Here is a 72,089-nt window from a genome sequence, read left to right as displayed (position 1 = left end):
GAGGCTCCCCTGTTCTCTGCAGGGGCTCTGCCCTCCCGGAACCTTGGTGTGTTCTCCAACCCAGAAACTCCTGGAGTTTCCTTGTTCAAAGGTTTTCCTAGGACTCTTAGCTGGTTGGCGGGTGGGCCTGGAATTTTCAACACTCTAGTCACTTGGTCCTTCTGGTGACCCACTGCATCTGAGAGGCCTCACCCTAAATCACCTCATTAGCATAAACTCAGGTGTAATTGACGAGGAGTTGTTAAGAATAACAAAAGAAGGGCCTGCAGAGCAGTGGCTCATGCCTGTAATCCCGGCACTTTGGGAGGCCGAGGTGGGTGGATCACTTGAAGTCAGGAGTTCGAGACCAGCCTGACCAAAATGATGAAACCCTGTCTCTACTAAAAATACAAAAATTGACTGGGCTTGGTGGTGGTGCCTGTAATCCAAGCTACTCAAGAGGCTGAGGGAGGAGAATCGCTTGAACCCAGGAGGTAGAGTTCTCAGTGAACTGAGATTGCGCCACTACACTCCAGCCTGGACGACAAAGGAAGACTCAATCTCGGAAAAAAAAAAAAAAAAAAAAAAAAGAATAACAGAAGACACTCCCATCAACTCCCATCACTCAGGAAATTCCAAGGGTTTTAGGAACTTTATGCCAGGAACTAAGGACAGAGACAAAATAAGCTTATTATACTATAATTTTATCTCTACCCAAATTAATTTATAGATTAATTTATAGATTTATCCTCCAATCAATAATACATCAGTTGGATTTTGAGAGAAATTGATAAACTGATTATAAAATTTATATGAAAATGGAAAGGACCTAGTTTGGTCAAGACATTTTTTGAAGAGTAGAGCAAATTTGGAGGACCCATACTATCTAATGTTGTCTACAATTCAACAGAACTACAATATTCAAGGCAGTGCAAGAATAGGCATATAGATGACTGAAACACAACCACACATATATGATTAATGGATTTTAACCAAGAGGCATAGGCAATTTCATGGGGGAAAAATAATCTTTTCAGCAAATGGTTCTGGAACAGCTGAATATCCGCATGGGAAAAATAAAGCTTGACTCTGTCTCATGTCGCTCGTCAAAGTGAATAGATCATATGCTTGAGCCAAAGACTTAAAGTATGAAACTTCTGAAGAAAACACCAGGAAACATATTTCTCACCTTAGAGTAGGCAATGCATGCTTAGGATGCAAATAGCACTAACCATAAAAGAAAATTTAATAGTGACTCATGTCTGTAATCCCAGCACTTTGGGAGGTCGAGGTAGTTGGATCACTTGAGCCTGGGAGTTCGAGACCAGCTGAGGTAATAGGGTGAAACCCCATCTATACAAAAAATATAAAAATTAGTTGGGTATGGTGGTGCACAGCTCTGGTCCCAGATGCTCAGGAGGCTGAGGTGGGAGGATTGCTTGAACCTGGAAGGTTGAGGCTTCAATGAGCAGTGATAGGGCCACTATGCTCCAGCCTGGGTGACAGAGCCAGACTCTGACTCAAAAAAAAAAAAAAAAAGGAAATTTAATAAAATGGACTTCAACAAAATGAAAAACTTTTGCTCTTCAAAAGATACCAGTAAGAAAATGGAAAACTGCTACAACTGGAAGAAAATGTTTCAATACATGGGTCTGGCAAACAACTTGTATTTCAGGAAGATTCTTAAAACAACCCAATAAATAATGGGCAAAAAGTTGAACATGCACTCCATAAAAATGCTATATGAATCGCCAATAAGATCATGGAAAGATGTTCAACACCACTAGCCATCAGAAAACTCAAATTAAAACTACAGTGAGATACTACCATATGCCTACTAGAATGACTAAAAAAAAAAAAAAGGCTAAAAACAAACAATATTGGTGAGGATGTAGGGCAACTGGAACCCTCCAACATTGCTGGTGGGAATGTGAAATAGTGCAATCACTTTGGAAAACAGTGCAAACGTTTCTTTTAAAGTTCAACATGGCCTTATGATAAATCCCAGAAATCCCACTCCTAGGTATTACCATAGACAAAATGAATACATATATCCACACAGAGACTTCCAAATGAAAACTCAAGCAAGCTTTATTTATCATATCCAGAAACCAGAAAGAACATCAATGCCTATCAATAGGTGAATGGATAAACCATTTTTCAAAGTTGGAAAACTACTCAGAACTAAAAATGAATAAATTACTGTTATGCATAGCCATTTGGATGAATTTCAAAAACTTTATGTTAGCCAAAGAAAGCAGAGACACCAAAGCATACAGGTTGAGAATGCTTTATCTGAAATGCTTGGGGCCAGAAGTATTTCCAATTTCAGAGAAATATTTGCATTTAAATAATGAGATATCTTGGGGATGAGACTCAAGTCTAAACACAAAATGTATTTATGTTTTATACACTTATGCACATAGCTTGAAGTTAATTTAATACAATGTTTTAAATAATATTGTGCATGAAATAATGTTTGTGTTAAGTACTTACATGTGGAATTCCCCACTTGGGGCATCATGTTGATGCTTAAAAATTTTTCAGATTTTGGAACATTTCTGATTAGGGATGCTCAACCTGTGCCTGCTGTATGATTCCATTTCTCTGAAGTTCTGGAAGAGGAAAAACTCACAGCGACACAAGTCAGATCAGTGGTTGCCTCTGGAGAACCAATTAAGAAACCGCCTTCAAGAATTTTAGGGGTGATGGGAATGTTTTGTACCATGATTAGAGTGGTGATCACATAGTCGTACAGGAGACTGTGGAACAACATGAGTTCGAACTGCTTAACTGCTTGGGTGTGCTTATATGTGGATGTTTTTCAGTAAATTTATTGGAAAATGTTTTGGAAATTTGTGAAAATTTGAAAAAACTCACAGACAAATCACATAGCCTAGAAATATTGAAAACATTAAGGAAAAGTTGTGTCATGAATGCATAAAATATATGTAGATACTAGTCTATTTTACTATTTACTACCACAAAATCTATTATAAAAAGTTAACATTTATCAAAACATATGCACATATTTATAGACCCTATGTGGCTATAAATACAGTATAGTGCATAAATGTACTGTCTCTTCTTTATGATTTTCTTAATGACATTTTCTTTTCTCCAGATTACTTTATTATAGGAATACAGTATTTAATATAGATAATATACAAAGTATGTGTTAATAAATGGTTTATGTTATCAGTAAAGCTTCTGGTCAACAGGAGGCTTGTAGTAGTTATTTCAGGGAAGTCAAAAGTTCTACCCAGATTTTTATTTTTTAAGACAGTTTTACTCTGTCACCCAGGCTGGAGTACAGTGATACAATCTCAGCTCACTGCAACCTCCACCTCCTGGGTTGAAGAGTCTCGTGTCTCAGTCTTCCTTGTAGCTGGGGCTACAAGTGTGCGCCACTATGCCCAGCTAATTTTTGTGTTTTTAGTAGATACGAGGTTTCACCATGTTGGCTAGGCTGGTCTCAAACTCCTGGCTTCAAGAGATCCACCTGCCTCGGCCTCCCAAAGTGCTGGGATTATAGGTGTGAGCCACTACACCCGGCCTATACCCAAATTTTCTACTGAGTGAGGAATCAGTGACCCTAACTCCTGCATTGTTCAGGGTTCAACTGTATATAGTTGTCAAAATTCAACAAACTGTAATAATAAGTACATTTTGTTGTATGTAAGTTGTATCTGAAGAAAGCTGATTAATTTTTTTTAATTTTCCAAATTTGGCCAATATGTGTCTCTTCCAGTTGGCTGGCCCCTGTTCTTACACGTTCTTATCATTCCTTGAGCACTTCTTTACTTTCTGCCACAGAATATTCCTGGCTCATCTTGTACTTTCTCTGTCCCACCCTGGAATCATACATGTTTCTAAGCAACCTTTGTTCCTTTTAGTGGACAATGATATTTAGAAACCAAGATGTGGGCACTAGGTTTACTCATTGTTATTGGGATGTCACAGCTCTCAGTTCTTCTCAGTGGACAGAGCTAGGAAATAGATGTATACACACTCACCCTCCCACAAACACATGTTCACACCTAGTGTTCACACTTAGAGTTTTATTCTATCTATAGTGAAAAACGAGTTCACCCCAATGCTTCTGATTCCAATCCAATGTGTTTCATGCCAAACCTTACCATCATGACTTTTCTCTCAGGGTGACACAGGTGATATGTTAATTAGTCATTTCACCTCTATGTGCCATTGGCTGTTACATTCTCACCCTGAGTATGAATCAGAGTCTCTTCATCTTTTTCTCTCTCTTTTTTTGAGATGGAGTCTCACTCTGTTGCCAAGGCTGGAGTGGAGTGGCACAATCTCAGCTCACTTCAACCTTCGCTTCCTGGGTTCAAGTGATTCTCCTGTCTCAGCTTTCCTAGTAGTCTCATTTCAAATGCCACTCCCTCAGAAAGACTTTTCTGGGGCTGGATGTAGTAGCTAATGCTTGTAATCTCAGCACTTTGGGAGGCTGAACCAAGTGGATTACTTGAGGCTACGAGTTTGAGATCAGCCTGGTCGACATGGTTAAACCTTGTCTCTACTAAAAATACAAGAAATTAGCCAGGCATGGTGGTGCACACCTGTAATCCCCGCTACTCGGGAGGCTGAGGCAGAAGAATCGCTTGAACCTGAGAGATGGAGGTTGCAATAAGCTGAGATTGTGCCACTGTACTCTAGCCTGGGTGACAGAGTGAGACTTCATCTCAAAACAACAACAACAACAACAACAACAAAGAAAGGCTTTTCTCAATTACCCTGCTTAAAGTCAGCCTTCTTCAAGTTCCCACTTCTACAGCACTCTTTATTTCCTAAGAAATAATGATCATGTCACCCTATCTTGTTGATGTACCTCTCTGTAGAGCAGCACCCCTCCCTCCCTTGTGAGAACATAAACTCTCAACACCTCTGTCAGTCTCACTCATTTCTGTATTCACAAGACCCAGAACCATGACTGGCATATAGTAGATTGCTGAACAGATATTTGTGAACTAGGTGAATGGGTGAGTGCCCCAGTTCACATCACTGGTAGTGGCTTCCTACACAGGTAGGTTTGACCCTAAAGTCCACACTTTTTGAACTGCATGCTGACTCTTGTCTATGGGAAGGACAGATAGGTAAATAAATAAATAATTAAATAAATAAATATCAAACTGTGTTAGTCTGTTCTCATTTTTTTATTTTTATTTTTATTTTGGACACAGGGTCCCTTGGTCTGTCACTCAGGCTGGATTACAGCGGTGCTGTGTTGGCTCACTGCAGCCTCAACTCCCTGGGCTCAGGTGATTCTCCCACCTCAGCCTCCGGAGTAGCTGGGATTACATGCACGATCACATTTGGCTAATTTTTGTATATTCAGTAGAGATGGGGTTTCACCATGTTGGCCAGGCTGGTCTCAAACTGTTGGCCTCAAGTGATCTGCCTGTCTTGGCCTCCCAAAGTACTGGGATTATATCAGTGAACCACTGTGCCCTAGCTGTTCTCACATTGCTATAAAGAAATACTCTAGACTGGGCAATTTACGAAGAAAAGGGTTTTAATTCGCTCACAGTTCCATAGGCGTTACAAGAAGCATGGTGCTGGCATCTGCTTGGCTTCTGGAGAGGCCTCAGGAAACTTACAATCATGGTGGAAAGAGAAGGGGGAGGAGCAGTGTCACATGACCAGAGCAGGAGGAAGGTGGGGGGCGGGAGGTGACACACTTTTAAACAACCGGATCTCATGAGAACTCACTCAATATCACGCGAACTGCACCAAGGAGATGGCGCCAAACCATTCCTGAGAAATCCACCCCCACAATCCAGTCAACTGTCACCAGGCCCACCTCCAGCACTGCGAATTACAATTCAGCATGACATTTGGGTGGGGACACACACCCAAATCCTGTCACAAACAAACAAGCAATAAGAACACAGCAAACCCCATTTTCTCTCTCAAGGAAATAACCATTTACAATGTAAAGTAAGTGGCAAAGCTGACTAGCTGAAAGAGTTAAATGAAAAAAATAAGAAGGGTTAGGAGGTGCAGGGGAAGCCAGTTAAACTAGTTTTTTTTTTTTTTTTAAGTGATTTTTTTTCTCTCTCTCCTTTTTTTTTTTTTTTTTTTTTTTTTTTTTTGCAAGAGGCCTAGGTTTGCAGTCTGCAGAGCTACCTACAGGGCTGGTGGGAGACCCCTGAAAAGAAACCGGAGAAGCTTGCTGACAAAAGACTGGAATTCTGGTATCTCTTTTGTTTTCACCCAAGTCTGTGGCCACTGACATTCCTCTTTTCCACCACGGGTGGATAATAAGCCCCCTTCTCAGGAATCGAAATGCTCTTATACATTTTAATGTGACCTTAGACAGCGCTGTTCAGAAATCACAGGCCCATCTGACTACACTTGAGGTTGAATTGAGCTAATGGCATTCACCTCATCTTTAGATGCAAAATTGGAAGATAAAAAGACCTTGATGTGAAAAGCAGGGGGGGATGTGAGGGAGGGGAGGTGGACGGGTTGCGGGGGGCAGAAGGGGGGAAGCAGATTAGAGATACTGCTTAAAAATCACGTGATTGTGCGTTGATAACGAAATGTCTCCTCTTTCCCAAATCCCCCATGGGCTCGAGAGATGTCCTTATTCTTTTATTTTTAATGATAGAATCTTTTTATTCCTGAGCTGGGGAAATTTGAATGTTGCTGCATATGTGGCCAGGAGATACATTGACCTTTAGTAAATCTTATTTTAAAAAACCCAGATTGAACAGTTATTGCAATATTTCAGCCCTGTAAGATGAAAAGAGAGAGAGAGAGAGGAGAGGAGAGAGAGAGCGCCTTCTTCCTCTGTAATCAGATGTGGATTAAATTTATTAAAGATGCTGTGTCTCCTTTTAAATGACTGGCAACCCTCTTTCTGAATTATCAGGAGCTGGCTAGAGACATGGCACCCTTCTGATTTCATCTTAAGATGACAGAGAAAAGTCTAAAACGGGAGAAAACTTGGTTCCTCTCTGTTGCTCTTTGGCTCAAACTTGGTTTTCATACATTAAGCCAAATGCATTCAGGGCCCCATGGTGAGGCCCAGAACGGGGTGAGGGGAAATGGGAGGGTGGGGGCACAGGGTGTGGTCAGATCAGCTTCCCAGGAAAGAAGCTGGGAGGGAGCCCCTGCAACTCACATAAAATGCACAACCCCTAGAGACAGGCTCATTTCCAGCTTTGACGTGCCTGCTGTCTGTCAAGGGCCCAGTGAATGCTTCCCACCCGCAGGGCTCAGCCGCCTCCAGGACCGAGGGGCCCATTGGGCAATCCATCACGGAGCACACCTGGCCTGCCCAAAGGACACAGCAGGTAGGGAGGCGTGCGTGGGGAGGGCGGGCTGGGGAGCGGTTGGCAGGGAGAGCGGGACCCCAGGTTAACTCCAGAGAATGGATCCGAATTGCTCAGACAGGACCTCAGGCCTCTGGGCGTATCCATCCGGAGGGGTGTACATAATTTATCAAGGTAGAAAGGGTGACAGATTGGGATGGTCTGGCCTTTGGCTTTCAGCTTGTCTGTATTTATAGAATTGGATGCTTGGGCCTGCAGGCCATTGCGCTCTGACTTTAAAATTGGGCATGCTGACTCAGGTACAGGTGGTGCATGGAATTGTTTTTGTTTTCTGTTTTTTTTTAAAAAAAATTTTTAAGACATGGAGATCTTGTTTACTCCCATTTATCGCAACCATGAAGCTGCTGTGGGGACATTTCTCCATCTTTCTGAGACTGAGGGTCCTCCGTACGTCTTCACAAAGGATGTCCCCGTAAAAGGGAAATTCTGAAGCGCATTTCTAGTTCCAATAGAATTTCCTTTGTGGGTTCTTGTTTGGGAAGACAAAGTGGCAATCCAGGGTCACTGTGTCCCATGGCATAATTGTAGCAGAAGGTTGGCTACAGCAAGCCTACTTAAAGACTGAATTTATGAGAGTTCAAAATTCACCCACCCTACAGAAAAAACAGTATAGTTCTAATTTTCCCTTAGCTTAGAATTCATTCATTCATAAGGAAATTCCAGACTAAGAGATGAGTTTGCCTAGAACATCTGGGTATAATATGTGTGTGGAATGAATGGAAAGGTGAATAAATGCCTGAGTGAATAACTGAATGGAATCTACAGTGAAAGTGAGTCACACTAAGCACAGGCACTTCAGTGAGTGCTGAAAGTAAAAGATGAGTGAATGAGTGAGGGAGTAGATTTCAGACCGAGGAGAAAGTGAGCAGGACAGAGTAGGTGCTTGTTAAAACACAGTTCAAGTGATTGAGGGGGCACAGGACAAGCTCCACGGGCATGTGGTAAAGTCTCCAGGACAGGACGGTGAATAATGGATGGTTTTACTTTCCCCATAAGGAGTTCATGGGGCGGGTGGGTTACCCCTTCCTACTGCTAGAGGAATAACTTAGGTCGCTCCAGAGCTCCTGAAGTCAAGTTCAAAGCAAGCTGTGTCTGGCTCCCAACTGCAGGACTGCCCCCTCTGTTCTGGGATGTTCTGCTGTTCCTCCTTGGAGTCGTTGTCCTCAGGGCTTGGCCCTGGTGGCAGGATGGGCTGGCTTGCTGCCTGAACAGCACACCTGTAGAGCATGCCGCCCAGCTTGGTGCTGGGAATCTCCTAGAAAAAAATGAGAGTTCCCACCCCTGCCCTCCAGGGCCTGAAAGCTTCTTTCCATTGCGTGCCTAGAGCCCAAGGGAGAGCCAGCTCCTCCTCACCTTGTCCTGACCAGTCCTCAAAAATGCAGTCTTGGAGGCGTGGAGACTAGGGAGGGGCACTTGGTCAATCGCTTGGACCGGGGCCACTTTGCCTGAAGAATCCTTCAGCTTGGATACTCCTGCCAGGGGTTCTGAGACACGGGCCTGTGTCCACCTGACCCAGCCAGGCCACCTTGGTGGGGCGAGGATGGGGTGGGGTGCAGGGTGGGGCCGTGGTTAGCTGTGGCACTAGCGGGGACTGACTTCTCCCACCCCAGGAATGTGCTGACAGCTCTGAGTGTAGAATCCCCAACCTTTGTCAGCAAATCACAATCTAAAAATATGACAAAACTCCTACAAGAATGACAGATCATCCGTGCACATGGCTACTTACAAGTTGGACTTACTAGGATTGTGTTTGTGGAAGAAGAGGGCTGGCAGGGGCATTAGTGAACGCGCTTGGCTTTTTGGATCCACAATTCATCTTGAGGTGTGAGACTTTGGGCCATGGACTGTCCCTTCTGAGCCTTGGTTTCCCCTTTCTAATGAGAAGGCCTATGCCGTGGGGGAGTCAGCGGGGGCGGGGGTGTGCTCGGAGGAATGGAGATACTCGTGCGAATGGCTGGGCATAGAGTAAAACTGTGATGGGCAACTAGTGGTTATTTTTGTTTGCAGAATTCTGTGTTTGATAATGAAAAAGAAGGAGAAGAAAGAGGAGGAGGAGGAAGAGGAGAAAATAATAGTATTTCTTGAGTTCTTACTATGCAGTAGTTTAAGCACTACGCCCATCGCAACACTGTAGTACACAACCCTAAAGTTACTATTAGGGTCCCCACTTGCCAGTTAGAGGAATGGGCTTAGTGAGGTGAGGTGATTTGCTTGAGGTCACACAGTAAGTGGCAGTGCCGAATTTCAAGGCCCACCACCCCCGCCAGAGTCTGTGTTCTCACCCACTGTGCAGTGGCCAAGTCTGGGTGGCTGGCGTCCACCATGGGAGAGAACATCTTGCCTCGGACCTTATCTTAGTGCCACTGGGCCCAGGGAACAGGGTCAGAGCTGAATCACACGTGGTGTACATCTTAGGTGCTCATGAAGTGCCAAGCATTTGTTTGACACAGAGCGTGGGAGTCGGTGCAGAGTGCCCGCAGCTGAGGGGCCCAGTGTATTCAAAGAGGGATTGAACTAGCAAATATAGGCACGCTGGGAAAACTGCCCCAAACAGTGGCACCAGTGAAAAGAGGCTTCCTGTATTTTGCCACACATATTTGGAGTAGAAATTATCGTTGAAGATAAAGTGCTGAGCTGGAAGCACGGCCTGCCCTGACTGTGCTGCCTGTGGTGAGAAGTGTTGGTGGGAAGGGGTGAGGAGTGAGAGATGGGGGCCTCCAGTGAGATCAATGGACTGAATGGATTTGGGGGCATGTGGTGAAACCCGACCAACCTTGGCCTTCAGTGAATGGGGAAGAAGGCTGGATCTAATAGCCCCATGCGATTTTAATGACTGTCCTGGGAAAAGTTTGCACTTTGGAGGATGGGCTGGACTCCTGCAGTGACTGTCCACTAGCTCTGATCTTGGACAAGTCACTTACCCTCTCAGAACCTTCTTCTTTTCGTTTGCAGAATGGGAAACATAATAAGCCTCCCCATATAGATGTCAGGGCTAAGATATTAAGTAATGGGCACCTAAAAAAGTACATTTTTGGCCAGGTGCGGTGGCTCATGCCTGTAATCCCAGCACTTTGGGAGGTAGAGGTGGATGGATCACGAGGTCACGAATTCAAGAACAGAACAGCCTGGCCAACATGGTGAAACCCCATCTCTACTAAAAAATACAAAAATTAGCCAGGTGTGGTGGCGGGTGCCTGTAATCCCAGCTACTCAGGAGGCTGAGGCAGGAGAATCGCTTGAACCCGGGAGGTGGAGGTTGCAGTGAGTTGAGATAGCGCCACTGCACCCCAGCCTGGGTGACAGAGTGAGACTCTGTCTCAAAAAAAAAAAAGTGCATTTTTAAAAACATCAATTTTGATACATAATTCACATACTATACAGTTCATCCACTTAAAGTGTACAATTCAGTGGTTTTTATGTAGTCACAGATATGTACAGGCATGACCACAGTCAATTCTAGAACATTTTAATCACCTCTAAAAGATAGCCTTCAACTCTCACCCCACCCCATCTCCCCATCCCCTCCAGGCCCCTGGCAATCACGAACCCACTTTCTGTGTTGATAGATTTCCCTATTCTGGACTTTCCCTATGGCTGGAATTTTGTGATCTGCAGGGGGCTTTTGGCTGGCTTCCTTCATTTAGCATTGTGTTTCTGATACCTAATCGTGTGGGAGCACGGATCAGTGCTTCGTTCTTTTTTGTGACTGAATCCTATTCCATTGCATTTATCCATTTACAAATTGATGGACATTTGAGTTCCTTCCACTTTTTGGCTATTCACTCTGCAATGAACATTCATGTACCTGTTTTTGTGGACATATGCTTTTATTTCTCTTGGGTGTATACTTAAGAGCGGAATTGCTGGGTTAGATGTGAGCTCTATGTTAAATTGTTTGAGGAACTACAGACTGTTTACATAACGTGGTCGCCCCATTTTACATTCCTACCGGCAGTGTAGGAGGGGGCTCTGCACAGTTCTCAGGTACATCTTTCTGCACCCAACAACATCTAACAAACTCAATCAGATACCCCCAAAGCCCCTAGTGCTCACACCACCAAGCCCTGCCCCTTGCTTCAACCTTGCCTCCCCCTCTTCTCTGCAGGGGACTTCTGTGTGGTCACCCTTCATTACTCTCATGTAACTCCCTGAAGGAGCCCTTCCCTCCCATTCTGGACCTTCCAAAGCCATCTGCCTACCTGGCCTGGTCCTTCACAGACACTCTTTTCCATGGCCAGTTCCCCGTCTCCACAGAGCCCTGCCTTCCTCCTCCAGTGGGCCTCTGACTTCCCACTTGCCATACCCCTCTCAGTACCTGCCTAGATATTGCAGAAGCCGGTGCCAGTGGGCGTAGGGGAGAATGCCTGAATTTGGACTCAGACTAACCTGGTGCTGGGATTTATCAGCTATGGAAGATCAGACACATCCCAAGCTGAATAGCATCAATAGTCTGTCCGGCAGTAAACGTTTGTCAAATGCGTGAATAAATAGGTAAAAGCAACACTCAAAGGGTAACAGGAGGTGGAGCTTAGTTACTCCCCAGGGAGCTAAGGGAAACTTGATGGAAAGACTTTAGTCATGGGAGAGATGAGGACACTGTCACCTAGGGAGACAGAGCGGCCTCTGCAAGGTCATACTGTGACCGTGGTGGGATTAGAATCGAGGCCTTTCTGTCTAACAAATCTGACCTTCCCAAAACCCTCCCTTAACCTTCTAGACAGGGACACAGCTCTCAGAAAGGGCCCAGGAGCTGACGCCATTCACAGTGGACACAACTATCAGTTTGTTCCTTGAGAGAAAAGACACAGTTCCACTGACCTGCAAGTTAAACATACATCCCCAGAGTGCGGAGGTGTCTGGGACCTGCTCTGCTTCCCAGCCAAGCCCAGGATGGTGAAGAGCTGGTCTTTTCCACTTCCTGTTGGGCTGATGAATCAATAACCTTCCAAAAGCGAAGAAGTGTTTCCCTGTTTACCATCACTGGTGAAACTGTTGTTACTGAAGGCTTCTTTATCTCTCATCCACTTGCAAGACATCACAGGAGCTAATAATAATTAGTGTTATGTTATCGTAAAATACCCATAACCTATTATTTGTCATTGAACCATTCTTAAGGATACAATTCAGTGACACTAAATACATTCACCACATTGTGTAATCGTCACCACTATCTATACCGAAAATGTTTTAGTCATCCCCACCAGAAGCTCTGTGTCTATGAAAAGCAACTCCCCCTTTCCCCCGCCCCCGTGCCCCAAAGGCGAATTCTTATTTCGAAAAGGCCCCTCTCCTTGCCCCTCAACCACTATCCCTCTTTGGGAACATTTTTTAAATAAACACCAGAGTGCACATCCAACCCTGCTGAACACAAGGAAGCTGCCTGGATGATCCTGGGCTCTGAAACCTAATTAGGGGAAAGGGAAAACTAAAAACAAAGATTCCAAAAGCAAGAAACCTGGGCTGCTTGAAGTTACTTTCTTCCTGGAGGGTGGGGCCCGCCCCGGGAGATGGAAACCTGGATGGAGGTTTGTTTTTGAAACGTCTGGGCTGGGCTTGGCCTGCTGGCTCTCCTGGACGCGGCTGGAGCTGCCAGTCTCCCTTTGCCATGCAGACCATGAACTATTTCTTTTGCTGTCTGTTCCAACTGCCTCTGAGACCCAACTATCAGCTCCCTCTCCCACTGGGGTCCTGAAGGCAGCTGGGCATGGACACGTGGTGGTGGGAGTCAGCACCGGAGGGCAGGGGAAGGCTAGCTGGTTGGTTTGTTGGGTTTGATCCTAGGCTACTGTTCCGCCAAAAAGAAGACAAGACTCAAAACATCCATCTGTGGTTCCAGATATCAACAAGGGGGGAATCAAAAGTACCTGAAATGTTCGTGTCACACCGAGATTTGAGTCTACAACTTTCTAGCTGTCACTTCCAACAGGAGCTTCAAACCTTTGAGACTCAGTTTCCACATTGGTGAGAGAAGATAACTTGTATCTTGTTAGAAATTTCCTTATTCTGCAATAGGAACACAGTGTCATGGGCCCTTGGTGGTCTTTTGAAAATCTTTGCATTCGTCCACCTGAAAACTCCTATTCATCCTGCAAATCCCAGCTCACATAACCCCTCTTCAATCCAGAGAGCCTCAGAAGAAAATCATTTCCATCTCTGTTCTATTTCAGTAGCTAATACAGTTTTTTTGTTGTCATATTTACCACTCTGTTCTGTTATTCATATTTTTACTCTTCTGCTGGGCTGATCTCAAGGGCAGAGACTTTGCCTATTTGTTACTGTGGCCAGGACACAAAAAGTGCTTGGAAAACATGAGATGCTCTTTGCATTCTGGTGACCCTGAGGTCTATATTGTTGATGCTGGGGCCCATGGAATGTAGCATGTGGGATACTAGGCAGGGACCACAGCTGCTGAGAGAATCTCTTCTCTCTCCTGTGAGTGAGGTCCACCTCCTTTTGCACAGGAAACCACAGACACTCAGAGTCTTATCTTTGGGTGACCTTGGAAGGAAGGCCCAGGCTCATGACTAATTTCCGGGGCCATCCTCTCCCAGGATTATGAGAAGCTGCCCTGGGCCGCCTGGGCAGGGCCGGGCGCTTGGCCTGGGAGGCCAGCTGCACCCGAGGTCCTGCTGCTTTCTCAGGCCTGTTGAGACCTGGCTCGCTCCAGCCTCCCGGATCTGTTGGTAAAAAATAATTATTTGCTTAAAACATGTAAAGTGCTCCTGCGATTTTAATCGGTTTAATTTAAATTTTAAACGACGGATCTTCAGCTTCTAATCACTTTGAAACTGAAGTGCTTTTCACCAAATGTGAAGTGCTTTAGGGTTGGAAATGATTATGTGTAGGACAGTAAAAGGGAGGAGAGAGAGAGGGGAGACAGAGACAGGAGAGAGGAAGAAGATACGGAAAGGAGAGCAAGAGTGTAACTCAGAATTAAGCTGGAAAACCGTTCCGTTGAGCCAGCCCACTGGCAGGGCAACAGTCAGCCCTTTGGAAGATCTTAGCAGAGAAGAGATGATGCTGCCTACAGTCCCATGTAATTCAAATCCAATATTTATTTTTCACATCGACGCAAAACTTACATGCACTGTGAAATTTACAACAACTTTTTCTAAGGTTTTCTAATTGCAAAATTCTGTTAAGGCTTCTGATGCTGAACTTCGTGTGTGCGTGTCCCCTGGCCCCTAGGCACGTGCCTGGGCTCCCATGCAGGTCACCCAGCACTGGCCACAGAGCAGCTTGGACAGCTGGACAGAGGGTGGCTGAAGAGTTAGAGATCGGAGTTAGGTGAGAGGGCTCCAGGGTTAAGATCCTGCTGGAGGGCGTGGCTCCTGCACAAGGTGTGTGTGTGTGTGTGTGCATGTGTGTGTGTCTGCGCATGCATGTGAGTGTGTGTGTTGCTGGAAACACCTGACTGCAGCTGGCAAGACTGGGTGTTCTGGGAAACATGAGAGCCCCTCCATGGCCGCAGGGCACCGTGGAACCAGGAAGCTGCAGCCCACAGAGGCCTCAAGCTCAGACAGGGTCAGGCAGCTGGGGTGGATGGGCTGCCCACAGCTGTTGCCCAGGCTCCCCTGCTGTTTTCTTCTTTGTTTCTGTACAGAAATGCTGGAAGACTAAGAGAAGCCAGACTGAAGTCTCACAGGCCTGCCTTCCAATTTTGCTTCTGTTACTTTCTTCCACCTATCATTTTGGACTGGTTTCTTTGACTTTCTGACTTCCCAAGTGTTGTTTTGCTCTTTTGTAACCAAAAAAGAAGCCCTTTCTTTGTGCTGCATTGGCGTTTCCAGCAGGGTTTTCCCAGCCTCGTCTCTGGGCCCTGCAGTGTCCCTGCCCTTGCTTCTAAAATCTCACCCTCCAGGGAGCTGGGCTGGAGCTTATGTGAGTCCCTGTCATCCTTGGAGCTTCTCCGTGGCAGGCCTGGGTCCAACTGGTCTTTGCATCTCCAGCACCTACCCCGGGGTCAAGAGCTGAATGCAGTTCAGATTGGAGGCTTCTGGAAGGTTGGAGTGAGATGCAGGGGAAAGACCATGTGGTTTGGACCAGACAGATCAGGGTTTGATTCTAGGCTCTGCCATTTACAACCCTTAACATGCACTCACCAGTCTGAGCCTTAATTTCCTCTACTGTAAGAATGGAATCCGCCTCATACAACCCTCAACATAACTTCCAGGTAGGTTAAGTATGTAAACGTGAGAAGAGAAACTCTAACACATTTAGAAAATAGAGTACCTTCATGACTTTCGGGTAGAGAAGAACTTTCCATTTTCCTCCCCCGCCCCCCCAAAAAAACCCAAAGGAGCATATTGGTACATTTGACCATATTAAATTTAAAATTTTCTGTTCAATTAAAGGTACTCTAAAAGAAATGAAAAGGCGGGCTACAAACAAGGAGAATACATTTGCAATACACATAACAAATCAAAGATTTGTATCCAGAGCATAGGAAGAATTCTACAAAATCAAGATAAGACTAGAAAAGCAAATGCATAGAAAAATGGGCAAAATGTCTGAATGGACAGTTCATAGAACAGGCACCACACGAAGTTCCAAATAGCTGAAGAAACTCCCAATCTTTTTAGTGATTAGGAGAATGTACATTGAAACTCTGTAATGCTAGATTAGCACAAATATCTGGTAGAGAAAGAAAATGCATGGGAGACCCAGAAAGTGGCTGGAGTTAATTGTTGAGGGAGCTGTCCACCCTGGTGAACTACCTGCCCCTCAAGCAGCCCGTGATAACCTCCCCAGGGCAGTGTCCGTCTGCAGACTCCAGGAGAGGACAGGCCCCAGACTCTCCAGCAGCCACTCCTCCTACCATGTTCTTTAGGTTTAATTTGCTATTTCCTTTTCCAGATTCTTGAGATGGAAGTTTGCATCACGGTCTTTCAACTTTACTTCTTTTATAGTATATACATTTAAGTCCATATCAATTTCCCCCTAAATATGGCTTTTGTGCATCCCACGAATTATCAAATCATGTAGTTTAATTATCATTTAGTTAAAATATTTTCTAATTTCCATTGCATTCTTTTTGTTTGACCCAGTGTATTTCTTAGCACTGTATTTCTTAATTCCCCCAAATTCTTAATTTTATTCTTAATAACTTAATTCTTAATAACTTCCATATCCTTGCTAATGTTTTCGGTCTGTTTGTGCTGTCAATGAGAAAGATATGTGTTAAAATTTGCCATTGTGGTGATGATTTTATCTATTTCTCCTTTTAGTTCTGTTAGTTTTTGCTTTACATATTTTGAGGCTGTGTTATTAGGTGCATGCACATTTAGAACTATTATCTCTTTCTGGAAAATTAGACTTTGTATTTTAGAAAATACCTGTCTTTGTATCTAGTCACATTTTCTTCCTTGAAGTCTACATTGTCTTATATTAATGAGTTAACCAGCTTCTCTCGGTTAGTGTTTACATTAAGATATCTTTCCATCCTTTTACTTCTAATCTTTCTGTATCCTTATATTTGAATTGTGTATCATGTGAGCAGCATGTTTTTCTTAAATGTTAAATCTTATCTGACAGTCTCTGGGCATTTCCACTTAATGTAACGACCAATATAGTCTATTTCTTCTGTCCAACCTATGTTTTTTTTTAATCTTCTTTCTTGCCCTCTTTTGGATTCATTCTTTTTTAATTATTCTTTTTTTCTCTTCTCTTAACTTAGTATTTATATATTCTTTTGCTGTTCTTTTAATGATTATCTTAGAACTCTGATTCTCAGACTATTTGGTCTCTGAACCTCTTTATATTCTTAAAAATTGTTAGACAAAATGATTTTTATTTTTCGGGATTACATTATCAATATCTTATTGTAAAAGAAGTTAAAACCAAGAAAAATTTAAAATATTTATTAATTCACTTTAAAGTAATCATAAGTACTAGTTATTAGACATAACTTATTTTTGTGAAAAATAACTACCTTTTCTAAAACAAAAAATACTGAGAAGATGACACTATTTTCCATTTTGCTCTGTTTCTTTAATGTATAGCTTAGTAGAAAGAAGACAGACATGTCCTCATACCTGCTTCTGCATTCAATTTGTTGTGATATGTTGTTTTGGTTGAAATATACAAAGAAAATATGTGACCTCATTCAGATATGTAGTTGGAAATGAGGGGCTATTTAATGGCTTTTTCAGAATACTGAGGTTATCTTCTTTAGTCATATACAAAACATTCACAAGTGGTAATTTCTTAAAGGTTAGTAGCAAAGTGGAATCTGAAGCCAGATCAATGAAATTTTCATAAAAATCTATTGGTCTCCCTCACAATTTGAATAAGTTTTCACTCATGTGTAATTTTGTATCAGTATTCACTGGTCATTTGGAAAATATTGCTTCACTGAGTTATTCAGGTCTTCCAAATGTTGACACATCGATTATATAATATTTGAAAATTACATTTGTTTATGTCATCATAAACAAAATTCTTTAAATATTGGGAATCAAGCTCAGGATGGCCAAGGTAAGTTTTATAAAATTGTAATTATTATTTGAAAGCTTAAATTATGTATCATTTATAACATAAACTGTACATTATTTTCCTGAAAGTGACATGTTTACTACCTTAAATTTTGAGAAGATGTCTATCAAGTATTCAATTTGGAATAACCATAGTTTCTCTGTCAGTTATTCTTGCAAGTAAAAATTGGTCTTGGATGAAAAAGTGGCAGTGCACCTCACAACTTAACTTGCTTTTCTTGAGATCACCATTTGATTTCAGGATAAAGCAGCTGTGCTCCATGCCTATGTTCTATTTCATCACATAGCATATTTTAAAATGTGTAGTCCAAGTTTATAATTTAATAATAATTAATACTTTTTCACTGTTCCAGCAAGAGTAGTCAATTGCCCTTTCTTTTTTTTTCTTTCTTTTTTCTTTTTTTCTGCAATTACACGGCAGTGAAGACTACAATGACTAGTAGTACAATTTCTTACCACTGTCATGCTTTATGCAAGCTGCCAGCAGTTTTATCCACTGTGGCTTTTGCACCATCAGTACAAATATCAACAAAGTTAAAAGAGGTAAATAAGCCTTAGTACTATGAAAATAGTTTTGCCCTTGGGGACTCGCAGGGGTCTATGAGCCACATTCTGAAAACTGCTGCCCCAGAGATGATAATAGGTATCTTTGATTTTTTTTTTTTTTTTTTTTTTTTTTAACAATACTTTTCCCACTTCTTAGACAATGCAAAAGTCTTAGAGTACTTTAACATCGGGTGGGCACAGTGGCTCACGCCTGTAATCCCAGTGCTTTGGGAGGCCGAGGCGGGTGGATCACGAGGTCAGGAGATCGAGACCATCTTGGCTAATACGGTGAAACCTCGTCGCTACTAAAAATACAAAAAATTAGCCGGGTGTGGTGGCGGGCGCCTATAGTCCCAGCTTCTCGGGAGGCTGAGACAGGAGAATGGCGTGAACCCGGGAAGCGGAGCTTGCAGTGAGCCGAGATCACGCCACTGCACTCTAGCCTGGGCGACAGAGTGAGACTCGGTCTCAAAAAAAAAAAAAAAAAAAAAAAAAAAAAAAAAGAGTACTTTAACGTCATTTACTTCCTTTTCTGTTTATATGTTATAGTTTCTAAGCATTTTATTTCCCCGTATTATTCATATCCCACAAGTAATTATGTTTTGTATATTAAGGCTCATTTACATATACCTACACATTCACCTTTCTGTCATTTTTCATGTCTTCCTGTATTTCTAAGCTCCTGTCTGAAGAATATCTATCAGTATTTCCTTCAGTATTAGTGGATTTGCCAGTGTGAATTTTCTCAGTTTGAAAGTGTATTTCTCCCAGACTAAAAATGCCTTTATTTCACCTTTATTGTTGAAAGATATTTTTCCTGTGAATTCTTGGCAAATTTTCTTTCCAATACTTTGTAGATTGCATTTGATTATCTTCTGGTTTTGTTTCTATTGAGAAGTCAGATGCCAGTATTATTCTTGCTCCTTTGAAGGTAATGTGTATTTGTTTCTCTCTGATTTTAAGATTTTCTCTTTGTTTTTGATTTTCAATAGTTTGGATAAAATGTGCCAAGGTGTGGTTCCCTTTGTATTTATTTTGGTTGGGGATTCATAGTGCTTCTTGAATCTTTCTAAATAAAACTGACCACTTTTTGAAAAATTTCAGCCATTGTTTCTTTTTTTTTCATTTTTTTGAAATGGAGTCTTACTCTGTCACCCAGGTTGGAGTGCAATGGCGCGATCTCGGCTCACTGTAACCTCTGCCTCCCAGGTTTAAGCAATTCTCCTGCCTCAGCCTCCTGAATAGCTGGGATTATAGGGGTGTGTCACCACACCCAGCTAATTTTTGTATTTTTAGTGGAGACAGGGTTTCACCATGTTGATCAGGCTGGTCTCGAACTCCTAACCTCGTGATCTGCCCACCTTGGCCTCCCAAAGTACTGGGATTACAGGCGTGAGCCACCGTGCCCAGATGCAGCCATTGTTTCTTTAAATATTGCTTCTGCCTTACTCTTTTTCCTGTTTTGCTGGGACTCCAATTTTATGTATCTTATATCCGTCTTACATTTTCTCTTGTCTTTTTCCTGTCTTCCTGTCTCTCCATGAACCATTCTAGACTTTTTCTTCTAGCATATCTTGTAGCTTACTGATTATTTCTTCAGCTATATCTTACTTGTTATTAAACCTATTTACTGAATTTTTAATTTCAGCTATTCTATTTTACAGTCCTAGACTTTATGTTTGAATCATCTCTACAGTTTCTGGTTCTCTATGCAATCCTCAATCTTTTATTTCCTTGAACATAAGAAGCTAGCTATTTTTGAAGTCTGGATATGATACCTCTCGTAACTGGAAGACTTATGGAAAGTTTCCCTATTGTTTCTCTTTGTTGTCAGCTACCTTATTTTGCCTTCTCGTGTGTGTGGTTTTGACTGAATATTGGAAACATTGTAGATTTAAATTGAGAACTAGGATGACCATATTATATCCCTCTCTCGGGAAGTCCAGTGTGTGGTTCTGGCAGGGCGCTAGCAGTGCTTGATCTCCTTAAGTCAATTAGGGATGGCGATGTTTCAAATAGGACTTTAATCCCTTTGAAGGACAGCATATTTCTGGTTTGCCTTTACTCCTAGAGTATATACCTTTAGTGTCATTTAAAAACCAAAACTCAATCAGTCTCCCTGTGAAAGGCAGAAACAAAGAAAAGGAGAAAAGAACATAATAGAAAAAGTGGACACCACTTTTGGTGTTGGTGGTCTAGGAAGTCCACCAACTGATGGTCCCTGAACTTTAATTTTATATTTAAATTTGTAACACTTGGAGTGTTACAAATTTTTCAAAATCTCCTGCTGTGTTTGTCTCATTGAGTTTTCTTCTTTTCCTGGATTTTGGCCCTGTAATTCTTCACTGTCTTGATAACTCTCCAATGCCTTCAGGCATTTAATTTTTATTTTTAAATTAAAAAAATTATTCAGATTTTCTAGGTTTTAAAGTGGGGAAATTGGTCCCAATTACCTAGTCTGGCATTGGAAGAAATGTGGCCATCTGGTACAGCTACTTTTGATTTGGCCTTATCTGGGAAAATTGAAGATATTTGTGTTCCATAAACTAGAAATTCCACACCCCAAATATTTACCTTAGAGAGAAACTTTTGCAAATGTAAACAAGGAGTTATAAATAAGAACGTTTATAGCAGTAGTTTTTAAAATAGCAATGCCAACCAACAGGAGAATGGATAAATCAATTGTGGCATTATTATTTATGTGGCATTATTTTTTTATTCTTATAAAAATAATACAGCAGTGAAAATTGGTGAACTAAAGTTACATGTATCAGAACGGACAAATCTTTTGAATGTAATTTTGAGCAAAAATGTGCAAAAAAAAAATGTGTGTGTGTAGTAGTAGTAGTATATACATTTGTAGCAATGTGGGTCTGCCTAGTTTTAATAGACACTGAACTGAATACAGTTTTATTTTTTTTCCCCCAGGTAGAAGGGGATGGGTTTGTGATCAGGAAGTGGCAGATAGATGATTCAATTTTGCTGATAATATTTTACTTCTTAAACTAGGTAGTAAATATAGCTGGGTGTTTCTTGTAATTTAAAAAATATTCTGGATTATCTTGTCTTGGATTGGTTAATTTAGTTCACTTACATTTATTTACATTATTGATTTCTTATTGTTTCTATTACCTTAGTTTGTTATTTTTCTTTTTTCACTTTGTAAATATCCTCTTTTCTTCTTTATTGCCTGGGTGGAAGCATTGATTAAAGGTTGTTTTTAAAAATTATTCATTTGCATATTTTTATTCCATTTTTATTCTTCTCTACTGCTTTGAAATTTGCCCTTTTGTTTTCCTGATTGTCCTGGACACATTATCATGCATATTTAATTTAACGACATACTAAGCAATATCTTAATCCCCTTTGATTAATAAAAGGATGTTAGAATATCCCAAATCAAGTTACCACCCTTCCAACTTACAAGTTATTGTTGTGTAATATTTTAATTCTATGACTTTTCTGTGGCTTTATAAATTAGACTTTATTATTACCTTATACACACATTGTTTTGTTAATGTTCATGCGTGTTTATCAGCTTATTTGCTCACCGTTTCTTCTTGCTTTTCACAAGGATATTTTTGTGATTATTTTCTTTCCTTCCTTAGGGGAGGTGTGGTGGTTTACTCCCAACCACACGTATCTGAATTTTTTTGTTTTACTTTTGCTCTTATTGGGTACACAGTTTTGTGAAGTACACAATTCTGGGTTGGCATCTCCACAGTTTGAAGGCACCATCACATTTCTTCTGGCTGTCATTATGGAGGTGAAAAGTTTGTTTTCAGTCTTCTGATTATTCCTTTCAAGATTGTCTCTACTTTTTGTCTGGCGGCTTTAAAAAAATCTTATTTTTGCCTGTGGTGTTTTAATGATTCACTATAGGCATCTGAAAGGACCTGAAACATTTACTCTTACTTGGAGTATATTGTGTAATTTCTGAATCTTGGATATGTGTCTTCCCTTTGTTCTAGAAAGTTTTCAGCTAATATCTCTTGAAATATTACCTCTATTCTTATATATCTCACTCTCCTTCTAGGACTCTGACTAGATATATGTCAGAGTTTCTTATTCTATTCTCTGTATGCCTTTCATTACCTTTATATTTTCTGTTTCCTTATCTCTTGATACTGTATTTTGGGTAATTTGATCAGACTCTTATCCTGGGGTTCACATATTTTATTATTAGTTGTGTGTAATCAACTTGTCAAGCATCCATTGAATTTTTAAAAAATCAATTAAAATTTTCAGTTTTAGAAGTTCCATTTGGTTATTTTTCAAACCTATTTGGTCATTCCTGATGGTCTCTTGTTTACTCTTTATCTTTGTGATTCCAATGTTATTTTCTTTATGCATTTCTTACCTTTTTTTTACATTTCATACATTGATATAGTATGCATTGGATTATTTAATATCTGCAATCCTGAGGTGTTTGAATCTATTATTTGTTACATTTATTGACTGCCACTCACAGATACTTGCCATCTTCTCTTTCTGTGACTTTTCATTATGAGCTCACTGCTTGTTTTTTAATCTTATTTTCAGATTTTTTACTCCTGAGGGCCTAAATGAGGGATGCTTTCCTCCAGAGATTTCTGTCTAGTTCTGCTGTGAATCAGGTGCACCGAAGACTTGAAGACATATCCATCACCTTTGAGCATCTCATATCTGCCAGGACTGCCAGGCTTAACTCCTCCACCTTGCTCTTTGTCCCGGGCTCAGGATCCTAATTGCAATGGTAATTAGTGCTCATCCTCAAGGCAGCAAACTTCTTCATTTCATACACTGCCAGCTTATCCCAACTGTATTAGTCTGTTCTCATGCTGTTAATAGAGACATGCCTGAGACTGGGTAATTTATAAAGAAAAGAGGTTTAATAAACTCACAGTTCCATATGTTTGGGGAGGCCTCACAATCATGGTGGAAGGTGAAGGAAGAGGAAAGGCACATCTTACATGGCAGTGGGCAGGAGAAGTGCCAAGCAAAAGGGGAAAACCCCTTATAAAACCATCAGATCTCATGAGAATTCACTCACTACCACAAGAACAGCAGTATGGGGGTAACCGCCCTCATGATTCAATTATCTCCCACAGGTCCCTCCCACTACATGTGGGGATTATGGGAACAATTCAATATGAGATTTGGGTGGGGACACAGCCAAACTATGTTACCAACTTTAGATTTAGCTCACATTTTGAGGAAGACTGGCCGGTTTGAAGACTTCCACGTACCTTGAAAGCCCATTGATGTGTCAAAAAGCCCATGTTATTGAGGACAGTCTTGTTTTGATTTGTGACAGTGCCTTTGCGCACTTGATCTGCCATTCTCTAGGAGTGGAAGTTATTGTATTATTCTGTATTAACCTTTTTACTTCTTTAGCTCTCATAAATACTGCATGATAAAGGTGATCATACTTTCTACTTTAAAGAGCTATTATAAGCATTAGGAAGCCTAGGAAGCCTAGGCAGCTGCTAGCACTTAGTAGATGCTAAATAAATGGTAGCTAACAACAACACTAAAGGTGATTCAGTATTTGCTGAACCTGATTGAACATATATTGATGGTTATAGGTGGACAGACTTTGGACATATATCACTTAACCTTACAACACTGTAAGGTTGGTCATATTGTCTTTCTTTTACAAATTGGGAAACTGAGGCTCAGTGAGTGTACTGAGCAGCATCACTTTATTAAATGATACGAACTATACAGTAGTGTCTAATGGAACATTTGGCTCATCCATTTATTCATTCATTCTTTCGGAAAGTACTTATTGCCCCGGGACTGTGGTGATATATAAAAGGTGTTTTAATTATCAGGGTCCTGGAAAAAAGCGACTTTGACAATTCTCCCACCCCCTACACTGTCCCTGAGCCTCACAGTTTTCTCAGGATGTTGAGATCTGTGCATCTTACTTTTCCTTGGTGCTTGGACCCTCCAAGCAAGTGGTCCCTAGTAATAACCATTCTCCTATAAATTAATTGGAGCTTGGGGGCCCTGCGTTATAAGCACTGCAATGCAACTTTGTTTTAGGACAGTTGTTTGAATTAAGGTGCAGATGTGATGTGTGAGTGACAGTGCGTCATCGGTATTTAGTATAGGCATACCTCGTTCTTTTGCACTTTGCTTTATTGCCCTTCACGGTTTTCATTTCTTTTCTTCAGATGGAAGGTTTATGGCAACCCCCGTTAAACAAGTCTATTGACACCATTTTTCCAATAGCATGTGCTTACTTTGTGTTTCTGTGTCACATTTTAGTAATTCTCACAATATTTCACACTTTTTCATTATTGTTATATTCGTAATGGTGATCTGTGATCAGTGATCTTAATGTTACTCCTGTAACTGTTTTGGGGCACCACGAAGCGTGTCCAAATAAGATGGTGTGCTCTGGCTGCTCCATTGACCAGCCATTCCTCCATCTATCTCTCTCCTTGGGCCTCTTTACTCCCTGAGACATAACAACATTGAAATTAGGCCATTTAATACCCCGTACAACAGCCTCTAAGTGTTCAAGTGAAAGGAAGGATCACATGTCTATCGTTTTAAATCAAAAGCTAGGAATGATTAAGCTTAGTGAAGAAAGGATGTCTAAAGCTGAGACAGGTTGAAAGCTAGGCCTCTTGCACTAATTAGCCAAGTTGTAAATGTAAAGGAAAACTTCTTGAAAGAAATTAAAAGTGCTGCTCCCGTGTACTCATGAATAATAAGAAACTGAAAACAGCCTTATTGCTGATATGGAGAAAGTATTAGTGGTTTGAATAGATAAGACCAGCCACAACATTCCTCCAAGTCAAAGCATGATCCAGAGCAAAATCCTAACTTTCTTCAATTCTATGAAGGCTGAGAGAAGTGAGGAGGCTGCAGAAGAACATTTGAAGCTAGTGGAGGTTATTTCATGAGGTTTAAAGAAATAAGCTGCCTCCATAACATAAAAGTGCAAGGTGAAGCAGCAAGTGTTGATGTCAAAGCTGCAGCAAGTTATCCAGAAGATAATTTAGGTGGATAATTGATGAAGGTGGCAACACTAACAACAGATTTTCAGTGTAGGTGAAGCAGCTGTATATTAGATAAGAAGATGCTCTTTAGGACTTTCATAGTTAGAGAGGAGAAGTCAATGCCTGGCTTCAAAGCTTTAAAGGACAGGCTGACTCTCTTATTAACTGCTAATGCAGCTGGGTGACTTTAAGTTGAAGACGATGCTGGTTTACCATTCTGAAAAGCCTAGGACCTTAAAAATGGTGATAAATCTATGCTGCCTGTGCTCTATAAATGGGACAACAAAGTCTGGATGATAGCACATCACTTACAACATGGTTTAGTGAATATTTTAAGCCTGTTGTTGAGACGTGATGTTCAGAAAAAAAGATTCCTTTCAATACATGACTGCTCATTGACAATGCACCTGGTCACCCAAGAACTCTGATGGAGATGTACCTGGAGATGAATGTTGCCTTCATGCCCGCTAACACAACATCTATTCTGCAGCCCAAGGATCAAGGAGTAATTTCAACTTTCAGATCTTATTATTTAAGAAGTACATTTCGTAGGGCTAAAACTACCATAGATAGTGATTCCTTTGATGGATCTGGGCAAAGCAATTGAAAACTTTCTGGAAAGAACTCACCATGCAGAACACGCATGACTCATAGGAGGAGGTCATCAACATTAACTGGAATTTGGAACAAAAGTTGATTCCAACCCTCGTGGATTACTTTGAGCATTTCAAGACTTTGGTGGAGGAAGTAACTGCAGATGTGGTGAAAGTAGCAGAGAACTAGAATTAGAAGTGGAGCCTGAATTGCTGTAATCTCATGATCAAACTTGAATGGATGAGGAGTTGCTTCTTATGGATGAGTAAAGAAAATTTCTTGAGACGTAATCTACTCCTGGTGAAGATGTTGTGAACATTGTTGAAATGACAACAAATGATTTAGAATATTCTGTAAGTGTAGTTGATAAAGTGGCAGAGTTGACTCCAATTTTGAAAGAAGTTCTGTGGTAGGTAAAATGCTATCAAACAGCTTGCATGCTGGAGAGAAATCTTTCTGGGGAGGAAGAGTCCATCGATGGCGAAAACCTCATCATTGTCTTATTTTAAGAAATTGCTACAGCCGCCCCCAATCTTCAACAGCCACTACCTTGATGAGTTAGCTGCCATCAACACCGAGGCAAGGCCCTCCAACAGCAAAAAGATTAGGACTTGTTGAAGGTTCAGATGATTGGTAGCATTTTTTAGCAATAATGTATTTTTAAATTAAGGTATGTATATTGTTTTTCAGACAGACTGCTACTACACACTTAATAGACTACAGTTGATATGGTTTGGTTGTGTTCCCACCCAAATCTCTTCTTGAATTATAATTCCCATAATTCCCATGTGTTGGGGAAGGGACCTGGTGGGAGATAATTGAATCATGGGGGTGATTTCCCCCATGTGTTCTCATGGTAGTGAATAAATCTTAGAAGATCTGATGGTTTTATAAGGGGAAACCTCCTTTTGCTTGGTTCTCATTCTCTCTCTGCCACTGTGTAAGCCATGACTTTCGCCTTCTGCCATAATTGTGAGGCCTCCCCAGCCACATGGAACTGTGAGTCCATTAAACCTGTTTTTGTTTTAAAAAAATAAATTACCCAGTCTCGGGTATGTGTTTATCAGCAGTGTGAAAATGGACTAAAAATACAGTATGGTATAAACATAACTTTTATACACACTGGGAAACCAAAAAAATGTGTGTGACTCACTTTATTCTGATATTCATTTTATTGTGGTGGTCTAGAACCATGAGTGCAGTATCTCCAAGGTATGCCTGCAATTAGTAATGCCATTAGAAGGGACTGATGAGCCCATAGGTATTCACAGCCTGTCCCATAAGTAGCTGGTGCTCTTGATGAGAGCAGGGTTAGCACCATTGGGTCCCCTTGTTCTCTCCAGAGCTGTCGGGATGACAGGAAGTGCACGGTATTCTGGCTACTACTGGTCACCTACTGGATTTTTCTATTACTTCTCATCACATCCAACTCTTCTAGAGGCCTTTAGTCTGCTGTGACAATACCCCCAGCCCCTGCACTGCCCCTGGGTCCCATAGTTTTCTCAGGATGGTGCGATCTGTGCATCTCACTCTCCCCTCGGGGTCGGACTCTTCCTTCAGCTCCCCCAGGTCTGGGGAAGAGGCTTGGTTATGTTCTACTTACAGATGATAGTAAGTCTGCCATTGGAGTGAGATTCATAAGCTTAGAAGGCAGCGACCTGCCTGGGCTCCACCTTGGGAATGGTGAACCTAGTCTTTATGCAGGATTAAACCTTTTCTATGCATTTGTAGATGGGGATGTGTGGTGGTGAGAGGGAAGAGGATGGGATGAAAATGAGAGCAAGCCTTATATTTTATTTTCTCTCTATCAAGCATTCATTTATTGAGCATCAGTTTGCATAGCTACTGAGTATCAGGGGATTCAAACCCACATCTGTCTCGACTCTGCAGCCCCACTCCTGCTACCCAAAATAATGCCCACCTCCCAGGGTAGCTATAAAGCATTTGAGACACTGTCTACAGCGTGGCCCCACAATGCCTGGAGTGTAAGAACTAGGTGTGCGGTAACTTCTTTCTTTCTCTGAGCAAAAAAGAAATCTTAAAAGAAAGTGAAAAATCTGTTGCCTTGGAGAAGTTTGAGAAGGAACCAGAAAGTGTGTGGGAAGGAATTCGCTCAGCCTGGGCTGCCATGCCGGTTCTGGTGGGCTCCACCTCCGAACGTCCCCTGGCTGATGGGGGCATTTAACCACCTCCTCCAGGTTTCGTTTCCCCCACTTCACCCACACAGAACAGCAGTTCTCACAGACAGACGGGCTGGCGAGTTAGCATCTTTCCATGATGAACGGTGCTGCACCAAGCCTTATCTTTCATTTATGATGATTATGCTTATAATGAAGGACTGCAAATCTGACAGATTGAAGATCATCTTGAAGGCTGTACTTTTCATAGTTCTTGCAGTTTGGATTGATTTGAGGGAGAGAAAAAGGGAGAGAGGCTCTCTGTAAAGAAAACATGATTTTTATGTGAATAGTCATTACAGACCAGGATTATATTATATTCATCTCCCCACGCAGAAACGACACCGGCAAACATCCTTCCTTTATTTTCCTGAGTAAAAGAAGGCCTCGTGGTTTAATAAGCCAAAGGGAACACATGCAATGAATGAGGTGGCAAAGTAATGGCCTCCCCATCCTTCCTCCTGCTCCTGGAGAGCATCCCAGTGTCAGACATGGTTAGCCTGGAGATTTGGCTTTTTGCCTTTTACCTTTGGACAGGTCACTTCATAACCTTGAGCCACAGCTACTCATTTTAAAGGTGAGCCTCTGGTTTTGTATTGCTGTGTAGCAAGCCACCTCATACTTGGTAGTATAAACCATCAATGCTCATTTATTATTATAATCTCTCCTGGTTCTGGGCTCAGCTGGGCAGTTCTTAGGCAAGACCTCTCATGGGGTTGCAGTCAGATGGTGGCTGGGCTGGAGTCACCTGGAGCTTCCACACTCATGTATCTGGTGCTGGCTGCTGGCTGTTGGCTGAGATTTCAGAAGGGATTGTCAGCAGGGACATCTACTCGCAGCCTCCTCGTGTGCCCTGGGCTTCTTCACAGCGTGGTCACTGGGTCCTCTGTTGTTAAACACACTCACTGAGGCCCATCCAGGCTCAAGGAGAGGACACACAGGCTGCAGCTCTTGCTGGGGACACAGTAAGGCTCTGGGATGGGGTGTGGCTCTTTCTGGAAAATATAGTCTGCCACCATAAGGATAATAATTGGTGTTTGGGTAAGAATGAATGAAATAATGTTAACAGGCAGTGAAGTATAGGGGAAAATGTTTGAATTTTGGAGTTAAAGTAGCTTGGATTTTGATTCTGATTTTATGTGAGAGAAGCTGACCATGTTCTGGTGGGTTCTGTCCATCAGGACTGATTGAAGAGGGGGTAAAAGTAGGGGGACACTTGAGGTATTTTTCCTTTTTCTTTCCTGGTGTGTCTGGTGGGCTGTTGCTAGTTTGTGTGGTGTTTAACAGTGACCTTCCTGCAGCAAGACTTACCTCTTATTTAAGATGATCATGTTTATAATGAAACACTGTGGATTTTTTAGATTGAAATCACATAGGAGGTGATTCCGTATCACAGCCCTTTGATTTGGGCCGATTGAGGAGTTTGCTAATTTCTAATACCTCTCTTCCTGGGTCATAGCAAAGACGAAATGAATTAACATGCATGAGCTCGAGAGTGTAGGTGCTGTGGTGGATGGGCTGAGTGTGGATTTTGGGATCAGATAATGGGTTTGGATTCCAGCTTGGCTTTTCATTAACTGGGGAAACTTACATAAGTCAGGTCCTGTCTCTGAGCCTCTGTTTTCATTTCTCTAAAATGGGATGATGCCCTGGGTTACCAGGTTGCACAACTGTAAGTAAAGCCTCTCATCGCATGGTATATGTGAACCGTTTCCCTAGAGGTGTCACAGGCCCGGTCTGCACGGCCCTGATGGCCTCTGTCATGCACAGCTGTCCTGAGGGTGAGAAGAGGGATGGTGGGGAAGGGCCAGTGTGAGCCTGGGCTGAGAATATTATCAGCAAAGGTTTGCTCCCCTCCTGCCTTCCCTGAACCCTGGGTGGGGAGCAGTGAGTTTCCTGGAACCCTTGCAGAGAGGTCTTTTCTTCTGCTCCCATGACAAGTGGGCCAGATGGCTTCACTGAGTGCTTCCCTGGGGACTGCGGAGTACTCTAGGTTTCTCACAGCCTACAGCCCTGGGAAAGGGGCTGCTGCTGTGGGTGGTGAGGCCGGAGAGTCAGGGGTTCATTAGCCGTGGTTTGGATCTGGATGGGCCTATCATGTGGCTGTGCAGTGTGTCACACTGGTCTCTGATTAGTCCAGTATGTTCTCAGCCACTTAGCCCCTTCATTATGTACTTGCCCTTTGGAGGCTTGAGGCAAAGTGCTGGGTTTGTGGATGGGATTCAGATGGACCTGAATTTGAGTTCCTATTACTTACACCCTTACTTACTGGCTGTGGGACCTTGGCCAGTCGCTCATTTCCTCTGAGCTTCATTTCCATTATCTATAAAATGGGAACAATAGCCCCTATCTCTCTGGCTGGATGTATGAATTAACTGGCACAGAACCCACATAACTGAGTCATTAATTAGATGGTATTGATTATTTATTGAGTGACCAGGAAGTTTTCCAGGTGCTGAGATGTGAACAAGTAGGCAGTCTGGGTACTTGGGGGCAGCAGCTGAGCACAGCTGAGTAAACTGGTCAGATGGTGAGGGATGGTGCTGGTCAGATGGTGAGGGATGGTGATCCATGCAAGGGGAAGATTGCAGGTGCAGGGATGCTGTTCTGTGGGTCATCTGGGAGGGCCAGGCCAATGAAAGAGGGATTTGAGCAGGGCCTGGAGGGGGTCCCGAGTGAGGACATGGCTCTTCATGGGAAGACCAACAGCCAGAAGGAAAAGCGTGCAGGTGGTCGAGGGGAGGCCTCATGTGGTGGGTGTTTAAGTATGAGATGAAGTGCCAGGAGGTGTGGGCAAGGGCGAGTGCAGGGAGAGGAAGGAGCCAGACAGTCCCCACCTGCAGGCCACCCCAAGTAGCTCAGCTTGGTCAGGAAGTGCCCTGTCGCCTCCTTTCTCTTAGTATTTTACCACTTTTTAATAGACCTTTAAAGAAAGTACATTTATATTTGCAAATAACCTTAAAAAAAAGCTTTGCAGTTTTCCCATTCCCACAAAAAAACCTACTCTTCAGTGCAAAATAAGTCCCATCCTTGCCATTAAGTGGCTCACTTAGAATCAGCTTGTATTTCTAGTTCATGCCTTACACATCTGCTCAAATGACCCTCACAATAATCCTGTGAGCCATTGTTACTATGCCCATTTAACAGATAAGGAAACCGAGAGGCAGAGAGGTGAAGGGCAAGGACAAGGTCACACGGCTTGCAAAAGGCAGACAGGACGTAGGCCTGGGTTTTCCTGACTCCAGGTTCTTTCTGCAACCCTGGCTGATGACGTTAAGTCCTGGAGCCTTTGACCTCTGACAGCCTCCACCTCCCCTCCTCTGTCTGCCTCCAGCATCTGTTTCTGTTGCTGATGTCGGTGTCTGAGACGCAGGCATCTCCCTAACTTGCCAGGCTTGATGAAGCTCAGTGGATTTCTTTTAGTGATGATGGACATAATTAAGTTAGCAGAGGAGATGTCTCATTCCTGCCAGTGTCAAATAGAAATGAGAAGGAAGACGGGTTGCACTCTAGCTCTGAACACGATGATGAGCTCAGTCAGCTGGAGGGTCAAGTATTCTTGGAAGAGGGAGGACCCCAGCTGAGGGCCTGGTTGGTTCTTAGGAATATCTCACATACACCTTGTCCTAAGCAGCAAGCAATGATGACAGCAGGCGTGGAGGCTGGGCCATGGAAAGTGAGTGCTTGAACCAGACAGGTGAAAACATTCTTGAGAATATGTCAGTAAGTGGCATGCCCTTCATTGGTTCTCGAGCTTCAGTGTCTGCATAGATAATCTAGAAAGCATGCTTAAAAAAAATCCAGATGCCTTTACCACATCCCTGGAAGTTTAAATTCAGTCTCTTTAGAGAGGGTCTTGGGATCCTGATTTTTATCAGTCGTTCCACATGATTCTGGTGCAGGAGGTTCCAGAAACATTGGCACAGGGGTTATGTGCATGAGCTCTGGAGTTTTTCGGTTGTGTTTTTGAAGCTGGTATGACTCAACACAAGAGATCTAGCCTCCTTAGTCTTTGCTTCCTCCTGCTGTGGAATAAGCTGTAATATACCTCCCTCAGAGAGTTGTTGAGGAACATATAGGACCATGCACATAACATTGCTTTAGTTTTGAATTGATGGGTTGCCAAGAGTAGGAGGCTCAGCCTGCAGGTGGAGGACCAGTCAGCGATACTTGAACATCAGTTGCTTGGGGCTCCAAGTCCAGCAGATGCCAACTCCATCAGCAGGACCAATCACTCAGTCCTTCAAGGTTCAGCTCGGACATCATTGCCTCCAAGAAGCCTTCCTACGGCTTTATGCCTTGAGCTCCCACTACCTGCTGCATCCCCTTCTATGGAAACATTTTTCACATTGCACCAAAACAGTCTGGTGCTATATTTCTTTCCCTGAGCTGGACTGCGAGCTCTTCAGTAGAAGGGACACTTGCTCATCCTTGCTTCTCTGGGACCCAGCACATAGTGCATTTTGCACAGCTATAATCAGGATATCGAAGCAATCTTATATTGCTTTTGCCTTCCCTCCACACAGTAAGCATTTGCCATGGTCCGAAGTCTTTATCCTTAGCATTTCTATTGCTGCCTAACGTTCTACAGAAGTGTTGCTCTCTGAATGTTTGAACTATTCCCTTATGAAGTGTCCTCTTGTATTGCTATTACAAATAATGTTGAGGAGAATCTTTGTGTCCCTCCCTGGTTTGCACAATGGGCTCCTGCAGATTATCAAGAAAACCACTAGATTCTAATAGAAAATAATTTCAATAGATCATTGTAACAAGGTGGGATGCAATCCTCAACCACATAAAAAAAACGGTCAACCTCACTAGGTATAAAATGCAAACTAAAATGATGCCTGATGTTTTATCTACTAAATTAGCAAACTTGAAAATAAGGGTAATTTCCAGCACTGATAATGACATTAAGAATTAGGTGCGCTTGTTTAACATTGTCTTTGGCAGTGGAAATTAGCACTGTTTGGCAATGGGTTTAAAAATCGGTCATCCCACCAGTTGGAACACCATGGTAAAGAAATGACTTCTTGTACAAATTGGAGGAAATCACAAGTCTGTTAATGGTTACTCATACTCTTTTGCAACACAGAGTCATCTTCTCTGTAGAGAAAGCAGCTTCCGTAGGATTCTAGCCCTACATGGTATGAGTTCCAGACTGGAGGTGGAGGGAGGGATAAGAGCAGCCTCCGTGAAGATGTGAATCTTGATCTGAGACTTGCAGGGTCAGCAGCTACTTGTCCAACAGATGGGAGAGTGGGAAAAGGGAGAGATGGGTATCCCAGCATTTGTGAATATGTGCGTGTGCATGCCTGTGTTTGTAGAAAGGTGAGTGAGTACTTGGGTGTGTGTCAAAACAAGAGTCTGGAGGGATTGCAGATCGTGAATTCTATGCCATGCTTGGCTGTCCCCTGAAGGTGGTGGGGTGATACTGAATTAGAGAAGTGACACGGATTTTAGAAAGCTGTCACTGACTGCTGGGTGAAGGATGGAGGCAGGGAAGCCAGGTAGGAGGCTGTCATAGTAGCTAGGGGAGAAATGTTGAAGGTGGGCCCGTGTGAAGGTGGATTGGTCGGAGGGAAGAAGATGAATTGCAAAATTTTAGGAGCTCACCCCCACTTTTCTGTATGACCCTCCTCCAGGCACCTTCCCTGGGGAGAGTTCCACTTTGCCGGGCCTCTTCCCGGTACACAGGGTCTCCTGGAAGCCTGTGGTGCCCATCAGCTCGCGCACATTGCAAACTCCGCTAATGGCATGTTGGCTAATTGCATAATGCAGCTATCTGCCTGTGAATTGAGGCCCAAATGTTGTTCTTTGCACAGTAATTATGCGGGATAAGTGAATGGCTGGAATATTTACAAGATTTTGTCCCTTGGTCGATTTCCTTTCTCAGAAGACAGCCGCTGTGTGGGGTAAAACATAAGACAGAAAATATCTCTGGGACTTGCGCAACATGGCCACAGGAAAGCTTGTGGTGTTTGAGAGAGGAACATGCAAAATATTAAGTTTGGGTAAAAAAGAGCATACAACTGTTCCATCCTTGAAATGCATATGTTCCTCTGATTGACTGGCAGGGCTGGATTCGGCTCTTGCCTGTTTCCAGCCGAGGAGTGCGTCTCATTTCCAGCACTGGCAAGTCAGGTTGGGCACAGGTCCGACATGGTTCCTGGGGTGCGTGGCTGGGTGTTGGGTTTCTGCTGCATTGGATGTGAATCCTGAAGCATCCGTGGTTGTGACTTTGACTGAGTGATTTCCATAATCTGGGCCTCAATTTCCTCATCTGTGAAACGGGGAGAGCAATGTGTCTTTGGAGAGTTCTCATGGGGGCTCTCAGAGACGAGGGAGGTAAAGGGTTCCCTATGAAGTATGGGATCGAGATGAGGCTTCTTTCCCTCCTGGTTCAGACCAAGGGCAAGCCCCGAGTTGGGCATTGTAGAGCTTCCTGGGGACTGAGGAAACCCTGACTGGTGTTGCCTGTTTCAGCCTCCTCCTCATTAACTCAGCTCAGCCGCGTTTGCTGGGAGCCTGGGTGGAAAAGAACTTTGTTGAAGGCCTTGCCCTCTTTCTGAGAAAAGGTGGTAAAAGTGGATCTGCTTTTCCTACCTAGTGCCAAGCACTGTGGGAGAAAATGTTTTTATTTTATTTTAGTTTTATTTTTTTGAGACAGACTCTCACTCTGTCACCCAGGCTAGAGTACCGTGGCATGATCTCAGCTCATTGCACCTCCCTGCCCCCAGGTTTAAGCAATCCTCCTACCTCAGTCTCCCCAAGAAGCTGGGACTACAGGTGCATGTCACCACACCAGGCTGATTTTTGTATTTGTTTGATAGAGACAGGGTTTCACCATGTTGGCCAGGCTGGGCTTGCACTCCTGACCTCAAGTGATCCTCCTGCCTTGGCCTCCTAAAGTGCTGGGATTACAGGCATGAGCCACCACGCCCGGCCTCAAAAATGTTTTTAAGACACACATGATCCGTGGAAAGGATTTTCATCTTCATGCTTTGCAGAGGACATTAGACGCTCAGAAAGGTTACATAACTTTCTTTGGGTCACACAGCTCACAGGTGACAGGAGTTGGGTTTGGACTCATCTCCAATGCCTGCTCCCTCTGGGCTAGGCCAGGGTGCAGGAGGCTCCCTTCACCTTTTGATGGGTGTGAGTGGGAGATGTTTGTTTTTCCTTCTCAAACTCCAACTGTGGGCCTTAGCTGGAGGTCAGATGAAAGCTGCCTTTGTCCTTGGTGCTCTTCAAACAGGTTCTGGTCTCTGCATCTGAATGGCTTTTCCCCAAAGTGCATCTGGCTTCTTGACAAGGCACCATCCACCCCCGCTGCCCTCTCCCAGCCTCCCTGCTGTGGGAACCTCCCATTCCATGTTCTCCTGGCCGGCAGCTGCCTTCCTTAGCCTCGTGAGTCCCTGTTCTCCCTTAGTGATAGGGTTGTGGGCTCCCCTAAGCTCACAACACGGGAGGAAGTGCTGCTGAGAGGGTTGAAGAGCAGGCCAGAGTCACGGGCAGGAGTCTTGGCCCAGTCGCTTATTACCTGCATGCCTTCAGACAGGTTCTCCATCCTCTTTGTGCCTCGGTGTCCTCATCTGTCAAATGGGTGTCATATGGCATGTCCCTCCAAGGGCAGAGGTTGGTGGAGATGAAACACAATAACGAACATCAAGTGCCTGGTTTGTGGGAAGTGGTCCATCTCAGGCCTTGCTGTTATCGTCTCGTCTCGTGAGTGATGGAGCCTGGTGCAGTGGGCAGAGTCCAGAGGGGTTAGATAGAACTGGGTTCTCGGCTCACCTCTCCTGATCAGCTGCCTGGCCTTGGGCAATTGCTCCATTTCAGGGTACGTTCATGGGGACGTTCATCGGGGGGTGCTGAGTTGAGAAAGGAAAAGCCCTGGGAGCTCAGGGTGAACTCAGACACCCATCCTAACTGCTGTGCAATGACATGGGTTATAAGTAGTTTCCTCTGGCCAACATTTGTTGAGTGCATACCTCGTGCAGGCACTGGGTAGGGACAAGATGCAAGCAGAGTTCTCAAATGCAGTAGTTTACAGACCAAGCAGACAACGTGCACGCCATAGACTGCAGTACAGTGGGTGTATGGAAATACACAAATTCAGCTTCTCTGCTCTCCCAGGTTGTGACCTCCTGCCTTCCTATCCAGCAAGTCCTGGCCTTCGACACTGAGCCTTCCGGATCACTTCCTGACGGATGCTGTCGTGTGAAGTTAGGTCTGGTGATTCTGGCAGCACATCGTGGCTAAGCTCATCCCAGGCACTTGGCCCTGATCGTCCCTGTGCCACCCTCACTGCCCGGCACTTAGAGGCTATGTGGAGACATGGGCAGGGTCCAGGCAGATACAGGTCCAGGCTGTACTCACTGTCCTCCGCTCGGTGCCCGGTGCAGGCCCTGGCACACCGGGGGCCCTGGGAGGCTGGTCTTGTGTAGTGATTCCTGTTCTTGGTGGTTTCCTTTGCTCTGTGTGCTCAGCCCCCAGTGTGTAACAGCGAACGAACTTGAGCTGGTGAGGAAATGTCAACTCCTATTTATCTCCCCAAAATGAACCAAAATATTTTTTTGAGAGTGCAGTTTGGAAACTCCTGAGGTTGTCAAGTTAAAAAAAGAAAGAATCGAGATGTGCTTTATGGAATGTCGTGAAACATCATTGGCCTTTTAAACTTAACGTGACTCAGTGTGCCCAGTGAGTTCAAAGCTTGGTTAGGTTAGGTGAAAAACTAGCACAATAAAAGTTGGCCAGGTGCAGTGGCTGACGCCTGTAATCCCAGCATTTTGGGAGGCTGGGGCGGGTGGATCACTTGAGGTCAGGAGTCCTAGAGCAGCTTGACCAACATGGTGAAACCCCATCTCTACTAAAAATACAAAAAATTAGCTGAGCATGGTGGCGCACTCCTATAGCCCCAGCTACTTGGGGGGCTGAGGCAGGAGACTTGCTTGAACCCAGGAGGCGGAGGTTGCAGTGAACCAAGATCACGCCACTGCACTCCAGCCTGGGCAACAAGAGCGAAACTCCGTCTCAAACAAACAAACAAACAAACACCTCAAAAGTTTAAGAAACATGTAGGAAAGGAAGTACTTGAAACTGAAAGTTGTTTATATGAATGGTGTGTGTGTGCATGTGTGTGCATGTCAGCACATGCCAAAAGGACTTTTATTGTGGTGAAGCGTTTTGGACCCCGGGCAGCCTGTTTGAGGTATATAGTAGGTGCTCAATAATTGCTCTTGGATTAGATCGAGTGAAGCTCCCTGCTTCACATCCCACTTTTCTTTGCCAGGGTGTATTATTCCAAAATTGCTGGCCAGCAGAGGGAAAACACCTCAATGGTCAGATTGAATTGGTTTAAAAATCCATTAGCAATTAGTCTGCCCTCAGTACGTGGTATTCCCAGGTTTATTCACCCTTTGGTTTGCTCAGTAGTTGCAGCCCTGAGCGGGATGTATACAAAGGTGACAGGCAAGTTTGGGTTTCTGGGTGTGTAAGTTCCTTGGGCTGCCATGACCTAGTACCATAAACTGGCGCTGCAACAAGAGATATTTATTTCTCACAGTCTGGAGGCTGGAAGTCCAAGATCAAGGTGTTGGCAGAGTTGGTTCCTTCCCAGGCTGTGAGGTAGAATCTGTTCCAGGCCTCTCTCTGTGGCTTGTAGATGGCAGTCCCCACCCTCATGTGGCTTTCTCCCTGTGTGTGTCTGTCCCCAAGTTTCTCCTGCTTATGAGGACACCAGTCATACTGGATTAGGGCCCATCTTAATTCCTTCTTTTTAATTATTACCTCTGTAAAGACTCTGTCTCCAAAGAAGGTCACATTCTGAGGTGCTGGGGTAAGACTTTCCATATGAATTTTTGGGGACGCAATTCAGCCCATGACATAAAGACTCCCAGGCCCAGTGGGGAGGCAGGAAGTCCATGGACCGCTGCAAAGGAGTGGGAGCGAGGTACCTTGGAAGAAAAGTGGTGGCTGAATCTGCTCAGGAAGATCCGAGATGCCTTTATGGGAAGCCATATGCAGGCAGGAGGGAAGGACTGAGCTGGAGTTTGCTGGAGTGCGGAGGTGGGTGGAGGGAGGACACTCTGTCTGACCATCTGCCAAGTTCAGGAAGTACGGCTGACCTAGAAGGCTGCCACAGTGCCCTGATTGGGCCATGGGTGCCATGTGGACAGTGGGAGAGAGGAGGCTGCAGGCAGGCTGGGGCCCACAGTGGGGCTTGGGCTTCAGCCTGAAGGCCATTGGAGTCTGAAAGCTGGGCAGCCTAGAAAGGTTTTGCCCAGGGTGGGAACAAGATCAGATCTGGGCTTAAAAAAATTCATTCACATTCACTCATTTGACAAATATGTATTGTTGGTTCTTTATTGAGGGATCTTAGGCCCTGGAGTCATTCTTCTGTTGACGAGCTAAGTGACCTCAACTAAGTTATTTAGCCTCTTTAGACTGTAGAACTGGGACTTAATAGCAATGCCTGCCTCCTAGAGTTCTGGGATGAGGAGGTGTCATAAGGTACTTGAAAACTCGGCTTAGAGCCTGCTGTAGAGTTGAGTGTTCAATCAATATGAGCTACTAGGATGGAGGAGACAACAGGAGGAGAAGGAGAAAAACAAAAGTAAAAGGAAGAAAAGGAGGAGGGGGAGAGCCGTTCAGATACAAAGCCAAGAACCGTGCACTGGGGAAAGGACAGGGAGGAAGACCAGGGGTCTCTGAGCATAGGTCGTCCAACCCAGGGACGCCTGATCTATCCGTGCTGGATGTGAGCATAGAGAGAGTTGGGGAGCCTGAAAGGGGAGCTGAGGTGAGGCCAGGAGGAGCTGAGTATCCTCCAGGGGCTTGAGCGACGCTTTGGGTGTTGGCGTCTTTCTCCCAGCAGGCACTTCCCTACCTGTGGCCAGCAGACAGCCACTGGCTGAAGGGAAGGGCTGTTTCTATATTTCTGGTGTGCACACGCAGATGATAGTTCCTGAAGATGAGCTGTCCCTGGAAGACTGGCCTGTCCCCTTGGCTGTTCTCGGTGGAATGAATTGGGTTTTGGGTGCTATCCGAGGTAGTGTCCTTTGGGTGCTTGCACCAGCCTTGCCTTGCTCAGTTTAGGAGTTGCCATGCTTCTTGGGGCAGTCAGTGTATATTTTCTTGGGGCCTTTCAGTGGTCCCTGTCATTTTCATTGCCCCCTGTCGCTCTGCAGGAGGACTCAAAAATGTGTTGAGAAGTGGGATCCAGCTCTGCTTGCAGCCTGGTCCTCCTGAGCCTGCATTGACTCATCTGTGAAATGGGGCCTCACAGACCCAAGGCTGGTGTGCCTGCTGTGTGCTTTCCGACTGGAAGGTGCCTGTGCTGTTCCCATTCTTACAGGCATCTCAAGTTGTTGTGGGGGAAAGGAAATGATAACCGTGAGCAATGGTGGGCTGGCAAGCATGGAACAACCAGCTACCTGAAACAAATTCTGGTTTGTAGTTTGTAGTGTTTGCCAATTTCTTTGGTGTAAACACTTCCACCATGGCCAATTTCAAGCCACCAAAGGATGTTACTTAACCCTGAGTCAGGATCTGCTGAGACGTGCCATTGCTGCATCTGGGAGCAGACACAGCACACAGTCAGTGGAGGCCATTAATTATTGTCATTATTTTTATCTTAGAGGGCTGGAAATGTCACACTGATCTACCCAGTGAAAGAAGTCAGCAAACATATCGGAAGCAGATAGTATGGTTTGTTTCCAAACTAAGCCAAGCTAAGAACATTTGCATACACTATCCGTTTAGTCCTCACATTCTTTTTTTTTTTTTTTTTTTTTTTTTTTGAGATGGAGTTTTGCCCTTGTTACCCAGGCTGAAGTGCAATGGCGCGATCTCAGCTCACTGTAATCTCCACCTCCTGGGTTCAAGCGATTCTCCTGCCTCAGTCTCCTGGGTAGCTGGGATTACAGGCTTCTGCCACCATGCCTGGCTAATTTTTGTATTTTTAGTAGAGACGGGGTTTCACCACATTGGCCAGGCTGGTCTCAAACTCCTGACCTCAGGTGATCTGTCCACCTCAGCCTCCCAAAGTGCTGGGATTACAGGCATGAGCCACTGGACCCAGGCAGTTCTTGCATTCTTCCAAGGCATGGAGATTTTACTCTCGTTCTGTAGATGAAGAAACTGAGGCTCAGAGAGCTTAACCAATCTGTATAAGTCCCTAGCCAATAAGTGGCAGATGGGGCCTTGAACCATGAGGAGGAGGAAAGTGGTCAGAAGTAATATTAATAGAAAACTTTCACTGAATGTTTGTCATGTGTCAGGGACATTCCCTCATATAATGCTCACAACAGAATTACTTACAAGGTGGGCATGATACTCTGCCCAAAATAAAGATCATATAGCAGAGGCTCAGAGAGGTTAAGGAACTCACCCTAGGTCACATAGCTAGAGAGTGGTAAAGCTGTAACTTGAGCCCAGTTCCTTCTGCTCCTAACACTCCGGTTGCCACACCACCCTTGTACTGCGGCAATCACATTATGTCTTCTACAGTCTGCTATTGGTAAAGATATCTATTTTCAGTTCCCAGACTTATATAAAATATCACTTCCATTTTGGATGTCCCACCAAGCACACATGGGTATGAAGAAATGCCTGACACAGATGGTGCAGGAGAACATGGGGCTGCCTTGGGCTGGGTCACTGTCAGTGTCCATGGCCTTGGGCGAGTCTCAGCCTGTCCTTGCCTCTGTGGACACAGAGGCTGGGCCTCTAGGAGAGGCTGGTGGTGAGCCTCCAGTTCTGTTGTCTCCCATCAGCTTGGGGCAGTCACAGACATCAGCACTACCTGCAGGGAGAGTCACTGAGCATCTTTTCCCTGGGAGTCGTTGCTGGTGGCTGGTGAAGAGAGAGGATGGAGCCTTGGAGAGGCTGGATTTGGGAAGCTTTTCCTTCACCATCTCAGGAGAAGAGGAATTATCATAGGGCACCTGGCAGGTGAATGGTCAATGAAAACAGAGTTTCATAGAAAGTTTCCCATGCTCTGCAAGATGCTGGCTGAAGGAGGCTAAAACAGTGGGGCTGGGCTGGGGCTGGACTGGGTTGGGCTGGGCTGAACTGAGCTGAGCTGGGCTGGGTTGGGGTTAGGGCCGGGCTGGGTTGGGTTGGGGCTGAGCTGGGCTGAGTTGGGTTGGGGCTAGGCCGGGGTGAGCTCGGACTAGGCTGGACTGGACTGGGTTAGGCTGGGCTAGGGCTGGGCTAGGGCTGGACTGGGCTGGGCTGGGCTGGGCTGGGTTGGGTTGAGGCTGGGCTGGGGCTGGGCTGGTTTGGCCTGGGATAGGTTAAGCTGGGCTGGGTTGAGCTGGGCTAGGTCTGGTCTGATCTGGCCTGGTCTGGTCTAGGGCTGAGGCTGGGTTGGTGCTGAGCTGATCTGGACTGGTCTGGTCTGGGCTGAGGCTGGGTTGGTGCTGAGCTGATCTGGACTGGTCTGGTCTGGGCTGAGGCTGTGACTGGGCTGGGCAGGGCTGGGTTGGATTGGGTCTGGGCTGCGGCTAGGGCTGAGTTGGGCTGGGTCTGAGCTGGTCTGGTCTGGTCTGGGCTGGGCTGGCTGGGCTGAGCTGGGCTGGTCTGGTCTGGTCTGGGCTGGGCTGGCCTGGTCTGGTCTGGGCTGGGCTGGGCTGGCCTGGGCTGGTCTAGTCTGGTCTGGACTGGGCTAGTCTGGGCTGGGCTGGCCTGGTCTGGTCTGGGCTGGGCTGGCCTGGTCTGGGCTGGGCTGGGCTGGTCTAGTCTGGTCTGGACTGGGCTGGTCTGGGCTGGGCTGGCCTGGTCTGGTCTGGGCTGGGCTGGCCTGGTCTGGGCTGGGCTGGGCTGCTCTAGTCTGGTCTGGACTGGGCTGGTCTGGTCTGCGCTGGGATGGACTGGACTGGGCTGGGGTACTGCTGGGATCCAAACTGTGTCTGCTTTGGCAGAGGTGAGAGGTGGGTTGTTGTTTAGGGAGCTGGGGGCTGGGAGTGGGGCTCCTAGGGTCTTGGGAAGGGGAATGAACACAGGCCTTGGAGGCAGAGACCTGGGGTCTTGGCAACTGTGATCAAGTTACTTTACTGCTCAGAGCCTCAGCCTGCCCATCTGTAGAGTAGTTGTGTGAGCACAGCCACCAGAGTGGAGGCTGAAGTAAGGAATAGACACAGAACCTGGTATACAGAAAGTGCTCAGTGGACAGCATTTGTCTCCCTCTCCCTTGAGGTCCCTGTCACATATCTCTTTGCAAATGGTCATGGACTAAGGCTGTTATTTGACATTCCCTGTGCTCCTCTAGCCCCAAGCCCAGGGAGGGCACTGGCAGGTGACCCTGAGACCGCCTCTCCTCCTGGGAAGCCCCGCGTGTTTCCAGGCTCTGGAGCAAGCCTCCCAGAGCTGGAAGGCGCCGTTTGTGTACGTGGGCCGCCGCCCTCCACCGCCCTCCGCTGCCAGGGCTCTGCAGACGCTGGCTCCCAGGAGTCAGGACAAAGCCCTATTATGCAGGGCGCTTACACTCACGTCTGAAGTGTGTGAACCTGCCGACCCGCCCGCCCGGCCCACAGAGGCTAGAGTGGCTCTGCCTAGCCATTGTTCCCACAGGGTAAGGGAGGTCACCTGGGGTGAGGCCGCCCAGGGCGTCTTTTGAGGCTGCGGAGGATGAGCCCTCTGTTGCTGGGATGGGAATAGCTGTTGTCCGTCTTCCTCTTGCTGTCGTCTCGGTTGAAAGTGGCAGGCTCTGATCTGGAAGGAAGGATGCCCAGGCTCTGTTTAGCACCAGGAGGTGGGGATGCTGGGTCCCAGGGTTGCATTGGGAACGGAGTAGGTGTGTAGCTGGAGGATGCGGAACTTGCCGGAGCAGCAGAGGGGGAAACCACATCCACTCATCCCGTCAGTAACTATTTGCTGAGAGCTCACGATGGGCCAGGCACTGTGGATGCAGCAAGAACAGATACAAATCTCCACTCTCATGGAGGCCTGTCTTCCAGGGAGGACTTCTAGAAGACCTCACCTGGCGTTTTCTGGCTTTCCAACTCTATGAAATGATTCACTTTTCCACTCCACACTTACTAAGCCAGAGAGATATTCATTCATTCATTCATCCACTCGTTCGTTCGTTCATTCATTCATTCATTCATTCATTCAACAAATGCTTATTGAGCAGCACCTACTATGAGCCGCACCCTTCATTAGCAGTCAGGATGTCTTAGCTTTGGTTGCCCCAAACAAATCTGGAGACAAGGAGTCCTGTGTTGGGTGGTTTATTAGGATGCGCTTCCAGAAGAAACCAGTAAGGGGTGGAGGTAGGGGGTGAAGAAGAGGTCAGGGGACTCAGCCATAGAGGGTGAGATTTCAGGGACACTTCCAGTCTTAGCCTGATCTCCTGGGGGAGCTCTGGGGGCTTAAATTGTAAATTGTGCCTCAGAGCTTGTCCTGAGTTTAGGCAAGGAGCTGATGGCCCCAGGGCCTCACCAGGGCTGTTAAACTTGGGGCACTTGGGCTCTCTGAATGCAACTAGTGTAGCTCAGGTAGCCCAGGCCTGTCCTCTAAAGGGAGTCACAGGTGTAGGTGGATAGAGGCAAAAGTGATAGAGGCCATAGAGCCAGGAAAGGCTCACCCAGAAATGTGAAGTGAAAAGTGCCCCCAGACTGGAACCATGCTTGCCCAGGATGGAGCCTTGGCAGGACAATGAGGTGGGGGCAGGGACTTGTGGGTCAAGCCCTCCCTAGAGGCCCTGCCTCCTTTATTCCCCAGCCTAGGGAAAGAGGCATCAGGGAGGGCTTCTTGGAGGAGGTGACCCTATGGTTGCAGTGGGTGCAGAAGGGTTGATATACAAATACACACACACACACACACACACACACACACACACACACACGCAGAAACTTGTGGCAGGGTTGGGATTTGAACCTAGGTCTGCTGATTCTAAAACCTGTGTTTACTTCATTTTGCTTTTCTCTACATTAACATTTTTTCACCCAAGGTCATGGTTTCATAGAATGGGTGGAAGGTGTTTTAGTGGTCATCGCAGCCAGCTCCTTTGGTTTTCAGGCTGGGGAGCTGAGCCTTGGAGAGCCGCGATGGCTTGCTAGTGTCACACAGTGGCTTAGCGCCCAAACCTTGGCCTCAGAGCCCCAGCCCTAGACTTGCCAAGCCTCAGTTCCTGCTGACTCTTGCATCATGGAATTTTGGGCTCCGTGAGTCTGCAGTACAGACAGGACAGGCTGCGTCCTTCTGGGAAAGGCCTGGAGGTTATGTGGAAGCAAAGATGAAGAAAGGCTAGTGGGATAAGAAGACAGCGTTTGTCTGTCTCCTGCAGCAGAGCAGTAGGGATTCCCCCGGTGAGAACAGGTCATCCTGGTAGGGGTGAATTTGCAAAGTCCATGTTGTCCATGTTGACTAGTAAATTGGCTTAAGGCTTGCAGTTCGGCCATTCACCATCCCGGAGACTTGCATGAAAGGTGAAAACAAGCTTTCTAAGCCCCTTCGTACCCATCCCACCATTTTAGGGGTGGAGAGTGAAGATCAATTGAAAGAAACTTCAGCTAGAAAATAAGTCTGTGCTCAGCTTCGCCTGGGGTGCATTTCTTATCTGTGAGTAATGACTTTTTCACAATCCACCTTTTATACTCATTTCAATAATGTGCCTTAGTAAGCCAAGGTTCTCTTAAAGGAAAAGACCTTATTTATTTCCTGCTCTGCTTTGGGAGCGACGTAACTGAGTCAAGAGTCCAGGCAAACCTTGGAAGATTCATCCTCCAACCCACTCTCTCATCCCTGAAAAATTAAACCAAGAATATGTCCCTTCAATCTTGACCAGAAAACCAAACAGAACAAAAAGCCCCAAGCCCCAAGCCCCAAAGATTTCAAAGCAAACACAGCTTCAGGGGCTTTTGAAGGTGGAAGTTGAAAGCCCCAGACAGGAAAATACACTATATATCATGGTGGCCTTTGGTCACAGCTGCTGGCCAGCGATTCTGGGACAGGTGGTCACAGGGCTGGCTAGCAGCGTTGGCTGGCAGCAGGCCTGGTTCCTGCCACGGTGGGTTGAGATGCTGACCTGTCCCTGGATCTCACGTCCCTGTGGTATTCCCAGTGTCCATCCACCTCCGTCTTCAGATGGTTGGGACGTTTCTTGATTCTCTGCAGCTTGCTGATGGAGAGGCAGTACCTCTTAAGGTGTCAACCTGTATTGAAGTACTCTACAGGGACATATAAAATGCATTGTTGCAATTCGTTAATAAGAGATGGTTACTTATTTACTTATTTTCTAGGTTTATAGGAAATAAAGGCTAGGAGAGGCAGAGCCAGTTGGCTCAAGGTCATATGGGTGAACATTTCTCTAAAGTTCTGCTTTCCAGACCACAGCAAGTCAGCAAGATCAAGACGGTCTTAGAATTAAGTTCTTGACAAAAAGAATAAACCTCTATCTCACGCACTCTCTTCCTCTTGTCCTTCCACAGCAGAGATTGGGGTTGGTTTTCAGCACAATCAATGATCTTTTACTTTTTGCTCTTTGAAAATATCTGTAGCTGTGGGTCAGGCATAGTAGCTGAGTGAGAATGTATGTGTGTGTGTGTGTGTATATAAAATACATAATTTTTTTGGTTGGGGTGTGTGTGTCCAAATGTTAACTTCTAATCCTCTCCCAGGAAGGAGATAAACAGTCCCTCAGGACTCAAGCGGAATATTTTTTAGCATCTTGCACTTTTGGTAAGTGACAGTTTTGCAAATTGCGGATAAAGAACTTAAATGTCTAATTAAATCCTGAAGATGTACAGGAGTTTGAAACGAGTGATTGATGCTCAACGGAGGTGCGGCTTCCTCACAGAGGCTGCCTGACAGGGACCGCAAAGCCCGTTCAGCAACTGATGTCTTGTTGTGATCCATGTTGTCATTTTTTCATTACTGATTAAAATTAAAAATCTGCTTGGCAAATCCATTGTAAAAATTCCCTTCATGAGCATCGACGGGTACAAATTATTTTGTCAATCGTCTGGCAATCAAAATGGGGCTGGAGACGGTTTCTAGCCCACACTTCTTTATTATCTCCCTCTCGCTCACGCCAGTGACTTTTCACAACAAAGTTTTAAAAAGCGTAGGTAGCAGGCTTGGCAGCGCTTAAAAATTAAAGATTCCTCTCTATTTTTTAATGAAATGTTCTGTTTGTGTGCACCCCCTTCCCCCACTGAGAGCGGAGGGGAAGGTTCGTGGTGGGAGAGTCAGTCTGTGCTATGTAATTGTCTAATGCTGTGTAATGACAGGTGAATAATAGTAATAAACGCCTTTATTAGGATAAAAATCTGTTTTGAGAATGGAAGCGTAAATTGTCTAAAGCTGCGAGGCAGAAAAGGAATCTTGCTAACCTGCAAACCAAGTGGAAAATATTTACAGCAACTTCATTAGGATGGTTTTTGACTTGGTATCCACGTGTCATGTGGAGGATGGGGAAGGCATGGGAAGGGAGGACAGGCAGGTGGCGTGGAGCTGTGCGTGGTGTCCTGGGAGACAGAAGACCTGGATTCCAGGATTAGCTCTGTGCTGTGTGCCCTGGGCAGGTCAGTTCCCCTCTCTGGACCCCAGGTTCCTATCTTGCAAGTAAAGTGATTGGCTCCCTTAGGCAGTTCCTGCATCCTCTCCCACACACACTCTGCACATGTGATTATTCATCTGAAGCCTGGAAGTCAGCAGGCATTTAAAGATCCTCAAGATTCATCCTCTCATGCATTCTGTGGTACGGGAGAGAGACCGCCGCTGGGTTTGGAGCCTGAAGCGCTGGGTTGGAGCCTGGTCAGCCATGTAGGTGTTCTGTGTCTTGTGGAGTTCACTCATGTCTTTGAGCCTTAGTCCCCTGAGTCTGTGAGCAAATAGCCGAGGCACACTCAATACCATGCCTACCACATGGTAGGCACTGAATCTATGAAAAAAAATTTAAAAACATCACAATCAGGCATACAAAAGAATCTTTGAAGGCCTCTGAGAAAGAAGACTGTGTGTGTGTGTTTCCCAGGGCCCCAGATCCCCAGAGCTCCCACAGGTGACTCCAACATGCCACTGGGTGCTTGCATTCTACTCAGTGCAGTTGGAGGCATCTCTCTTGGCTGTCAGAATCTCCAGAGCAAGAACTGATCGCATCTATTTCTGGGTCCTCACAGCCCAACCCATTGCCTCGCACCAACTAGGTGCTTTGCATATGATATGGAATAAGGAATGAATGCCTGATGGAAGACGCCAGGAGGGAACACAAGAGCATGAACCTCCCCAAAGGAGGCTTGAACCCAGTGCCTGGGCTGGGATCTCCACAGCATCCAGTTCTGATCCTCACAAGCATCCCTTCCACGAGGGTCTGTATTCCAGGAGGAGACACTACGCTCTTTCTGTGGTTCTCAGATACATGAATGAATGGGGCTGCGAAAGGTGTGTTTAGTACCTTCTAGAACTGTTGACTTAGACTTCATTAAAAATGTTTCAATTTGTGTGGAGTTGTTTATTTATAATTTATGCACTTCATTTTTCCCTTTCTTGCTTATAAAACCTAAAGGTTTCCAATCTTCCAGGAAAGGGAGAAAAAGAATATATTTCAAAGCGATTGAGATTGCAGGGTCATCTTTAATAAAAAACAATATGCCTTCTGTCTTTTTATAGACTTGTCTGCTTATTAAATACCTTGAACAAATCACTGCATGGAGAAAGATTTTGTAAACAGTTGAAATCAAGAGGTTCAGAATTCCAAATCTACATCCTTTTGTAACTGAATTGGAATATTTATATCTCTTCACACATAGTTGGCATGGATGCCTCATACAGAGAATAGGCATATTGGAAGATACAAATAAATCTACGTTTTCCTCCCTCTGTAACACAGCAGGAACAGGGCGATTGGGAATAAAGGCCATGGGTATTTGAATGGTTAAAAAAAATCCCTTTAATGATTGGGCAATTTTCTTTTGGATAATGGTTTATTCCATTTTATAAAATGATTTCCCCAAACCTATATTTTGTGGATATTTTGCTAATGTGCCAACCCACAGCTGGAAAGATGGGAGCGCTTTTTCTACACCCCTGAAATGTGAGCTTATGGATAAAGTGGCTGGTGAGAGTCCCACATCCAGGAACTCCAAGAGGCCAGGCTCTGTCCTCTTCACTTCTCAGCGAGGCTGATGCAGTGAGGCTGATGCAGACATTTGGGGGGTGTCAGCTGAGATTCTATTGTCCATTTGCATGTCCACTCATTCACCTTATGGACCCATCATTGTTGAACCAAGTTTAATTACATTCATTTTCTCCCCCTAAACACTCACCGAGGACTTTGTGTTGTGTGCAGGCAGTGGGAGTCCAGACATGAACCAGACCCATCCCTGGCCATGGAGGAACACCCAACCTAACTGGAGAGACAAAGGTGGAGAAGGAGAGATGACTGGGTAAGAGAAATTTAACAATAGGATGTGGAGTGAGTCACTTTCGCATTCCATCCTAGTTGCAGAATCCATCAATAAACATTAATTCTAATTGCTATCTATTGCATGACCTAGGGCTGGGTCAGCTGACAGCCCTCTATCACATACCTCTTCTGTAGCAGTGGCAGACATTACTAATTGATCTGGGCACTCTTTCCACTTGAGCCAGGAGAAACCATCACCAGTCCATTGGAGCTGGCATGGGAGAGTCAGTCTCGGTGTTAGTTAGAGTCCGCTCGTTGGGAAGAGCCTTGAGTTAGAAGTTGGGAGACAGGTCAACTCTCTGCGTAAGACAGGCAAGGCTCTATTAAATGAAAAGATGATAGCTGATCTTTAATGCCCTTTCCAGCTCTGACATGTCAGCCACAAGCAGCTTGTCAAGGACATCTTTAAGTTGGCACGCACTGGTTGAGGACCTACTGTGTGTGAGGACATGAGAAGTACAAGACACTGCCATTAAGGAAGAGATGGGCATGTCCTTGACCAATCCTAATAGCATCCAGAGTGTGAAAAAAAAAATAATAAAGGTTGGTTAAAGAACTCTAGGAGGTCAGGGAAGGAAAATACCAGTTACGGGGAAGACTGGAAGGCTTCACAGAGGAGCTGGTGTGAAATCTAAGCCTCGATGGGTGAAAAGGAATCCAATAAGCAGAGATTTGATTTGCCATTAGAGTGAAGAAGTTCCTGCTCCTCCCTCCCAGCGCTTCCGTTTCCATTTCTTCATCTGCAAAGTGGCATGGTGTCGACTACCTCTAATCAAGATTGAACAAGACAACAGCTGGAAATGTGCCTTGTAAATGATAATGTTTTATGCAAATGTTTATTAGTATTCTTAGTCCATTCATTCGTTCATTTTAGATTTGTTGAGCACCTACTCTATGCCAGGCCTTTCTCAGACCCTGGGGATAAGGAGGGGAATAGGACATGCTTCCCCTTTCAGTAGTCTGCATTCTGGCTGGCACACTACATTTTGCTGGACATCCTAGGGTGTGAGTGTGCGAGTGTGACACTTCAAATTGTCTTTGGCAGTTGAGGAGATCACACGGGGTGAGTTTAACAAGCACATGTCATGCATGCACTAAGCACCTGCCTTAGTTTCTGGGATTTAGAGCAAATAACCATTTCTGGAAAATAGTTTGTCCTTAGGAGGTAGCTCTACTCTCCTGGAGACACCCCAGAATGGGTTTGCTGATGTGTGGGTGAGAATAAGAATCACCATCATCAAGACAAGAAACAGGAGCTCATGCAGGCGGAGGGCTTAACATTGCCCCTGTCTCGGAGGAGCAATCTGAGGTTCTGGATTCCCTACCAGCTGCAGGGAACCTCACCACCACAGCCACCCCCTTACTCTCCCAGGGGAGCCCACAAGTCTACTTTTACGGGAACTTGGAACTAAGGGTTGCCAAGGTGAATGTCCACCTCAAGGTCTCATAGCACATATGTGGCCCAGTGGCCATGGCTCCATGGAGCCCAGTTGAACAAGCCTGTCCCAACCAGAATTGATTCCTGCACCAGCATGTTGCCTGTTTCTGAGCCTAGGCCTCATGGCGACAGTCAAGGGTGGTCAGGGTTAGGAGCGTGAGTTTGCAGCCAGACTGACATGGGCCAAGTCCTGGCTTCACCACTTATTGTGTGAGCCAGGTCATGTCACCTCCCTGAACCTCAGTTTCTTCATCTGTAGACTGGGATTTATGTGCGCTGAAGGGCTGTAGGAATGATTGGTTAAAAGGAAGACGGAGGAAGCGCTTGAGCACAGGCTGAGAGTGAGAGCCGTGCTCAGAGCAGCTGTTCAGCAGGGGTCTCTCAGCCTCCCAGGAGAGGCTGCTGGGCCGTTTTATAATCCACCCCGAAGCTGACATCTCCAGGCCTGAGCGCACGGTGTCCCAAAACGCTCCCTCTGTTTCTGTAGGTGTTGATACATACTTGTCGTGGGCGATGTTCCCACTCTCAGACATTTGGTGGAATCATGAACACCCATTCCCACCCAGCTTGATTGCATTTTCATGTTTCTTCCCTAACAGGCCTGGTTGTGTCGGCATTGGGGTCCCACCATCTTGGAGCCTGTGCTTCTGGTTTGCCTGGGAATGCAAGGTGTTTGGAGACTGCCCAGGTGAGTGGCCTGGGTGCTGGCATGACCTTGTTGCTGGGAAAAAAAAAAAAAAGAAAAATGGAGGTCAATGGCAAGAGTGAGGTCAGAGGCCTGTCCCCACCATGTGCCCATTGACTTCCCTTTGCAGCCTCCTGTGCCAGTGAGGCTCCCATACTCTGGAGTGCTGGGTCTTATCCTACTACTTCTAACCACGTGCTCACTGTGAGCCTCTCCGAGCTTCAGTGTTTATGAAATGGGAACAATAAAAATCTCCACCCAGACATTAAATGATAGAATGGCACAATGCATGAAAACAGCTGTGCCCTGTGCTGGGCTTATGGTAGGAACTTGGGGAGAGTTGTAAGGTCTTGATGTCAGGAAATATGTGCCAGCTTCCAATTCTATGGTCTATGTCATTCCACTTAAACAATCACAATAAGGCTTAGGGAGGGGAGTGCACAGCCAAGTGGAGCTGAAGCAGTTTGCTTTATCTGCCAGTGTCCTCTTTCTGCCTCACCCACCTGAGCCCAGGTTCAAGGCTGCTGGGACCAGCGGAGGGCATGCGGCATGCTGAAGATGGGTCTGTGGGTCTGACCAGAGACTTGGACTTCGGCTGGATAATCTGAGGCCTCGTGTCAGCCAACCACAGCCCTGGGTTTTACCAGTGGCTTCCTTTGGACCCTCCCTCTGGAAATGCATGTTGATTCCCAATGGCTGGAAGCATCAAGCATGTGTGGCCCCCAAACCTCAAAGGGGGTTTGGCAGCTGTGGCTTTTCTGGCAACAGAAGCTGTTGATTTATTTTCCAAGCCAAGTGGCTAGTTGAGTATGCCAACTACAACCTGCTATTAGAAGTTCCTTGCTGTGGTCTGTGTGAAGGCCCCAGGGGAAGGGCCCCACATGCGGCCATGTCCCAGGGTCTGTTCTTTCCTCCATCTGAACTCTCCCAGCCCCTTGTCCATCCCCTTGATCAGTATGGGGCTGGGGCAGGAAATACCTCAGGGGCTTCCATGTGAGTCTCTCTTACTCGTTGGACTGTGCAGACTCAGGAATATGCATTTCTGTTGATGTCATAGACTGGGAACAGAGGTGGTGATCCTGGGGTCCGTGGATGGCTGTAGGCATTTGTGTCAGTCAGGTTAGGCTGGGTTATGCTGCAGTAATAAATAATTCCAATATCTTGATGGCTGAATCCAACATAGACTTACATCTTATACATATTACATTCCAGCAAAAATCAACTGGGGGCTTGGCTGTGTTGCCTTGGGCTTGTTGTTGCTCAGTGACTCAGGCCAACAGAGCAACCATCACCTGGAATGTCATCTATTGCCATTACAGGGTAAGTTGCACACTGGCTCATAAAGTTTCTACCAGAGAGTGACACACATTACTTCTGCTTACATTTCATTGGCCAAAGCCAGTTTCATGGTCCACCTAGCTTCAAGGCACCAGAAAAACATCTATTATGTTCTCAGAGAAGAGCTCGGAATATTGATATACTGTGTGCTCATGACTGCTACACCATTGATATGACTTGGCTCTGTGTCCCCACCCAAATCTCATCTTGAATTGTACTCCCATAATTCCCATGTGTTGTGGGAGGGGCCTGATGGAAGATAATTTGAATCATGGGGGCAGTTTCCTCCATACTGTTCTCATGGTAGTGAATAAGTCTCATGAGATCTGATGGTTTTATCAGGGGTTTCTGCTTTGGCATCTTCCTCATTTTCTCTTGCCACCACCATGTGAGAAGTACCTTTCACCTCCTGCCATGATTCTGAGGCCTCCCCAGCCATTGGAACTGTAAGTCCAATTAAACCTCTTTTTCTTCCCAGTCTCAGATATGTCTTTATCAGCAGTGTGAAAACAGACTAATACAACCATTTTGCTGGATCTCAGTTTACAACTTTAGGGGAGTTGTCTTTTCTTTCTGAGTCTCAATACACCGACAGGTAAAGGAGGGAACATAATGTTTATTCAATAGGTTAAGGTAAAGGTTGGGATAATATAATTAAGAAATACTAAACACAGTGCTCATTTTCTTGTAGGTCATCTGTAAATTAATGAATGAATACTGGGCATAGAGTGACGAGAAAAAAATATCCCAGGACTTGGTTCCAGCTTTCCCGGGACTTATAGTATAATGGGAGGATAATAAGTCACATACAGAGAGGGGAAAATGACTTTGACAGGTACTTTAAAGGGGGATTGAGGTACATCGATTGCAGAAACAGCTCTACCTGCCCACCCTTTTTTCCCTTTCCTGTACCTAAGCCCTTTGCTAAGTGACATTGCAGTTCCTCCCATTAAGAGGTGGCTGCTATTTCTCTACCCTTTGAATACAGGATGATGTGTGACTTGCTTTGGCCAATAGATTGCAGAGAAAGTTATGCTGTGTCAGTTCTGATTCTAGGCCTCCAGAGGCCTGGCAGGCTACTGCACCCCGTGAGGATGTGGCCAGGCAAGCCCGCTGCAGAAAAGAGACCACAGAGAGTACAGAAGAGCCACATCAGCTGAAGTGTCATAGGCCAGCCAGCCCCCAAGCCAACTCAGCAGTGAGCTGTTCATGCAAGAGCCAGTCCAGCTGAGATCAGCTAAGCCTGGCCCAGATGGACAGAACTGCTCAGTCATCTACAGACAAACAGAAATCATACATGGTTGTTGTGTTAAGTTTCAGGGTGGTTTTGTTACGTAGCCTTATTGTGGCAATATATGTCAAATGCAGAGAGACCCATGCTGTTATGAGAATGTATAATCAGAGAATTTGACTCATCTTGGAGGCCAGGTGGGGCGTCCCTGAAAAAATCAAGACTGAGCTAAGCCCTGGTGGAAGAGTAGATCAAGTGTTAACTAGGTGAAAGATAGGCAAGCACCTTCCAACAGAGAGGATGGTGTGGGTGCAAATACCCAGAGTGGGAGGCGCATAGCCCATTCAGATGCTGAAAGGGGCCAGTGTGATGGGCGGCCACAGCAAGAATGTTGGTTCCCCATCCCAGGCCCCCATAAATAAACCTTTTCATTTCCAGAATGTCCCACTTTGCATGAGCAATATTAATGATGCATGTTCTTTACTGTGGCCAGGGACCATGTGTGCATAAGACGGGCCTTGAGGGCTTCTGCTTTCCTGGGTGCCCGGGGAAATCAGCAGGCGATCCTAGGTGTCAGAACTGAAAGGGCTCTTACAGGCTGTCCGGTACAACCCATCCTTTAACAATTGGGAAATGGAGCCTGGTGAGGGACTGTGACTGGCCTAAAGTGTTCTAGGGAGGACCAGGTATGTGTGAAACTACTCACTGCTTTTCTTCAAATGTAAGTCCCTGTATGACCAGGGTGAGTCTACAGGGCCCAGATGACTCAATGAAGAGTTTCAAAGAAACATCCACAGCAGTTGCAGATGAAACCATTATAGAGGGGAGGGATAGTTCTGTTTAAATATCTACCATATGTCAAGTGCTATGGGAGGAGCCTCATAAAAGATCTTTTTATTTAATTCTTTTTGCAACTCTATGGGGTAGGTGGTTTTTATTTTTATTTTATTTTATCCATTTGATGCACAGGGGAACTCAAATCCAGAGGGATGAAAATCTAAGTTTCTACAGCTAACAAGTCACAAGGATTTCCCTGACTTCAAAGTCCATCTTTTCTTCACTCCAACATGCTGCCTTATAAACCTAATTCTTTTCTGATGGAATTGTTTGATTTTTTTGTTGACTGTGGGGGATATTAGATGTAGCAGATATTTATTATTTTTTGGTTAGTCAGCACTCAACCCTCATCTCTCCTTGGGAGCAATTTGCCATTGCAAGCCCTCCTGGGTGAGAGCTATTCCCACAAACTCTTTTCCCCCATTGGGCTCTGCCTAAGCAATGGGGCAACCAGGAAGAAGACAGCAGTTACACAAAACATTCTGAAATTCATTCCAGTTGGTTTCTGTGATCCCATACCTAGGAAATGTACACAATTCACTGAGCAACATAGCTTGCCTAGGCCCTTGTACTTGGTGGAAGTCAGCCTTTGTATTTCTCTTGAAGTGGTTTAATTCTTAGTGGATGAACGACCAGTGTATAATTGGGAGTAGGTGGCAGAGTGTTTCTATCTAAAGAAGCCCAAACTGTTGTGAGATCTTCAGTTTCTAGGGTCAGATCAATGCAGCTTGACTCAGCTCAGTGGAGCCCAACACAGTTTAGCACAATTAAATTCAGCTCAGAGGACCTCAGCTCATGTTACCTTAGCTGGGCTCAGCTCAACTCAGCTCAGAGCTCAGATCAGTTCAGCTTAGCTCAACATGCTGTCTTTAACACCACCCAGTTTGGCTCAATTCAACACAGCGCAGCGGTACTCAGCTTACTCAGTTCAACCCTACTCAACCTAATGGAGCTCAATTGGCGACAGCTTTGTTCAGTCAATCACAGAGGCATTTATTGACCACCAAAGTTGGACACTCTGAAGGCTGTTTCATCCAGGAACTCATAATTTAGTCACTGACATAGTTTGAATATAAGGAAGAGTGTTAATAGTAATCCATAAGCGAAGACCATGAAAGGTGGATGGAAGAGACATCTACTCATCACTGAAGATGTTGAGAAAGCTTCTTGAAAGTCACGTTATTTCAGGTAAAATATAATTTTGACTAATGATGAAGAGCCAGGGCAAGAAGGCAGTGCAGAAAGAGGAAATATCCTGGTATTAGGTTGGGGCAAAAGTAATTGTGGTGGTTTTTGCCTATTACTTTCAATGGCAAAAACTGCCGCAATTACTTTTACATCAACCCAGTTAATGCCTGGAATGGGTAGAGTAAGTGGAATGACTGGGGAGTGGGCATAGAGTGAGTGTCATAGGAGATAACACTCAAAGTCAGGGAGGGGTGAGATTTAAGGCAGCTTTGGGTGGCATGCTCAGGAGTTTGGACTTTTTCTGTCAGAATAGTAATCTACTAGGTAATTTCATTTTATTCTTACAAAAATCCTGGGAATCATTTAGGTTAGAGATGGTAATTCCCATTTTACAGATGAAGAAATAGAGGCTTAGAGAAGAAGTTAATGCCTGTCCAGGTAGAGGATAGTTGAGTTGGAAATTAAACCAGTTGGAGAGAGCAGTGTCCTTTTTGTTTTTATATCCTTGGGCCCACAGCTGGTATTCAAGAGCTGGAGTAGGGTGTGATTCAAGCTATATTTTCATACTGCAAATTTCCAGAGAGCAGAGGAGGGATAGGAAGTGGTTTACACAGGAATTTAGTTAGAAGAGAATGAGAAGAGAATGAGTATCTGGCAAAAGGTAGATGCCTCAGGGATTATGGAGGGGAAGTGCTTGCTAAACACATGTCTTCGAGTTCTCACAAAGTATCATGCAGTATCTAGAGCACATTTAATTGAGTTTGAAGATCATGGTCTCAGTTTTCCAATCCTCTTACCCTTCTAGAACCTGAAGTTCTCATCTGGAGAAATGAAGTTTATAATACAACTCCCCTAATGATTGTTAAAGTGTAATTGAGAGGCAAGTGATTAAAAAATAAAAAGCTTTCAAACCTAAGAAAAATATAGAGTATTGTAACAAATACCTATGTACCCACTACATAGAATAAATAAATATTAATATTTCACCAAATTGGCTTTGACTTTTTGTTTGCTTTGAAAACAAAATCTTTGACACATTGATGTGGCATTTGTATCCCTCTCCAAATCTATTCTCCTCATGCTTTGTCTAAGGTACTATTCTCTCAAATTGTATGTGCCCCTTTCAGTAATTTTACTAAACATGAACATAACTGTCAACAACAAATGGTATTGTATGTGTGTTTTAAACCTGTATGTACATGATATCATACCGTATCATTCTTCAACTTGGATATTCTAATAGATGATTTTAATCCATTTACATTTATTGTGATCCTAGGACTTATTTTTTGTTTTCTAAATATATACTTTTTGTTTATTACTTTTTATTGTCCCTTTGCCATCTGTTGCAAAGGGCAGCAAACTGTGGGCTGTAGGCCAAATCCAGACAGCTGTCTACTTTTGTAAATAACATTTTATTGAGACATTGCCATACTCATTTCTTTACATTTTGTCTATGGCTGCATTTGCACAACAGTGGTGAAGTTGAGTACTTTTCACAGAGACTGTATGGCTGCCAAAGATGAAAATATTTACTATCTGGCCCTCTATGGAGAATGGTTGACAATTCCTGTCTACAGTGTTGATTTTATTTTTTGTAACTATTTGTTTGGAAGTAATGCATTCTGCATATATATATATATTTTTTACCAGTTGCCCTCCCACCCCAAGTATTAAGGTGAATATTAACAAAAATCTACAGCTATCTCTGTCTTCTTCCCTAACAATTTATCTCATAGCTCTTTAATTCTGAACTCTCCCTCCATTTAAAAAATATTATTGATGTTTAATATTTTAGCTCTACCTTATTTTAACCCTTACCTTAGTCATCCTTTTTTCTTTCTTTCTTTCTTTTTTTTTTTTTTTTTTTGGCAGTTAATACTTATTTAGCCTTATAATACATTTACCAATTTATGGTCTCACATTGCTTCTTGTATCACATCCTTCTTTCTGGTTTTTAAACAATTTGTAAAATACTTAATCACCAAAGATTATACAGTATGTACAAAGTTTTTCTCTTTGTTCTTCGTGTTTGATAGTTTCACTATATTTTATATTACTTGAGTCAATATAAGGCCTCAGGTTTTTTCTTTAATTCTGAAAAATTGTCAGTTCTTAGCTCTTCAAATATCTCTCCCACATTATTTCTTGTTTTCCTCTCTGCAACTCATATTAGACATAGTAGATAGAACTGTATGAAATTGATGAGAGCCGACAATTTTTGACCTATAAAAACAGTTTCACTTAATATATTGAAGCTTCTTTTCATATATGATTTGATATACATACACATTATGTAATAATTATCATAATCAAATTAGTTAACATATCCATCAACACCCATGCTACACATTAGATCCCCAGAACTTGTTCATTTTATAACTTAATGTTGTACCCTTTGACCAACATCTCCCTATTTCCCTTATTTCCCAGACCCTGGTAAACACTGTTCTACTCTGTGGTTCTATGAGTTCAACTTTTTTAGATCCTGCACATACATGAGATCAAACAGTATTTGTCTTTCAGTGTCTGGCCTGTTTCATGTAGCATAATGTCCTTCAGTTTTATCCATGTTGTTGCAAATGGCAGGATTTCCTTCTTTTTAATGGCTGAATAATATTCCATTATATATATCATATTTTCTTTATTCGTTTGTCTGTTATGACATAGAAACTTAGGTTGTTTCTGTATCATGGCTGTTGTGAATAATGCCACAATAAACATGAGGGTGCAGATATCTCTTTGAGATACTCCTCTGGGTACATACCCAGAAGGAGAGTTGCTAGAGTGTATGGTAGTTCTATTCTGAGTTTCTTGAAAAACCTCCATCCTGTTTTCCATGGTGGTTGTAACCCATTTAAATTCCCACCAACAGTGTGCAAGTGTTCCTTTTTCTCAATACTCTCACCAACACTTGTCCTGTCTTTTTGATAATAGCCATTTTAACAGGTGTCGGGGGATATTTCATTGTGGTTTTGAGCTTAATTTCTCTGATACCTGGTGACGTTGAACACCTCTTTCGGACTTTGGTTCCTTTCTTTTTATAGTACTTTTATTTAGTGCAAATCTGTGGCTGATAAATTGTACGCCTGAAAACGTCTTTTTCGGTTCTCTCTCTGGAATAGTGGGCTGCTAGTACCTTCTGTAAGCCTTTCACAGATTGTACCACTGCCTTTATACTTGCAGGGTGCTGACAAGAGGTCTGCTGGTTTTTTTCACTCCTTCCTGTCTTTTCTCTCTGGTGACTTTTAAGTTTTTCTCTTTGTTCTTGACATTTGATAGTTTTACTATATTTTATATTACTCAAGTCAATATGAGGCATCAATTTTTTTTTTTTTTTTACCAATTCTGAAAAATTGTCAGTTCTCAGCTCTTCAATTATCTCTCCCACATTCTTTCTTGTTTTCTTCTCTGCAACTCACATTAGATGTAGTAGATACAGCTGTATGACACTGCTGAAAGTCAACCATTTTCGACCTATAAAGATAGTTTTACTTAATATATTGGGGCTTCTCTTTTTGTCATGAAGAACTCAAATTATTCTCTCATATTTTCTGGTTATTTATCTCTCTTTTTCCTGTATCCTGTGTGATTTCCAAATGTCTGCTTTAGAGTTCAATATTTTTGCTTCTATGTGTCTAGTCTTCTGTTTAACCTGCCTTTTGAACTTTTCTATTTTAATTATTATACTGCTAATTTCTAGACTCTCCTTTTAGTTCTCTTCAGATACGCCTTTTCTTTCACATACTATTTTGTTCTTGTATGTATTTCTTCATTTGTATTTCTTCCTGTCTCTCTTCAAAGATTTTAAATATGCTTATTTTAGAGATTTTGTCCCAAAATTTTCTTTTATTTCTTGTTCTTAAAGTGAACTTCTCTCCTTTGCTATGTCTTTTGATGGTACTATACCGTAGGGTTTTTTTTTTTTTTTTTTTTTTTTTTGCTTGTGTGGATTATAATTTTTTTATCGTGAACTCATCTTCAGTGGGGGTAGCTTTCTCTAGAGCTTGGTTTTCTAGTTTTAGAGGTATTGCTTCTGAGTAGTTTTACATTTGCCTCTGCTAGGATCCTATGTGTTTTGTCAGTTCTGGACCAATTTTAGAGTCATGTTTTAGCTTAGCTTATAGTTTCATGGGTGAGCAATGCTTTCTGGTCCCTGGTTTTATGCAGAGGCTCAGAGACATATCTCTGCCTCAGTTCAGCCTGAAATCTCATTTCCTCTCCTAGTCTCCAGTTCCAATAATCGAGTCCAATATCCTGTGAAGTGTTCATTTTCAGCTTTCATCAATTACTCCAGTTTGAGTTTTATCTCCACTTTGAGCTCCTGGAGATTTTTCTTTCCTTGTTTTTAAGCTTGGCTTTGTATTTGAAGAGTTTTTTGTTATATTGTATCCAATATTTTTATCTGTTTGGGCTGGAGATGGGTGAAGTGGACAGTCTTTCTGTGCCAGCTCAGTCCACCATATGGACTGGGCATTTGAACATCCACGTTATTGTTATGGATATCTTTATTATGATAGAAGCCTCATAAGTCACCAGAAATAAGACAATTGCTATAAAACCACTCTGTAAACTGTAAAGTTCTCTATCGATAGATGGTATGAGGTGCTCAATATCCATTCCTAAAGAAGGAATTTAGGAATACCATCTATTTATTGGACTGAGTGAGAGAGCTGCCTGTATTTGCCATCTCAGCTTTCTCATGTATCTGTGTCATCCATGTGACCTCCACTGGCCAAACCAATGGTCATCGGTCCTCTTTGTTCCTGTGGCTTAGCTGACTGTTTGATCCTTTTCGGAACTCTTTCTTTTCAATGCTTCTGGGACATCATACTCTCTTATTCTCTCCCACTCCTTACTGGCCGCTGTATCCACACTCCTTTATCCAACTTCTAAAGTTTGGGTGTTCCTGGGTTTTCTTTCCTTCTCTGGCTGCCATGCATCCATGGCCCCACCTCCACGCTGTATCCTGAAGTTATTATGCTTCTCTCCAACTCCATCGTTTCCACAGCAGCCCATCATCTTTTGCCTGGACTGAGAAAGTCTCTTAACTGATCTGTGTCTTTCTATTACACTTATTTTGCTATTATCCTTTCCCCATCTAACAAGCAGAATCAGAATGCAAGTTAGACCCTGAAACTCTATAGCTGCAAACCCATCAATGACTTCCTGTTGGGCCTAGATTAAAGCCCAAGGCAGCCCCTCATCATAGTTTTTAAGGCCTCACCTGATATACCCCTGCATCTCTCTAGCTTTACCTCCTCCACCTCCTGGTGCTTTCATATGCCCTGGCCTGGCCCTCTCACTTCCACTCCAGGGCCTTTGCACTTGTAATCCTCCTGTCTGGATCACTTTTCACCCAGTCACTTTTCCATGTCTACTTCTTTCATTTCATTCAGCCTCAGTTTGAATGCCAGCTCCTCAGGGAGGCCTTTCCTGATTCCAGGTGCTGAAGTAGCACACCTCCTCCCTGCAGTCACTGCTTTGCTCTTCAAGACATTGTTATCTAATATAATCTCATTTATTTCTTAACTTGCTCATGGCCTGCTCCCCCAGCAGGAAGAATGTGAGCTCTACTAGGACAAGGGCTGGGTCTGCCTTGTTCACTGTTGATTTCTAGCATTGAGAACCATGCCTGGTCCTTTGTCAGTTCTTAATTTCTTTTTCTCCAAAGACGTGAATTGACTTTATGCTTTATGTGTGTTATCTCTTGCAAGTCTCTCAACCACCCTACAAAGTAGAAATTCCTGTGCCCATTATAGAGATGAGGAAAGTGAGACTCAGAGAAGCATGATCTCCAAGGTCTTAGGGCCAGGAAGAGACAGAGCCAGGCCTCAGGTTTTCCCGGCTGGATCCAATGTCCCTGCTCATTCTCTTGTATCAAATTGCTTCTTCTGAGCAGATTTGGGGTTTGGGTGCAGAGGTCAAGGCACAAACAGTTGTTGAGTCGGGATGTCTCTTTTGTTTGAGAACAAAACCTTTTCTGTAAGCCAATGAGAAGAATATTCAAGTCCCCGACGTCCCGCACCGGATGACACGCTTCCTTGAAAATGCCCACACAATGGTCGGCATTATGCACAGGCATTTTTTTAATCAACTCTGTTTTGGAGTCTTTCGAACCATAAAAAGATCAGTGTGAAACCACAGAACTTCTATGTTTCTTGCACTCTTAAAACTAAAGAAAAATAAGGTTTGGCGGGGAGGTGGTGGCTGGATTATTTGAACCATATTTTGCAAACGCTAGCTTCTCTCGCACTCTGAGGCAGCTGGTGCCAAGTTGCAACTCGCCACAAATTTTTATGGGCCGAGTTATTAACCTTTGCAAATAGCTGCCTGCAGTGGAATTACTGACAGGGCCCAGATCCCTGGGCAGGAGTAGGTAGGGATCACTGCAGGGCCTACTGAATGCAGAGATTTCCACCCTGGCTCTGGAGACGTCATCTGTCCTTTGACTGCACATGCTCACTTGTGCCGCAAATAATTTCCTTGTTCTCTCATTCACTTGGAAATTTTGGGAATTGGTACTAGCAGTACACTGGCCTATAAGTTAGCTCCGAATGAAGGGAGTATGCATCTTGATTATCTGCATTGTCTGGAAATAGCGTGGAGTCAGGCAAAGGATTTCTGGTCTGATGGACTAGAGTCCTGGCTTCAGTGACCAACTCACAACTCACAAGCATTAGCTGTGTGGGCCAGTGCTTTATCTGGGGCCCATCCTCGGTTCCCTCATCTGTAGAATGGGCCTTCTAATCTTGCCTTCTAGGCTGGGCATGAGGATGAAATGAGATAGGGTGTGGGAGACAGTATGAACTGCAGAATTGGTGAGACCCAAGACTGGATCCCAACACCAGCTCTTACCAGCCGTGAGATCCGAGACTAAACTTCTCTTAGTCTCTGTTTTCCCATCTTCCTCACTGGGTTATGCAGAGGTTTAAATGAGATAATACACATAAAAGTTTTGGCACCAAGCCTAGCTCCTTGATTTCAATAAATAGAGATCATTTTTATCTTGTTCCTGATAACCAGCTCCAATAATGAATGGTACTGGGCATGTCCTGGAGGATAATCAGCAGTATTTTGAATGTGTTCTCAGGCCATCTGGCCAACTTTTAAAGTTTTCTGGGTTGGTAATCATGATGAGGTTTGTGTGTATCTGTGTGTGTTTTACTTAAACTCTGAGAGATTGGGAAAAAAAAGTAAAAGAAAACCCTTTGTTCCGTGGAGAACGTGTTTCAAAGAAAAAGTCATCAGCCAAGAATATTCAGACCCTTTTGTTGTGTGTTGAAGAGATGATTATTTTGTAGGCTCTGGGGCACTTAAACTCTGTCCAGAAATTCCTTTGGTAAATAATAATAATAAAAAATATCCTTTGGAAATAATAGAGGGGATTTAGCAAATGCCTTTCTTTCAGGAATCTCAGAGGCGTTCATGTAATTTCAGGGCTTTAGTGATTTTCTTAAAAGGGTTTGACTTTCTTTTCTGCATCAGCCGGAGGCATGTTCACAGGAACTGTAGAACTTTAGAGCTGGAATGGATCCTAGGGGTGATTTTGACCAGCCTGTCTGCTATAGCAATAGGGGAAACCAAGGTACAGGTAAGTGATGACACAGCTGTGATACCAGGGCTCAAATGCAGGACTCCTGATAACTACCCAGCACTCTTTCTGACTCTGCAGGCTTCCTGACTTCTGTGAGTTCCACATTCTCCAAAAGGCATCTGAAGGTTGACACTAGATTGACATCTGACATGTGTTTGCTCACTGCATCGCTGAGATTTCACCTGTGTAAGTTTAACAGAAACAGCCGGTGAACAATGAGAGTGTGGACTTCCCCTTGGGGCTCCTGTGCTGGGGCTGTGAGTGTCCAGCCAAGCAGAGGACCACTTCTGGTTCCGGAGTCAGACTGGCTGCTCCTTTGCTAGCTGTGTGGCCATAGGCAATTCACCCAGCATGCCGGATCTCTTTGCTTTACCTTTTTTTTTGAGACAGAGTCTCACTCTGTCACCCAGTGGCACAATCTTGGCTCACTGCAACCTGCAACCTCTGCCTCATGGGTTCAAGTGATTCTCCTGCCTCAGCCTCCCAAGTAGCTGGAATTACAGGCACGCATCACCACCACACCCGACCCATTTTTGTATTTTTAGCAGAGACGGGATTTCACCATGTTGGCCAGACTGGTCTCAAACTCTTGACCTCAGGTGATCTGCCTGCCTTGGCCTCCCAGAGTGCTGGGATTAAAGACGTGAGCCATGGTGCCTGCCCTGCCTTACCTTTAGCGGCAATAACTAGTTACTTGGGTAGGTTTTTTGGATAGACTTAAAAACCCACACACTGTGGTCCTCCATCCCTAAAGCATGTGTCATCATCAGCACATGTCAAGCCTGTCTCTCCAGTTCGGGAAATGTCTGTCGACAGACCATCTTCCTTTTGACTCATTCTCCATTGAGCCTGTTCATTCATTCATTCAGCAAACATCTTCTGAGCCCCACTGTGTGCTAGGTGTTGGGCGGACTTGGTAGCCAGGACGAAACACGAATCCCGACATTATAGACCTCACTAAGGAAAAACAGAACAACAAATCATGGCTGCCACCACCACAAAAATGTGTAACTGTCTGGGTGACATAGGTTATACTGCTGTAACAAACATCTCCCACAGTTCGTGGCTTAAACACAACGTAAAGTTAGTTTTTGCTTTTTTTTTCTTTTACTTTAAGTTCTGGGATACATGTACAGAACGTGCAGGTTTGTTACATAGGTATACGTGTGCCATGGTGGTTTGCTGCAACTATTGACCTCTAAGTTCCTTCCCCTCAACCCCCACCCCCCAACCGGCCCCAGTGTGTGTTGTTCCCCTCCGTGTGTCTGTCTTCTCATTGTTCGACTGCCACTTATAAGTGTGAACATGTGGTGTTTGATTTTCTGTTCCTGTGTTAGTTTGCTGAGGATAATGGCTTCCAGCTTCATCCATGTCCCTGCAAAGGACATGATCTCATTGCTTTTTGTGGCTGCATAGTATTCCATGGTGTATATGTGCCACATTTTCTTTATCCAGTCTATCATTGATGGACATTTGGGTTGGTTCTATGTTTTTGCTGTTGTGAGTAGTGCTGCAATAAACATATGTGTGCATGTGTCTTTACAGTGGAATGATTTATATTCCTTTGGGTGTAAATCCAGTAGTGGGATTGTTGGGTCAAATGATATTTCTTGTTCCAGATTTTTGAGGAATCACCATACTGTCTTCCACAATGGTTGAACTAATTTACATTCCCACCAACAGTGTAAAAGCGTTCCTATTTCTCCACAGCCTCACCAGCATCTGTTGTTTCTTGACTTTTTAATAATTGCCTCCTGACTGGCATGAGATGGTATCTCACTGTCGTTTTGATTTGCATTTCTCTAATGACCAGTGATGTTGAGCTTTTATTCATGTGTGTGTTGACTGCATGAATGTCTTCTTTTGAGAAGTGTCTGTTCATATTCTTTGCCCACTCTTTGATGTGGTTGTTTGTTTTTATAATTTTTGCTTTTGCTGCAGGTCTGACACTGGTCAGCAAGAGGACTCTGTTTGCCATAGATACTCAGAAATCCCGGCTAGGTAGAATCACCTCAACTTGGGCCTTTACCATCACTGAGGCAGCAAAAACAGAATATGAGAATTGTACATGAGTACCTGATGTGGAGAGCTTCCACCCAGAAGTGACACACTTTACTTCCACTCAGATTTCATTGGTCCAGGAAAGCTACACGGTCACAATTAGTTCAAAGGAGGTGCGGACATGCAATCCTACTAGGTACCTGGAAGGAGAACTGGCATATCTGTAAGCCTCAGTTTCCCCTTGTGTAAAAACAGGGGTGGGGGGTGGGTGGTGCCAGCTGGCCTTTGCTTTCTGGTTGTGGCATCCAAGGTCTGAGCTCTGTGCATGCAGAGGCAGCATCAGGTCTTGTCTCTTCAGGGCGGGAACAGAGCTCACTTCTGTTCACCTGCAGGGAGTTGGCGGAGAAGTGGGTGCAGTCAGGGTGTAGAACTAATTTGGGTTTCTGATTTCCAGAGAGATGCCTTTATTTTGGGCCTTCTTTCCCTTCTGCTCTGAAATTCTGGCAGAAGTGTTTTCAAGGTTATGGTTATTACATCAATTATTTTTCTAATTTCTTTTTTGAGTGAAATCCATTTTTGCAGAGTGAAGAAAGAGCGGTGTGAAAGGGGTTTAACAAGTGATGGGAAGTCATAATTTTGGCAGGAGAAATCGTGACACTTTCAAAATGAGTAATTACGGACGGGGTGTGCTTGAAACCAACTTTCACAGCAAATTCCCCTGCTGTTTCCAATTGGTTTTGCTGGTTAGTTTTAATTCTTGCCTTGGCTTTTTCCACCGCTGCTGGAAATCCTTCTCCCATGGCTGTCGGCCCCTCCAGAAGTGGCCACATTTCTCATGCCAGGGAACTCACGGGGGGCGTTTTGATATACGAACTTGGAGATCTGTCTTTTATGCAAATCCCAGGCCACTACCTGGGGGGGTGCCAGGGACCTCCTTGGAGGTTTTATGACTGAACTAAATTCCAAATGACAGAAACTTAACCCTGTCAATTTGGGGTCACCTCCCTCCCTGGAGATGAGCCTGCATGCTAAGGGGCTGGTAGCAGGGCTAGGCATGTCCACCCATAGCCATCATCTGTCCACGTTGGCGTTGCTGGGACCTCCTTTTCTCTCACCTGGTTTGACCATGTTCCTTGCCTTCCAAGAGAAATCCTCTCCCAGTCACTTTCGGGCCAGCAGAGAGGCCCGGGAGCACCTGAGAGCTGTTGGAAGCTTCCCCAGGCCCCTCCTACAGCCGCAGCCAGACTGCTGTTCCTGGGCTGCTCTGCCCAGTGAAGGAATACCATGGGCTTGCCACCTCCCTGGGTTCTCCTGGGGAGCAGAGCAGAGCTGCACTCTATTCTCAGACGGGCGAAACTCCTCCTCTGCCACCCAGGACTCAGCCCTTTTCTCCATAGAAAATGTCCACACCCGCCCCTCTGACTTTCTCTTTGGCTCAGATCATTTTCTCCCTTGGTTGGTCTTCATCCTCCGTGATGGGGCCTGTGGGGAGGCGTCAAGGCTGGACAGCCCTGGTCTGGGTTTAAACCACCCCTTGGGCCTGTGGTGGGAGCAGCGGACCCTCGGATATGCTCCTTTCCTGTGGGGGGGCGCTGGCTCCTGATGGAGCCTGGTGGGACTGCTGAACCTCGCCTGGGTCTGCACCCTCACCCCGGGCCACCCTCCTCCCCTCCGCCTGGCAGGCTCATCCAGGCTGGCTCAAGCATCACCCCTCGGCAGCTTCCCCTCGCTCCCCTGCTCCATGACGTGTCGGCATCCACAACTCAGAGCACTGGTTATGTTTGAGTCCAGGAGTTTAGCCGGCTGGGGGCGTATCTTCTTGTATCAGTCAGGGTTGGGTCAAAGAAGCAGAACCACTAGAAGGGACATGTGAGTACAGGCAGAAAGGGATCTACACCTGGGTTTTGACAGCAACCTCACAGCTGCGGGGTCTGCTGGAGCAGTCCCTGTAAATCTGTTGCCTTGGTGTCTGAGGCTGGAGCTTCAAGTTTGCAAAGCAGGTAGCTGGACAGGAGAGTGGGAAGTGGGGAGGTCAGGAGTCAGCCAGAAGCACACACAGAGCTGAAATGCAGGAGGACAGACAGGAACCTGTGTTTGCTTGTGCTGCCGCCATTCCTGATGATGTTCTTCAGGGTGTCCTGCCCAGAGAAGAAGCAGACGCCTTTCAGCTTGGAGCTCAACACATGCCTGGCCCAGGAGTGAGAGAGCTGCAGGAGCATCCTGTGGGAGCTGGAGCAGGCGCAGGCCTTGGTGCTGCCCACCCCAGGGAAGCCGGCCTGCAGATAGGCAGCACATGTGGCCTGCAGAAGGGCCTGTCCTGGACGGCTGAGCATGGACATAAAAGCAGCTGCCACTTCACCGCCACCCTTCAAATCCATATGAGGATGTCCCTTGGGCCTCATCCCCACTGGACACCTCCAGAGAGCAGAATTCTGGAAAAGGTACTCCAACCTCGCCAGACTGGTGCATCCCTAACTGCCCCATTCCTCCATTGGCCTTGAACTGCTCAGCAAGAGGCATCAGGTCTAGTTCAGGACATTTCGTTTATTCAACAAACTTTTGTTGAGCCCTTACTATGTGGCAGCCCTGTGTCACGTGCTGGCAACACAGAGATGAATCAGACCCAATCCCTCCCCTAAGGACCTGCTAGATTGGTGGGAGGGACTGGCTCAGAACCAGGCACCACTCATGCAGAGGTGACCACAGAGATGGTGTGGGGCTGTGTCCCTGGCAGCTGGGGGACCCGGGCCAGGCTGGGGAGAGGTGGGAGGCCAGCAGAGGCTTTGCAGAGGAGGGCCTGCTTGAAGGATGGAGCAGGAGTCGACCAGGTGGAGGAGGTAAGAAGGTTCCAGGCAGCAGCGTGTACAAAGGCCCTGAGGAATAAGGAGGCACTTGCATTGCAGAAGCCACATGTCCCAGTCTGGCCAGAGCGCAGAGGCTCAAAGGCCTTGGCTGAATGAGAGGTGAGGTGGGAAAGGGCAGCGTGGGCCAGCATCTGCATCTTGGGCTCCTGGGGAAGGAATTCGGTGGAGGGGTGTATAGGGGTGTTTGCTGCTGGGTGTCCAGGGGTCAGACGGAGGCTTTGGAAGGTCCTTGGTGCAGCAGACTTACTCTGAATGGGAGGGGAACCGTGCAGGTGGGCTGGTTGGAGGTCAATATGATGATCACCGGGAGCCACGGTGGGGGCCTCCACAGATGCATGAAGGACAATAGACTTAATTATGTCACTGTCCTTTGCAGTCTCTGAAGGAAATGACAGAAACCACAGGGGATGGCCTCCAGTCCTGGGGGAAGATGAGCCGTTCTGTCTAAAGGCTGACTTTATTTTCACACTCCAAGCTCCCACCTCCTATCACTGAGGTGGTTTGGGGGTGGGGTAAGGGCCTGGGAACATGCTGTGCCCACCTGCAGGAGGGGGGTGGGTCCCCAGACACCCATGTGGTTGCTCCCTGCTTGGTCATGGAGAAGGAGTGCGAGGGAGGCTGGCGGGAGGGCTCGCAGGTTGGCCGAATGGAGGAGTTTCCACATGCAGGCCACGTTGGCCCAAGTGTTCCACTGCCTCTGGCCACTCATGGCCACATCCATGGGCTTCCGTCCTGGCACAGGAACATCAGCCATCAGAGGGCAGCCACGAAGGCCTTCGCTCCTGACACTGGCCTTTTATATAACGTGCTGCAGCCATAATAGAATTCTTCTTAAATTTCAAACAGAAATTTTCATCTGGAGTGTTTTGGGAAGGGTATTATTATGGAGCTTCTAATTCCCACTGCCGCTAAGTACGTATTAATAACAAGGAGAGGTATAGAAACTGCAGCTCCAGCCAACAGCACTTGACATTTAGTAGATGAATTAACGTTTATAGTGAAATGGGTTTTTAACTAGTAATATTACAGGTCTTTGTTCCCAGCTTTTCTTTTGCGGTGCCTTCGTTCTCACCACGTCTCTTTCTCCCCTGCTCCCTTTCCTCCCTCTTGGCGCCGGGTGTCTTTGTGTCATGCATTTGTGTGCTCTCCCTGCCTCCTGTTTTTCTCAGCACGAGCCCAGCTCACATACTCGCTGGAGCAGTCCCCGGCATTGGCGCTGAGCTCTGGTAACAGAGGCAGGGGACAGGGAGCACTGATCCTGTCCATCCTTGTTTGCAGCCAGGCTCCTGGGAAGGTGTGGGCCTCGGAATTGGGCCCTGGTTCTGCTACAGGTCCTCATGGCTGGCCAGGCTACTCTCCTCACCTCTCTGAGCTGAAACTTGCCTTCTCTCTAACGAGGAATTACCTACCACATATAATTGTGAATCTATTAAGTGAAGTGATGCAGAAAGTAACTTCTATAGGCTCTGGCACTTGGAGGTGATTCTTAAATATAGGTTTCTCTCCAGTCTGTCTTCGCTGGGATCAGGACTCAGGAGCTAGCTCAGGGTACGAGCACTGGACAGGGAGCAGGAATCCTGGTTTGGACCCATCCCGGTGACTCGCTCACCTCGGGACATTAAGAGAGGTGCTTTTCTGCCTTGGCCCTCAGTGGCCCATCTGTAAAATGAACTGGGTTAAGGACACATTTAGCAAGTCCTTTTCAGGTCTCCATTAGAGAGTCCCGACTGGGCAGCCATAGAGGATGGAGGACGGGAAGGAGAAGGAGGAGTCAAAGGCCAGCAAGGTGAGAGCAGGCATCCAGCACTGGGGCCATGATTTTACATCCGTCCTTCTCCAGGTCCTTACCCAGCCTCTGCCCTCACCAAATCTTTCCCAAGGGCAGATGGTGCCAGCCCTGTAGCTTGTAGGGAGGGCAAAGGCCCCAGGCCACCCAATTGAAACTGTAGTTGAGGCAGGAGGGTAGGGGGCGAGGGGAAGGCAGGCAGATGCTGCTAGTCCAGCTGTAAGCCCAACCAGGGAGGAGGTAGGACAGACAGACACGCTGTGCCGCCAGGAGCCTCCTCTTCCCCTGGCTGTCGGGACCATCTCCTCTGGGTGAGCTGCGAGAAGCAGCTGTGTCATCTCACGGTGCTCTGGTCCCTCATTCCTCAGGGCAGATGCAGAGACCCCAGCGGAGCACCCTAAGACCCTGGGAGGTGGGCAGGAGATGGGTCCACTTGATGGAAGGAACCTACGTTCCCTGGAGCCAGGCCACAGGCTTCTCTACCACAGACTGAGATGTGAGTCAGAAGTAAATTCTGGCTATATTGAGCCCCTGAGATTTGAGGTTGTCTGTTATAGCATCTAGAACACCCTAAGGAATATGGGGAGAGGGAACCCCAGGGGGTGAAGTTGACACGGATTAATTGTGAAAATCCATTTCTTATCAAACAGGGTTCTTTTGGGTACAAGTGACAGAAACCCCACTTGAAATGGCTTAAGGATAAAATGGAATGTATTAAAGTCCAAGGGGTAAGTTTGGCTTCAGGCATGGCTGGATCCAGGTGCTCAGACACAGTGACAATCACCCTTATCTGACTCTTCCTCTCCCTCTCCCTCTCTGTCTGTTCCTCCTTCTCTCTCTCCCTGACATATCCCCACACTTCTGCTTTTCTCTGTGTTGGCTTTATTTGCTATAAGGTGGCAGAGATAGCACTAGCAGCTCCAAACTTAGCAGCTCATTCAGCCTTGAGGAAGGAGGTAGCATCTTTCTCAGTCATTCCAGCTAAGGGTCTGGAGTATACTTCCTGTGACTGACTCACTTTGGCCTCACGTCTGTCTCTGAGGCCATGTATAGTCATTTAGTGATCAGGCTCTGGTTGGCCAGGCCTGGGTCATGTGACCACCTTGGAGCTGGGGATGGAGCAGCCTTGGTCAACCCACGTGGCCCAGGCATAGTTAAAGGGAGGGTGACTGGTCAGACGAAAACACATCCATCGCCCACCATCCGTGGCCCATTTCTGTGCGTTCCCATCATGCTCTGCATTTGTCGGGGGCAGTTAGGGTGGTTAAGTAAGGGACCTGGTCAGGGAGAACGTGGCCCACGTCCCTGTCCCCTGTCCTGTCCCTGCCCCTTGTGGGTGTGGCTTGGGGAACAGATAGACAAACTTTCATTGTCAGATCTTATGGCAGGAACTTCCTTTCTTCCAGCGGCATCTCATCCGGTGCGGTCTCTGGGAGGGGCGGGGGAGCCTCCTTTATTGAATGTGTTTTTCTGTCCTGCAGAGAGGCCACCTCGGTGGTGTCAGGGTTGGATTCCCATCCTCACCCTGCTTCTTACAGGACAGGCATCCCTGGCCCAGCCACTTCCCCTCGCTCCCTTTGCAGGCCCTTCAGAAGACCAAGTTGGGTCTGAGCTCTGGCTGCCCTGGACTGTAGGAGATGCTCAGGGCCTGTCGGAGACTCTGCCTTCCTCAGCCTCAGATGGTCCCCTGTCAGGGAGATGGGGAACTGCTTTCTTTTTTAAAACCAATGTTTAAAATGGTGGTGAAATACACATAGAATTGACCATCTCAGCAGTTTTTCGGTAGCATCAAGTACATTTGCATTGCTGTGCCCCATGAATGGCACATCCATCTGTAGAGCTCCTTTCACCCTCCCAAATGGAAATTCTATCCCCATTAAATAACACCTCCCCATTCCCCACTCCCCCAGCCCCTGGCAGCCTCCATTCTGGTTTCTGTCTATGATTTTGACCACTTTGGGTATCTTGTATAAATGGAGTCTTACAGTATTTATCCTTTTGTGTCTGGTTTATTTCACCTAGCGTAGTGTTTTCAAGGTTCACCCACGTTGTAGCACGCACCAGAATCTCCTTCCTTTTTAAGGCTGAACCATATTCCATTCTACACATACACCACGTCTTGTTTACCCATTCATCTGTCCAGGGACTCTGGCGCTGCTTCTGGCTATTGTGAAAAGTGCTGCTGTGTACACGGGTGTGCAAATATCTGTTTGAGATGCTGCCTCTCATTTTCTGGGTGTATACCCAGAAGCGGAAGTGCTGGGGCCAATGATCATGCTATTTTTAGTTTTTTGAGGAACTGCCATACTGTGGGAAGAGTTTTTAAAAGCCCTTGGTTCCATCAGCAAGGGTTGATAAATCAGGGGATAAAAGGATGAAGGAAAAAAGAAGAAGCCTTACCTTTGGGGGCTGAGATGGCAGCCGTGACAGGGGAAAGGATGTATTTTGACTAGCAAGCCAAGCAAGCGTCATCCAGGTGCTGGGCAGGGCGGCAGAGGGAGGGGCCAGGAGGAGTGCAGAGCCTCCCGCCCGGATGCCCAGCCAGTTAGCAGCCCGGGCAGCG

General features: G+C 45.2%; 1 long non-coding RNA gene across 2 annotated transcripts; it reads left to right on the top strand.

Moving 5' to 3' along the window:
* The first annotated feature begins 13,912 nt into the window (after nucleotides 1–13,912).
* LOC119619084 (uncharacterized) lies at nucleotides 13,913–56,271 on the top strand. Of its 2 annotated transcripts, XR_012091047.1 has the most exons (6): nucleotides 13,913–14,023; nucleotides 22,922–23,114; nucleotides 48,445–48,541; nucleotides 50,599–50,687; nucleotides 51,897–52,004; nucleotides 52,365–56,271. It is a non-coding gene; the product is annotated as an uncharacterized lncRNA (long non-coding RNA). The 2 variants fall into 2 exon arrangements; XR_012091046.1 differs by having other exon boundaries at nucleotides 51,897–56,271.
* Nucleotides 56,272–72,089: the final 15,818 nt, after the last annotated feature.

This window comes from Chlorocebus sabaeus, chromosome 24 (assembly GCF_047675955.1).
Source record: "Chlorocebus sabaeus isolate Y175 chromosome 24, mChlSab1.0.hap1, whole genome shotgun sequence".
In the NCBI taxonomy this organism is placed as follows: Eukaryota; Metazoa; Chordata; class Mammalia; order Primates; family Cercopithecidae; genus Chlorocebus; species Chlorocebus sabaeus.
This window is presented reverse-complemented; position numbering and strand designations above follow the sequence as displayed.